The sequence below is a fragment of the Elephas maximus genome, chromosome 13 (genome assembly GCF_024166365.1).
Source record: "Elephas maximus indicus isolate mEleMax1 chromosome 13, mEleMax1 primary haplotype, whole genome shotgun sequence".
Classification (NCBI taxonomy): domain Eukaryota; kingdom Metazoa; phylum Chordata; class Mammalia; order Proboscidea; family Elephantidae; genus Elephas; species Elephas maximus.
Window position 1 is genome coordinate 49,801,900 of NC_064831.1, and position 72,089 is coordinate 49,873,988.

Genomic DNA, 72,089 nt, shown 5'->3' on the forward strand with positions numbered 1-72,089 from the left:
GAATAGAACTGCCCCATAGAGTTTCCAAGGAGCCTCTGGTGGATTTGAACTGCTGACCTTTTGGTTAGCAGCCGTAGCACTTAACCACTACACCACCAGGGTTTTCTTTGTTTTTGGTTAATCTTATAACTAGGGTATAATATATTTTCAAAACGTGTCCCAGGGGCCTCCTAAATAGGTGATTTTTGTTAAATTAATAAATCTATCCAAAAATATTGGAGTCCTGGTGGTGCAGTGATTAACAGCTTGGTTGCTGATTGAAAGGTCAGCAGTTCGAACCCAGTAGCTGCTCCTTGGAAACCCTACGGGCTGGTTCTACTCTGTCCTATAACGTCAAGATGAGTCGGAATCAATTCAATGGCAATGGGTTTATCCAAACATAAGCGTTTGATTTCAATTTATTTTGACAAAATAAAAGTCACAGGTTGTGGGCTTCACTGCCCATCTTTTCCCTCACACCTTCATAAATTGGTCTGGTCTTTAATTTTTGATCTAGGAAAGAATAATTCATTTTTATCTTCATTTAATTTTAATAGTCAAGGAGTAGTCTATAGAGACTGAATAAATTTAATCCTTCTGCAATTAGTGTCAAATTAATTCATTCTGGATGTGAATAACGGAGGAAATACAGACCCTCCCACACACTGACAGAAACCTTTATCAGGTTTAATGTTTTATGTAAATGACCCTGCTCGAAAGCAAGCTTGTCTTGTTTCTCCCACCTCCCTTCCTATCCCTGTTAGTCGTTTGTTTTTAAACCTAAACTTTCTCTCAGCGTTCTTTCAGCACTATTGTCAACTGTCTGATCCTGCAAAGATACCACATTCTGCCACAAATTTGGCACCTTTGGATGGATGAATTCAATTCTGCCCCTTCTAATAAAAGTTCACAACCACATCACTTCTGTGAGACGCTCCAGCGAGGACGCCATGGTCAGACCTCATGAGGATTAAAATGATCTGAGTAGGTCTTGTGTGCAGCAAGCAGATAGGATTATTCTAAGCAGCCGTTTGTCTCACACGACACAATCCATCCAGATTTGTCATTCACAGATGACTCTGTCAAGCAGGAAAGTTTTCTCTCCTTTGGAGAAGCCAAGGGAAAAAAGCTGCCAGGTCAACATCCAAAATATTCAAAATACTTTTTTTTCTTTCTTCCCTTTAAGATCAATACTTGGGGTTATGTGGTTGATGCCCACATAGTTTTATAATTAACCACCTTCATATATGCAGAATATAAAAGCCTAATAAATTCCCCTTGATTTCTAGTACAGTTATAAAAGCATACTGGCTATTGCTAAACATGACTCATCAAGTTTTGGTTTTTTTTAAAAGATAATTTAGTTATCTCTTGTCAAGTCGCTATTTAATGTTACTTTCTATATTTGCTGTGATAAGCATTAAAATCTGTATATTGGTTGATAAATCATTGTTTAGGAGTGTCTAAAGGGTTCAGTAAATGGTATGAATTTGCCATAGTATAATAAATGGTTATTTGATAATGAATGAAATTGTTTGAGAATACTGTTAAAATGTCAAGTTTAAACATATAGACCATTACTCAGAAGGAATGCAAACATGCAAACCACAGTGACATCATAAATATACTGCAATAAACACATTTATTTATCCCAGGCAAGTTGTAGGTACTTTGTATAAATGTGTACAAATTGATATATGAAGTTAATTTCAATCTGTAAAAGTAATTGCATTGGTTTAACTTATTTAACTCTCCTTACAATAATATTTATTGCAGAAAAAGAAGGTAAAGAAATAAACGATGATAAATAGATAAAATACATAGGAAATGGGAATTGTTTTACAATTTAATTGCACTGTCATAAAAAATTATCACACAAATACACCAACCAGACAGCCGAAATACATTAAAACTCTATTATCCAATGCAGAGAACAGATTTTTGTTGGCCTTTATTTCATTTTGCACATTCAAAATAATTTTATTTTTCTACCAGCATAAAATATCTAAACAATGTCAAAAGCTGAAAGGGTAAGGCAAGAACAAAAATTATTTTCAAAAAGAAATACTCTGCTTTGTACAATATTGAGGAGACTGACCTACAATCTAAGGAAAGGGAAATAAAAGCACCCCCATGACTGGCATGTTGGGCAAATGTAAACTCAAGAGCTCGAAACAGAAAAGGAAGCTAACTGATTTGTTAATTCAGAGCACCTAAGATGTGCAGCTAACTTAGTAGTTGTACACCTTAAAGGGCAACATTTCGTTTTGAGATAAATAAATATACACAGCAAAGATCCTCTGGTTTCACCAAATCTACTCAAACATTTATTTCCTTTCTTTTTTACATGCTGGGTTCTGTCCTGGAGAGGCTGATTATCCAGTGAGAGAGATAAGACAAGTTCACGAGAAATGAGGCATTTATGCCAGGCACTGGATAATTTCACTGTAAGTTTTTAAACCAAGTTGGGAACAGATTGTGATATCACAAAAGCTTCCATTTAAAACCTTCTTAAAACTTGGTATCAATTCCTCTGTCTTGGGTATCTGATCTACCCTAAAATTCTGTAAGACATTTAATAATATTTAATTAGCTATTCCCTTTAATTTATTTTAGTTACTGCATTTACTTTTCCCAAATTAAATTATGTATTCTCCATTATAGAATGAATACAATTATTTTTGCCCTAGTAACCTAAATATGTTACTATTAAAATTATTTTTGCCTTAATAATCTAAATATGTTACTACTACATATTTAAATTATTTGCTACGTATTTAGCTTATTAGGGCAAAAATCATTGCATTCATCCTATAATGGAGAATACAGCATTTAGTTTGGGAAATGTGAACTTGGTGATTAAAATAAATTAGTCAAAGGGAAAAACTAATTGAAGTGAGAACTGAAAAAAAAAATCATGGGAGTGAAAGCTTGAAGGCTTAATGCAATTAATAATATCAAGTGATTCAAAACCGCACCATACAATTTCTTTATGAGGGTCAAATATTTAACCACAGACAGTAAACTAATTTTTTAGCATGATATTTAGTATTTATGAGATAAAGCCATGTTTCTCCTTCACTCTCATTTCTTTCAATGTCCATTCAAAGTGAAAGCAAATGTATGGATCTTTTACAGTAAGTCATTGAAAACACTCACAATGCCTCGATTATAACAAATTGGATTTATTCTCCCGATTTATTATAAAATGACTAATGGGGAAACATAAATGATGAATGAAAAACTGGAAGAAAGTTTTCGTAGACTTAATTGACCAGACAAGGGTTCATCTGAAATAAATTACGCTGTTCTTGAAGTTAAAGAAATCTCTTATAATTTTCTGATCTCTGGTGTTTGAAGCTTCTTTAATAGTATATGTTTTACAGAGTCACTTTACAGTGTTATTTGCTGACATAAAAAAATGAAGCTAATTGATCTGTCAGCTTACACAGAGCACATAAAATGTGCAAATAACTTAGTAGTTGCACATTTTAAGTGACAATATTTCATTTGGAAATTAATATACATGGCAAAGATTCATTGGTTTTATAAAATCCACTCAAACATTTATTTCCTGACATTTACTAGCTACCTGCTAGGTGCTGTGTTAGGCTGTCTCCTGGAGAAGACATATGTATGTACACGTACAGTCAGGTGATGTATATGTGTACATATGTGTGTGTTCACATACAGGTTCTGTTACGTGGACATCTTTCTTCTACGGGGTAACTCATTTTCGTAAAGCAAAATGAGCAGTGGTAATGCCAGGAATACAGTTGTACCAGCAGCATTCAAATCTTTTAAAAATTTATAAATCATAAAATAAGAATACAGCCCATTTTTAGGATATTTCCTTTTATATTACTGTTAAAAATAATTTTAATAAGTCAAATAAATGAAATAAATGTAACATAATTCTTATCAGACAGACATCTACATCTGATCTTTTTAACGGCAGGAAATTTGGTAACTAAATGTGTTTTAAATCTTAAGGGTTTCTAGGCTCACTTTGACTTCAGCTGGTGAATCCATTTATAAAAGAAAAGAAGATGTAGACATTGAAATAGGTAAAATACAATAATCAAGGTAATTCAGAGATGACAGTGGAAAGTGGAGGTGCTTATAAAGAAAATTTAGAGGATCAGATATTGACTAGAGAAGAATTATAAAATGTGATTCCTAGAGTGGTTTTCATATTCCTATAAATTAAATAAATTGACTCACTTCTGAAAGTTAAGATCTTCAAAATGATACGTATATACTGAAAATATGATCTTTTTTATTGGCTATTGCTACAGAAAGGGTCATAAGTAATGCTAGACATTATTAGAATGTAGAAGACATCATTTATTATACTTCAGAATGGACTGTTATATACAATCGTTATTTAAAAAAATATTGAACATGGTATGTAGTTAACTTTTAACATATTGGAAATACTATTAATTTAAAATTCAAATTTCCCTACTCTCAAAGGGAGCAGGGTTTAGCCATTTAACAAAAATTTACATCCTTACCTTCAATTTAAATGTCAGACAGGAGAAAGACAGCCAATAAAGTAAAACAGAAATGCCTGAATATTTCTGAACATATCAGATGCCATCAAGCTAAAATAGGGGTATTTTGCCTTTAATTTCTAATGTCCTCTCAGTATTAATGCTTTTATCAATTTTTTTTAGTACTATAGTTACTGTTCCCTCCTGCTCCACCATGACACCAACATCTCATTTGATACGCTTTCCTAAACTGTGTCATTTGGGTGTGGGGGGGAATTTTTGTGTGCCTGTGTATAAAACTGCAGGAAGAGAATAGATTAAATCCTCTTCCTATTCCCCAAGGTTGGAAATGGTCTTATAATAGTCCACTCCATCTGTTTATACTGAAATTACGTCCAAGTTAGGTAAAAAATAAATAGGGGACTGCCAGTTGTATCTGCATTTGTATCAGGGGAAGGATGGATGTGGGATGGCCAGAGACTTCGTTATAACCACATCCTGTGTACCCGGCATGCATCATGTGGATCCAGTGTATAAAGACACTGGCTATTTTTTTAATTAAACTTTTTATTTGATATAATGAGAATTCATGTTCAGTCATAAGAAATAATGCAGAGAGATCCTGCATACCCTCTAGTTTTTCCCCAACGGTAATATTTTGCCAATTGACACTGATACCATCAAGAAACAGAACATTTTCATCAACACAAGGGTCTCTCATAATGTCCTTTTGTAGCCACACCCACTTCCCTCTCAGCCCCAACCCCTCCATAACGCTTGGCAACCATAAATCTGTTCTCCAATTCTATAATTTTATTATTTCAAGAGTGTTTTAGAAATGGAATTATACAGCAAGTAACCTTTTGGGATTGGCTTTTCTTTGTTAGCATAATTCTCTGGAGATGGACCTACATTGTTGTGTGTATCAAAAATTTGTCCCTTTTTTATTACCGAGTAGTAGTATTTCATGTTTAATTAATTTTGATTATATACTCTATGTAAAAAATATTGGAACCTTGGCTCCTCTCCCCTCACTCTAGCCTTGGTCCCCATCCCATCCCAACTCAAAACTAAGAGCGTAAGTTTGTCAGCCTTTCAAAACTATTTTGTACTTTTACATTCAGAAATATTTCTATGGAAATATGTAATATCTATTATGTTTATTGTTTCATAAATGATACAGGGACTTGCCTTTTTTCCTTCAACTACTTGCTTTTTGCTCTGTTCATATTGATATACATTGATCTAGTTTATTCTTCATAATGCTTCTATGTGCTTTATATAATATGTTATATTTTACATCTTCTTGATGGACATCTATGTAGCTGCCATGAAGTTCCTTATACGTATATCCTTACATAGGTGTATTGCATCTTAACTGTTTCCTCTGGGTTCACTTTTCTCTTTGACAAAGTAGTTTATTCTTCAGTAATTATTTTATTCCGGATCAGCAATGATAAAAAACTTTAAGTTGGCAGATAATGTCTTTATTCTCACTCTTAAATTACAGTTCAGACTTGTGTGGAATTTTAATCAACATTTATGGCTACTTATCCATTGCCTTTTTGCATCAGAAGACTGAAGTTGACTATTAGTCTAATTGTTCTTTTTTTTTTTAAATAAATAACTTTTTTTTCCTTGATCGCATTTAATTTTTTCTCTCTCTCTCTCTTTAGCAGTTCTGTTTTACAGATCCACTAGGGCGAGTCTAGGTGAAGACTTATTTATTTATTTATTTATCCTGTTGGTTCCTAGAGTGCAATTTCAATTTAAGAACTTATCTTTCTTAAACTTTGCAAAATTCTATGTCATCCTTTTCTTCAAATGTTGCTTCTTCTGCATTCCCTCCACTCTTTTTTCCTGGGACTCTTAGTAAAATTAGATCAAAAAGAATTTATACACTGTGTATGTTAACTGCTCTTTCATGTTTTCATTTCCTTGTATCTGAGTGCTGCGTGCTGAGAGAACTCCTCTGTTCAATCTTTCAATTCAGTAATTCCCTCTTCTATTCTTTTATCTAGAGTTTGCATCATCCACTATTTTTTTTAAAAAGTTCCAACCACTGAATTTTTTTTTTCACTTGAAAGCTTCCTACACTTTATCTTAGCCAAAGGGCCAACAAGCAGTTAACAGCTTTCTAATTAGTCTGCTTTCATAACCATTTATTTTGCTTAATTTTTACCTGTTTCATAAATTTGCTTTTATTTTAACTAGGTATTATTCTTGGATCTATTTTTCTGTGGCTCCTAGACATACTTGTTTAAAGGAATTTTCAAAAAAATTTTATTACTTATTTATCTCAAGAAAATTTCTCTTCCAATCATAGTTTTGTTTGGCTCTCTTTCTTACAGTCAGTTTTCTTCTTGTGCTTTAGAATCTAGGTTAGTCATTTAGTGTGAGAGATTTCTATTTTTCTTTCTTTCTCTATGCTTACTTCCTGCTGTCTAGTGATATTGTAGTTGCCTTCACATGATTTTCAATGGGTATTAGTGATATACAAGAACATTCTGGGTCAGGTCCAGGTCAAGAGGCTGTGGCTGTGTCCTCCTACCTCCCTAGATGCTCTCTCTTCTCTTAAACCGTAGCCTTGGTCCAAAGCATCCTGAGCTTGAGCAGAAGAGCTCCATCCCAAGCCCTGGTTTCAAACAGTGAGAGGGGATCTAGTCTCCCCCCACCTCTCCTTTGATCCCTGTTACCCCACAAAAGCTGAACTCCTGACCTCGTCTATGTGCTTCCAGACCTAGAGTGCTATATCCCACCACTTCAACCCCATCCACTGCAAGGTTTTGAGCAGAGGATTGGCATGATATCAGGCATATTTTATAAGAATTATCCTGTCTGCTGCATTGAGAGTAGACTTTGGGGATTAGTGATGGGGAGACCAGGGAGAAGGCTGCTATAATGATCCAAGTCAGAGATGCTGGTGGCTTAGACCAACACGAAGGGAAGAATCATGGATGACTGCTAGAGCTCTGCTTTGAGCAGCTGAATGGATGGTGGTGCCATTCACTGGAACAGGGAAAGAAGTTGTATCTTTTCCCAAACAACCTGTGCAGAACCCAGTTCATTATTATGGGTTGTTGTAGGCCCCTGGAGTCCAGGTTTAAAGTAAGCAGTTACAGGGGATTTGGTCTCAGCACTAAGGTCAGGGGACTGTTGGACTAAACTATTTGAGCTCCCTGATAGGATAAAAAAAAAAAAAAAAAAAGATGGATCTCTTTAATTTGGAATGGGCCACCCTGGCCTGAGAGTGATACTGACAGCTGATGACTTACTCCAGACCTGGTTTAGGCCTCTGTTTCTGCATGTTCAGTGCCACCTGCCGGTGTAATTCAGTCCTTCTGGGATGGAGTTATCTCCCTTCTGTGTGATACCTGTTTTAATCCGGCCACGTTGGCAGTTAGCTTTGGCACCAATACTGCCCGTGAGAAATCAAAGGGTAATTCTGATTCGTAGCCCAAGTATCATTTAGGGCGTATCTCTGCACATAGTAGAACGTGAAATCAAATGTTGAGGCAATTACGAGAATTAGTCAGGCAAAGACATTTCTTTCTCCCTTATATGGATGTTTCATGAAAAAAACTTGGGCCTTTCATTAACTAGGTCGTTACTGTAATTAACCACTTCATTACCTAAGCGTAGGCACAGCCTTGAAGTTATTTGTCCTGTTTCTTCCTGTGTGTATATCATTGTGAAGTAAAAATATTAATTTATGAATGTAATTGTGTGGATGATCACTCTGCATTTACTCAGAACTAGCAATTAGGACACGCAAATCAGTGAAGACAAAAGTCTCTCTGATCCTGTTTGCACTACAGGAAGAGCTCATTTGCAAGGATGCCTGCTCCCAGCCCGTCTGATTCTTAAAACTCACGTTTCTGCCTCTTAAAATCAGAGCCGACCGTGTTTGTGAGCATTGTGATCACCCTTAATGCTCCTGCAAACACAGGTGATAACATGCTAACGAATCATCGTCTATTATCTAATTATAGTTGTTGAGGCAGATAAAGGTGGGGGGCGGACAGAGAGGATCGTATTAAAAGAAGGAAAAAAGCGTCTTTCATTTGGCAAACGAAGATGAAATTTACAGCTTAATTATTCCTCGTAGTGCCATACATGGCCTTCTCTGGGAATCACACCGAGGGCCTGAGTTTTTTTTCCCCCCAAAGAGGTGTAAAATGTGTTGACTTCCGATTAAATAAGCTCCCCCTCCAGTGAGGGTAGGGCTAATGTGATTTAAATGTTGTGAGGTTTCACTGGGGCTCACAGTAGGGAAAAAAATCTGACATTGACGGAGTATCAGTCTTTCAGCAATACAAATATCAGCTAATACAGAATCGTACAACTGCTCTGGACATCTTGAATTGTAATAAAGAGTTATTCATCTTTATTAAAAATCATGCTTGTAGTTGAGTTACTCTGTTGGACAATATTTGGACGTTTATTTCTGTGTTATTTATTTAGAAATGTGCTGTCCTAGAGTTTTATAAAGATGCAGCTACAGGTCTCTGTAAATGGAGCTGTATCCTCGGCCACTGTGAGGACATGTACTGTTAGCTACTCCTGCGCCTTGGGAAAGTCACTCAGGTCTGGTCTCCCTAAGTTGAAGGCTACCTGAGGAAGGCATGGGCTAGAGTAGTTAGGAAAGGTGAAGACAGGTAGCGAACCCAGTCTTTACTCATAAGTCCCATGATTCCATTTTTATTCCCATGATTCCTGCAACACCTTTGCATCTGCACCAGAGGGAGCCAGGTTAATGTTAGGAGAAAAAAAAATCAAATAGCTTGTAGTATAACTCAGAGCAGTGATAGACACCTTATCTATCAGAGGCTAAGACCCAAGTGCCAGCCATGTGCTACGTATTTGTTTTAGGCTGGGTCCTCTAGAGAAGCAAAACTAGTAAAGGGTGTAAGTATATATAGAGATAGATTTATAGCAAGGAAATGGCTCACATGGTTGTAGAGGTTGGAACGTCCCAAGTTCATGGGTCAGACTGGAGGCTTCTCCTGATTCATGTAGCCACAGGGGCTGGTGAACCCAAGATCAGCAGGTCAGGCAGCAGGGCTCTAGCTCACAGGCTGCGAAGACCAATGAATTTCAGGATTGGCAGACAAGATGGCAGACAAGATGGCAGGTAAGCCACTAGCTCAAGTCCCAAGAACCAGGGGTCAGATGAACAGGAGCCAACTGCAAGATCCAGAGGGAGCAAAAGCTGTGGAGCCATGCCAGAAAATCTACTTATATTCGATGCAGGCCACACCCCCAAGGAAACTCCCTTTCAACTGATTGGCTACTCACAGTAGATGCCATCATGGAGCTGATCACATTATATCAAATCTCATGATGGAAGTGGTCACATCATCATACAACTGTCAAACAACATCATAACTACCAAACCACTGAGAGTCATGGCCCAGCCAAAGTGACACACAACCTTAACAATCACAGTATTTTACAAAATTATTTCTTCATATTTAAAATGTAACTTTATTTATTTTTGAATAGAAAATATATTCACAGGTTTCAAAGTTTTAAAAACATAAAAGAATATACAGTGAAAGCTCTCTCTGCCATCTTTATCCCTGAGCCTCACAGTTATCCTCCCTACAGGCAACAAATGTTACAAGTTTTTTTGTGATATTTCATTCCACAGGCAACTAATGTTATCAGTTTCTTTCAGAGTTAATTTAAGCACATATATATATGTATGTATATTCAAATGCATATCTTCTTTCTCTACCCTTTTAAAAATAAACAGTAGTATACTATGCACACTGTTTTGCACTTAATGATATATCTTGGCTGTTATTCTATATCCATACAAAAAGCTTTCTCATTCTTTTTTATGACTTCATTGTATGCCTCTACTGTAGTTTATTCAACTAGTTCTTTATTGATGGACATTTAGGTTCTTTTCTATCTTTTGCAATTATAAATAATACTACAAAGAGTAACTCTGTAGATACATTATTTTCCAAGAATGCAAGTTTATCTGCAGGATAAATTCAGAGAGCTGGAGTAGCTGGGTCAAAGAGTATATGCAACAGTAGGTTATTTCTAACCACAGCACCATTTCACACATGAGTATGGAGTGAGTGACTCGATCAAGGACACACAGTTATTAAACTTTAAAGCCTGCATTCAAACACAGCTGTGCTTTTTCCAAACCTCCAAATTGTCTCTTTTTACTGGCCTATAAGTTTTTTACTCAATAATATATAACAATTGATTATTTAATATGTGCGATGTGTCATGATAAGGGCTTTGGAGGACATAAAGGAGTAAAGACATAGCTAGTCTCGTCAGGGAGTTTACAGCTGAGTGGTTTTAGTAAAATATCTGAAGGAGGGAGGTGGATGAAACTACTGAAAAAAATGCACCTACATGCACATGTACACACACACATAAAACTCTGTACACTCACTCCTCACTTATCAACATGGTTAGGTTCCAAAGACCAGGTCATTATACAAAAGTCTTCATTATGTCCAAGTAGAGGATGACCACATCAGATTACAAAATGGAGGATGGCTACATCATCATTACATAACTGCCAAAATACATCATTACATAACTGCCAAACCACTGAGAATCATGGCCCAGCCAAGTTGACACATAACCTTAACCATCACAGCCAGTGTTACTCTCACCTCCCTCCTCAGGATCCGTTACTGCCAGATGTACATCATCAGTACGCAAAATAGTTGGATAGTAGATTTTTTACTATTGTCATAAATGTGAAATGTCACATAATGATATAGTCAATAAGCGAGGAGTAGGTGTATATATATTTTTCATATCTATATTCTATATGTATGTATAATTTAAAGCAAATTCAAAGGACAGATATGAATATTTACACAGGAAAGAAATTACTGATTATGTCTTTACTGTGCAGTAGAGAAAACTTGTACTTATTTCAAAGTAAAACAAAGAGGTCTATTAAAAGTTCAAAATCAGTTTGAACCTGGAACTATGTGACTCATGAAAATGAAACCACAAAGTCCAAGGCATGATAATCACGCAGACATTTTTACGGGGCTTTAACAAAGAACAGGGGCTACAGTATTCAGATTGGTTTTCGGTGATCGGTGGTAACATACAGGCGGATGTCAGTGATTGGCTACTTAAATTGCAGAGGTATGTGCGGGGAGGGTACACAGGATCCCAGGACAAGGACAGGACATGCTTTTCTGGGAACATGCTGTTAAAACTGCTTTCTATTGCACGTCTTTTCCTGAGGTTCCATTGTAAAGGAGATTTTTTGACAATGCTACGCATCAAGACCCTTTGTGAATAGGCTGTCGACATCCCGCATCTGTTTGACCACAGAGAAAAATGTTTCTTTTAGGGTATAATTCTAAGGATGACTAAAGATTAAGCATGGGAGAGAAAAAAAAACTGCTGTTTTAAAATAAGGCTTGTTCTCAGTCCTAGGAAGGGTCCTCTACTTATACCAAATGCCTCATTAAGAGCCTGGCTGCTAAGCAAGATGTTGGCAAGTTCAAATCCACTGGCTGTTCCTTGGAAACCCTATGGGGCAGTTCTACTCTGTCCTATAGGGTCGCTATGAGTCGGAAGTGACTTGAGAGCAACAGGTTCGTATAATTTGGGGGTTCTCTCTCTCAAATGAAAGAATACGTCTATTAAAATGACTTTAACATTTTTAAAAATAATACAATTCTATGGAAAGCTATGCATTGAGAAGAAAATCAACGTCGTTCTTAACTATATTACCCGGAGGTAACCATTGTTCATTTTGGGGTACATATTTTTCCGTTGTTCTTATTCACAAAATAGGATTGTATTTTAAATACTGTTTTATAATACATTTTTTCTCTTAATAATAATTCATAACTATCCATTAGATATTCTTCCTTAACATCATTTTCATGGCTCTGAAGTTTTCCATTGTTTGGATTAAGCCATAACTTATTTAACTAAATCTTCTATTGTCAGACAAGCTTGTCCCCCAACCCTTTTCAGCTATGATAAACAATGTTGTTATCAACATTTTCGGACTATTATGACTATTTCTTGGCCATCCATTATCCAACACTCCCATCTCCCGCCTCTCATTTAGCACCTGGATCTCTCTTTGGGGGGAATTCAACATTATAACTAATCTTAGTGAAAGGCCAGTTCCCAAACTCCCCCACCCCCCAACTCTCATCCCTCCTGTCTCTGACCATAAACAGGAATTAAAAGGATCTGATTCTTCCTTGGAGGAACCCTGGTGACTTGGTTGCTACCTAAAGGTTGGTGGTTCGAGCCCACCAGCCACTCTGTAGGAGAAAGATATGGCAGTCTGCTTCCGTAAAGATTCCAGCCTTGGAAACCCTATGTGATAGCTCTACTCTGTTGTATACGGTTGCTATGAGTTGGAATCGACTCGACGGCAATGGGTTTTTGGGATCCTTCCTCAGCTTACTCCTTGGTACAGACATGGTATGCCCAGCCAGACACTCAGTTCCAGGACTTTGGATTCTGGCTGTTATAGGTTGAATTGTGTCCCCAGAAAGTGCTAACCCATAGCTGTGATGTGATCTTGTTTGGAAATAGGGTGAAGTCATGCTGGAGTAGGGTGTGCCCTAATGGAGTCTGAGTGCTGTCCTTAGAGGAGAAGAGGCACAGAGATGCACAGAGATAAGACGGCCGTGTAAGGACAGAGCGGAGTTGGAGTTACACTGCAGCTGCAATGTGAGGATCCCGGAGCTACTAGGAACTGGGGAGACAAGCAGGGACCTTCCCCCAGAGACTTTGGGGGATGTCAAGCCCCGAGAACGGTGAGGGAGTAACTGTCTGTTGTTGTAAACTGCCATCTTGTGATGTTTTGTTATGGCAGCTTTTGGAAACCAGTATCCTGACCAAATGAGGCACAGACAGTGGGAGCATCAGAAGTCAGGATGCTTCTACTGGGGTCAGAGCAGGGTTAAAATGAATTCTGGAAATGGTAACATTGTCACATTGGTTAATCTTATGCCTGTAGTGATTCACAGTCTGGCACTTATACTTAAAGGGTCTGTGAACTTGTTTTGGGGAACTGCAGCAGTCTCGTTGGGAACAAGCCACTAAACGACAGAGTGGGGACTCCCCCAAAGAAGAGGAAAGTAAGCTGAATCCTGTGCTGGCTGCACCAGAGCAATGGAGAGAATAGGAACCAGGTCTGGGCCTGGAAATGACCTGGGTCTGAGACCTTCTTGCTGTGACAGGCACTGACATTTTCAGTTCTAATGTGACTCTCCGACAAGACTCAGATGTCACGTGAGACATCAAGGGCTGTTCTCTCTTCATTGCATTCTCCCTTCCCTCTGCCAGAATGCCCCTCTCCACTCAGCCGTCCTCGCGGGCTGCCAGTCACTGGTCCTTAGATTCTTTTACAGCCACTTTCTTCTGGAAATCCTCTCTCCTCTGCCCTACTAGCTTCTCCCTTCCTAGGTGAGACTGGATTTAGTTCCTCTAACCTCCAAACCCTCTGAGGTAACTCCAAGGTGGCCTGTTGTGGTTGTCAGTTGCCATTGAGTTGATTCCGACTCATGGCAACCCCATGTGTTCAGAGTAGAACTGCTCCATAGGGTTTTCAAGGCTGTGACCTTTCAAAGGCAGATCTCCAGGCTTGTCTTCCCAGGAGCCTCTGGGCTGACTCGAGCCACCAACCTTTCAGTTAGTAGTGGAGCACTTAACTGTTTGTGCCACCCAGGGACTTTCGATGATGGCCTACAGTTCTATAATTCATTCATTCAGGCATTCTCTCTTTTACTATACTTCGGGGAAGGGGCTCTGGCACAAAATCACTTAATGAATGTTTGCTGAGTCAGTTCAAATATAGTAATATTAAGGAACTAATTGAAATAGTATGCCAAGGTGGCTGATAAACAGCTACTCATTTTAGACGGTAAAATCTGAAGTAAAAAGTAGAAAGGATCAGCACTGACATATTGATCTTAAATTCAGTGAAGATGATTCTAAACTAATTGCATCTCGATCTAGCATCACAAGGTTATACCAAAAAAACCACACCAAGTGCCCTCGCCTTGATTCCGACTCATAGCGACCCTATAGGACAGAGTAGAACCACCCCATAGAGTTTCCAAGGAGCACCTGGCGGATTTGAACTGCCGACCCTTTGGTTCGCAGCCACAGCACTTAACCACTACACCACCAGGGTTTCCCACAAGGTTATATAAGTCAAAAAATTTCCCCCAAAGAATCTCAAAGAATACTACAAAATGACAATTTACAAAAATATCAGTTATGCTTGTTAAATTTTGCTTTCCACAATTATCAATATATCGAACAGAGGAAGTCACATTTCTTTCTGGCTGACATGGCTGCTTTTCACATCAGAGGCTGAGAACATGCCTTCCCAACTTCGTCTGCAGCTCCAGCACTAGCATGCCACCTAGACACCTCAGTGGACCTGAGGAGGAGTCGGCTGCTGAGGTTCTGTGAAGTTCTCCTTCTTGATAAAAAGAGAGACATATGAGGAAACATTGCCATTTTTGCCTTTGGAAATGGTTATGTGGTAACTGGATGTCTGTAGCAGCAGCAGCAGCAGCCATTTTGTGACAATGAGAGAACAAGCCTGGGGATGACAGACTACGTACTGGAGAATGCAGAGCATCAAGATGGAAAGAGCCCGCGTAATCAGTACCTTTGTTGAACTCCTGACTTAACCTTCTCCTGGTGGCACAGTGGTTAAGATCTTGGCTGCTGATCAAAAGATCTGCAGTTCGAATCTACCAGCCACTTCTTGGAAACCCTGTGGGGTAGTTCTACTCTCTCCTATAGCGTCGCTATGAGTCAGAATCGACTCTATGGCAATAGGTTTGGTTTTTTGGTCTTTCTGCAACAGCTACCTTTAGATTTCTTTTTATGTGAGATAGTAAATGGTCTTTTATTTAAGTCACTTTCAGAGAGGTTTCCTGTATTTGCAGCTAAAATAATCCCAGATAGATCTGAAATTCAACTTCCTTGTTATGTTATTGCTCTGGCTATTTGTAAGATTAATTTTACTCATCTAGCATCTTTCTCTGACTGAGACTTTGGCTTGACTAGTAGCTACAGTGTGGTAGAGGCATACTGGGTTGTGGCCTTATATATAGTACATGAAAGAATTTTGGAAACCCTGGTGGAGTAGTGGTTAAGAGCTATGGCTGCTAACCAAAAGGTCGGCAGTTCAAATCCACCAGGCGCTCCTTGGAAACTCTATGGGGTAGTTCTACTCTGTCCTATAGGGTCGCTATGAGTCGGAATTGACTTAATGGCAATGGGTCAATATAATTTTTGCAAGCCAGTCTCAACTGATTCTTCCACTGCCCATGCTAATATTGATTCTGTTTTATAGATCTGATAAGCAGGGTGGAGTGTGCTGTGGAGACTATACAGAGAGGAGTATTAAAGTGATTATTAGAATCCTATGTCCCTGACTGAGCTCTGCTGTTAAAATTTCTGGTCTCATGATATGGCATTCTGATTTAGGTAGTTAAAAATACCCCCCAAAATACAATGACATGATTGAAGAATATCCTCTTCACTCAAAGCATGCTGGGAATTCCTGTTTCAGTTAATTGGAGATATATGTGTGCATCCAGGGTTGAATAGATTGCAAAGGCCCCTATTCATCTTTGTTTCAGCTAAACTGACCCAGGGGATTTTTTTTTTTTTTTTAAGTTTGCATGTAAAAATGTGCACTTAGTACACATTTTCAATGCATTTCTATGCATTAGGACCACAGTGACCATCATTGCAAATTTACTCCTTGGAATCTGATGAAGAATCTCATTTTTCAGATATGACTAGCAAATATCATTTTTAAGGTTCTTGTTCTGAGAACCCAGGCCAACACATAAAGGCTTTGCCTTTGCCAAATGAGACTGTTAAACATTCTTCATTTCAATGAATACAATTCAATAAATGTCCTAAATGCTTTCAGAAAGAGTTTGCTACAAGAGAGATATTATGTAGAGTGGCAACATTACTAATTATTTTAGTCTTGTTCGTGCTTCCAATTATTCTTTAAAATGAAATTTATAGTCAGCATATGATCCCGAACAAATTAAGAAAAGCAATAAAAAGATGTTGAAATTCACAATAGCAAAAGGCAATCATTTTAGTATGTTTATATCCAGGTGAACAGTAATTAGAGAAACAAATCTATTTTAAGAGTTCTGATATAAAATTAGAAAGAAAATGATTCAATTATAGTAGATGATTTTCCAGGGATATGATAAACCAGCAACAGGTAATAAGATAAGCAGAAAAGACAGACAGCATCTCCCAGATATGACCATTTTCCACATTTCAGAAACGGAAGGCAACCTTGGAGTGACTGATTGTGGAGGTTAACTGAATTACAGATGAAACAATTATGTTTTATAATATAAGCTTACCCTCTTAAGGTTGGAAATTACTAAAGTATACGAATATACATTAAAAAATTTTTCTGCATTACAAAGATGCAACATCCAGTTTTTAACAATTAAAAATACAGGTAAATATAATCCCATTACTTGAAGATAACCATGTTTTGATGTATATTCTTTGACCTTTCTTTATAACCTTATGCAGATCTTTTCTTTTGCTGGACCTGCAATCCATGGTTCAGCTGTCTTTGGCTATAAGGGCTGGCTTGCTGGTTACCAGATGACCTTTGACAGTGCCAAATCAAAGCTGACAAGGAATAATTTTGCAGTGGGCTGCAGGATAGGGGACTTCCAGATACACACTAATGTCAAGGATGAGACAGAATTTGGAGGAATAATTTATTAGGAAGTATGTGAAGATCTTGACATTTCAGTAAACCTTGCTTGGACATCAGGTACCAACTGCTCTCGTTTTGGCATTACCAGTTGGAGCCCGCTGCTTTCATTTCTGCAAAAGTCAACAACCCTAGTTTAATTGGAGAAGGCCACGCTCAGACCCTGAGGCCTGGTGTGAAGCTTACACTGCCTGCTGTGGTAGACAGGAAGAGCATTAATGCTGGGGGCCACAAACTTGGGCTTGCTCTGGAGTTGGAGGCTTAATCCGGCTGAAGAAACCTCTGTGAAGCTATTTTAGAAGATTTGGCCTTAGTGTTTATTATTTCCATTGTGACCAGCAGGCTTTTTCTCCCCCAAGAATGTGATCAAAACAAAGGATGATCTAAACAAGAGCTGTATTTTAAATATTTAGACAGTTACTTGTTAGCTGCTTTCTAGTTGAATTGGTTATCTATCCAGTTACCAATGCTACAGTCATGCAGCCACCTATACGTTATTTAGATGTATTTAACTGATAAATGTGCTACCCACAGTAATCAAAGAGACCTTTACGAAAACTGGAAAAAAAATACATATCTCATATATGTTATGCTGAAAGGAGCCTGGTGGTGCAGTGGTTAAGTGCTCGGCTGCTAAACAAAAGGCTCATGGTTTGAACCCACCAGCTACCCCTCAGAAGAAAGATGTAGCAGTCTGCTTCCATAAAGATTGTTTTCGTTGTTGTTGTTAGGTGCCATCGAGTCAGTTCCGACTCATAGCGACCCAATGCACAACAGAATGAAACACTGCCCGGTCCTGAGCCATCCTTACAATCGTTGTTACGCTTCAGATCATTGTTGCAGCCACTGTGTCAATCTAACTCTTTGAGTGTCTTCCTCTTTTCCGCTGACCCTGTACTTTGCCAAGCATGATGTCCTTCTCCAGGGACTGATCTTTCCTGACAACATGTCCAAAGCATGTAAGATGCAGTCTTGCCATTTCTTGCTTCTAAAGAGCATTCTGGTTGTACTTCTTCCAAGAAAGATTTGTTCTTTTGTCAGTCCGTGGTATATTCAATATTCTTCGCCAACACCACAATTCAAAGGCATCAATTCTTCTTCTGTCTTCCTTATTCATTGTCCAGCTTTCACATGCATATAATGCGATTGAAAATACCACGGCTTGGGTCAGGTGCACCTTAGTCTTCAAGGTGACATCTTTGCTCTTCAACACTTTAAAGAGATCCTTTGCAGCAGATTTACCCAATGCAATGAGTCTTGATTTCTTGACTGCTGGTTCCATGGCTGTTGATTGTGGATCCAAGTAAAATGAAACCCTTGACAACTTCAATCTTTTTTCCGTTTATCGTGATGTTGCTCATTGGTCCAGTTGTGAGGATTTTTGTTGTATGTTGAGGTGCAATCCATACTGAAGGCTGTGGTCTTTGATCTTCATAAGTAAGTGCTTCAAGTCCTCTTCACTTTCAGCAAGCAAGGTTGTGTCATCTGCATCACACAACATGTTAATGAGTCTTCCTCCAATCCTGATGGCCCGTTCTTCTTCATATAGTCCAGCTTCTCGTATTATTTGCTCAGCATACAGATTGAATAGGTATGGTGAAAGGATACAACCCTGACGCACACCTTTCCTGACTTTAAGCCAATCAGTATCCCCTTGTTCTGTCCGAACAACTGCCTCTTCATTTATGTAAAGGTTCCTCATGAGCACAATTAAGTGTTCTAGAATTCCCGTCCTTCGCAATGTTATCCATAATTTGTTATGATCCACACAGTCAAATGCCTTTGCATAGTCAATAAAACACAGGTAAACATCCTTCTGGTATTCTCTGCTTTCAGCCGGGATCCATCTGACATCAGCAATGATATCCCTGGTTCCACATCCTCTTCTGAATCCGGCCTGAATTTCTTGCAGTTCCCTGTCAATATACTGCTGCAGCCATTTTGGAATGATCTTCAGCAAAATTTGACTTGCATGTCATATTAATGATATTGTTCTATAATTTCCACATTCAGTTGGATCACCTTTCTTGGGAATATGCATAAATATGGATCTCTTCCAGTCAGTTGGCCAGGAAGCTGTCTTCCATATTTCTTGGCATAGACGAGTGAGCACCTCCAGCACTGCATCTGTTTGTTGAAACATCTCAGTTGATATTCCATGAATTCCTGGAGCCTTGTTTTTTGCCAATGCCTGCAGAGTAGCTAGGACTTCTTCCTTCAGTACCATCGGTTCCTGATCATATGCCACCTCCTGAAATGGTTGAACATCGACTAATTCTATTTTGGTATAATGACTGTGTATTCCTTCCATCTTCTTTTGATGCTTCCTGTGTCATTTAATATCTTCCCCACAGAATCCTTCACTATTCCAACTCTAGGCTTGAATTTTTTCTTCAGTTCTTTCAGCTTTAGAAACGCTGAATATGTTCTTCCCTTTTGGTTTTCCATCACCAGCTCTTTGCACATGTCATTATAACACTTTGTCTTCTCGGGATGCCCTTTGAAATCTTCTGTTCAGTTCTTTTACTTCATCAATTCTTCCTTTTGCTTTAGCTGCTCGAAGTTCGAGAGCACGTTTCAGAATCTCCTCTGACATCCATAAAGATTACAGCCTTGGAAACCCTATAGGGCAGTTAAACTCTGTCATATAGGGTCTCTGTGAGTCAGAATCAACTTAAGGGCAATGGGTACAGTGCAGTATGGTATGATGTACAACTTCTTCTATAACATGGGATTATATTTTCATATTGTTTTATATTCTGAGTTTATTGTGAAATAATCTCAAACTTGCAGAAATTTTGCAAGCACAGTACGAAGAACTCCCCCAAAGCCTTCATCCAACGATCGTATTCACATTTTGGCAAATGTCCCAATAATGTTCTTTACAAAAAGGTCCAATGTTGCTCTTAATTGTCATGAGTCTTTAGTCATTTTCCTTCTGAATTGTTTACTTTCTAAGTGTTTCAGTGCTTGCTTGACCTTCATGACCCTGACATGTTTGAAGATTACAGGCTACTTGTTTTGTAGACTGCTTTCGGTTTGTTTTTGCCTCATGTTTCCTCATGATGGGATTTAGTTCGCACGTCTTTAGCAGGAATATTGCAGAATGGAAGCTGTGCTCTCTCACTCCAGCCTATAGGGCGGCACACCATTTTGATTTGTCCAGTACTGGTGATATTCACTTTGATAGTTAGGTGGTATTTGCCACATTTTTTCATTGTAAAGTTGGTTGTTTTTCTTTGGAATTAGTAAATATCCAAATTTTTACACAATCTGTTAATATTTACTGTTCATTTTTTTTTTTTAGAAGTGAGATTGCTGGGTGAAAGGCATGCATATTTTTAATGCTCTCAATTTATAGTGCCACATTTTGTAGTCAAGCAAAGTGTTATTGATTGGAATTATATGGAATTTGTGATTGCTCCTCCCTGGCCTGGGCTGAAACTGAACTTTGTACTGGCTAAAAATGTGGCAATTACATTCTAAAATGGGGAAATATAGAAGAAATGTGTACCTACTCTATAGAGCAAATGGTTTTCAAACCCCTTCCAAACACATTCATCTGTTCAGGATATAATTTCTGAATACCAACCTCGTTCAAGACAGTTTGTTGAGCACTAAGATGACATAAGGCTGCATTAGATGGCAATTCCTTTCTCAAGGAGTAACGTTGTTGTTGTTGTTAGGTGCTGTCAAGGCGGTTCTGACTCATAGCAACCCTATATAATAGAATGAAACATTGCCAGGTCCTGTGCCATCCTCACAATCATTGTTATGCTTCAGCCCATCGTTGCAGCCACTATGTCAATCCATCGCATTGAGGGTCTTCCTCTTTTTTGCTGACCGTCTACTTTACCAAGCATGATGTCCTTCTCCAGGGACTGGTCCCTCCTGATAACATGTCCAAAGTATGTGAGAAGTAGTCTTGCCTTTCTTGCTTCTAAGGAGCATTCTGGTTGTACTTCTTTCAAGACAGATTTATTCATTCTTTTGGGAGTCCATGGTATATTCAATATTCTTTGGCAACACCACAATTCAAAGGTATCAATTCTTTGGTCTTTCTTATTCATTGTCCAGCTTTAACATGCATATGAAACTATTAAAAACACCAGATCTTGGGTCAGGCTCACCTTAGTCTTTAAGATGACATCTTCGTTTTTTTAACACTTTAAAGAGGTCTTTTACAGCAGATTTCCCCAATGCAATGCGCCTTTTGATTTCTTGACTGCTGCTTCCTTTGGTGTTGATTGTGGATCCAAGTAAAATGAAACCCTTGACAACTTCAATCTTTTCTCTGTTTCTCGTGATGTATCAGGAGTAGCATGGAAACCACTAAATGAGCAAATCACAAATCCTTAATTTATTCATCAAAGGAAGGCCCTTTAGAAAGTCTGTTTGGCAAGACTTCATTAAGAATTAATTTCTACTATTTAAAAATTACTTTCAAAGGCAATTTAAAGAAGTCTGTATTTGAGACTCATTGATTCAGAAAAACTTCTCCTTTACACTCCACTGTACTTTCCTTATCAGAATACCATGCAGCACATTTGCTATTATTAAAAAAAAAAAAAAAATTACCTAGAGAATAATTATGAATCTAGATTTTAAAAAAAAAACTTATTTTCCAAATTCTAGGCCAGTCTAAACACTTTTTGTTTTTAAAGGGAACATGGACTCAGTATGAATACATATTTTAGCCTAGGTGCAGAAACCGGCCTTTTTAAAGGTGTACTCATCTGAGCCTGGGTGGCACAAAGTGTGTTGCAGTTGGCTGCTAACATAAACATTGGTGGTTTAAACCCATCCAGACAGGCCTGGTGAGTTGCTTTCATAAAGATTGCAGCCAAGAAAACCCTATGGAGCAGTTTTACTCTGTAACATGTGGGGTCGCCATGAGACGGAATCAACTCCATGGCAAAGTGTTTTTTGTTTTTTTTGCAGGTGGACTAAACTTAAAGATGCAGAAAACATTCTAATTTGGGACTTCTTTGTGAGGCGAGGAGGCAGAATGATGCATTCACTGGCTTTACTGTAGTGGGTACCCGCTATCCCTGAGACACTGAGCCAGACTCTGGACATACCATGATATGTGAGCATGATTCTGCCCCCCAAAAAGTGGGAAACAAGAAAGTGAACAGGTTAATCAGCAAAAACCTACTTTCACTAAGTTAAAAAAATGAGAATATTAATTCATGTTTTTTAGCCCTAAGCGAACTTGAAATCAGAAGGTCTTAGGTATCTAGTTCAGTGCTCTCCATTCTGATAAGCCAAGCAATAGGCCAAGGAGAGGAGGGAAGTTCCATGTTCTAGAGCAAATCCTAAAAGGGCTGAAGTCATTGGCGAATGGGTTGGCTTCTCTAAGCATAACGGCCGTAAGCATGAAGTCACCGTGTGGTTAATCTTCTAATACTTCTTCTGTCCTTCCCCACCCTGCAGACTTTCTGAAACTTTTTCATGATATTGGCTCTGAGGGACTCTCGTGGGCACACTGACTCAGTTCTGGGAGTCCTGCTGAGTCTTGGCTTGGGGATAAGAGAGTCCTGGACTGGGGTTCCAGTCTTTGGAAAGGTCTCTGCATTCCTCTAATGAATAGCAGTGTTCTGTTTCTGCTGAGCCTCATTTATCATTCCCAAGAAAAATCTCTTGAAGACAGACAGATTGTCTTTGAGGAACCATATTGCAGTCTCTGTTGACGATAGGCTCTAATACTGCAGTGGTCCTCTGACCATCCTTCCAGGCTCACTATAGTTCTTTAAATGCTTGAAGGATGTTTTCTAGGTTTTAAGGGCTTGGAAATATGGTGACAGACTCATTTTAATCTGAGTGCATGGAACACCAGGTTGAGATTCTGAGCTTTACCTGGACTTCATGGGAAGAGGGTGCTGTGGCTGGTTGCTGCTGTCTGAAGTGGCTTGGAAGAGGATGCCACATATCTTCCATCCACAACTCAGAGACCCCTTTATGATGCCTCCAATCCTTTTGTTTTATTTGGACTAAGGATAGGGCATGAATAACTAAACGTAACAACCAGTGGTTCTTTAATGCTATTTTGAACGTCTATGTCACTCTGACCACACCACAATGGTGACAGTGGTATGTTCAATTCTTTGGAGAGCTTTGTCAACCACACTTGCTCTTTAAAGTCTGATTTCAGTGGCTCCCCACACTTATACTCCATGTGCCTTTTCTTCGGGTGTACCTCATACAGCCGGGAGTGGGGAGGAGAGGATATCTACCTTCATATGATCCAAACAAGACATTAACTGAGGAAAAATGTCCCATCACTGTCAATGGAATGGATATTCTATCAAAGTAGCTCTTTCATCCTCCAGTATTGAGATTAACTTCACCTGCTGAACATGGTAAAATTTATTTTGGTGGCCTGTGACCACCATCTATCAGGACCCGACCCCTATCTATATAAAACAATAAGCATGATCTTAAGGCACTCTTAGGGGCTGTCTAAGAGATGTATATTTGCTGACATACAACCTGACTGAAGCCAAACACCATTACCCCCGTGACTGATTGGAGGGCAGCCATAACTGAACAGTTTTATTTCCCTCCAGCAGCTGAGCTCCCTGACCACGAGAGCTGAGCTGACACGGCATTTCAAGTCCTGTTACCAGCTCAATGGTTCTCTTGTAAAAAAAAAAGCACCTCTTCATTTAGCCTCTCCATCTTGATCATTACTGATGGGCTATCAGTAATTTCAAGTTGGTCGAGCAGTTGGCTGAAGGTTAAATAAATTCTGCCTGGCTGTTTGCAGGGTTGAACTCGAGCGGAAGGATTCCAATTTGGAGCGTTTTTCTTGCAAGTCCTCCTTGGAAACTTTTCTAGAGTCAAGCTAAACCAAGAAATTCAGTTTTGGAGGCCCGAGTACTTTCTGTGAGCAGAAGCCGCAAGAACCCTGATCTTAGCAAAAATGGCTTTTTCTGTATTTTAGATTTTCTTCAGAGTAATTTCAAATGCAAAGAAGCCATGGAATTCATTCTTGGCAGGGCAATTCTCCATACACTAAAGCACTATATTGGATATTGGTGTTTGTTTTCTAAAAGAACAAAATTATATTTTTAGGATGTTCTGCCAATAGAGGGTGTATCACAAATGACAGTCATGTCAGATAGGGTTTTCAGTTACTTTACTACTCACAGCACTAAATAAAGAATCGGGAGGTGATTCTATTTTGCGAATTTGCACAAAATAGTTCAGCAAAAAGAAGAAAATAAAAATCATCATTGAAGTTAACTGTTCTCAACATTTTGTTCTTTATCTTTCTAGTTTTTTTTAATGTATATATATTTAAAATTGTGTCTTTTACCAAGATGTATTTTTACTGAATATAATCTTTTGCAGCTGTTTTGTATTGACTGTTAAAATTAAAGAAGCACCAAAAACCAAACCCACTGTCATGGAGTTGATCTCTGACTCATAGCGATCCTATACGACAGAGTAGAACTGCCCAGTAGAGTTTCCAAGGAGCGCCTGGTGGATTCAAACTGCCCACCTCTTGATTAGCAGCGGCAGCACTTAACCACTACATTACCAGGGTTTCCAACAAGCTTATGCAAATTTCCAAAGAATTTTTTAAGTTATATGTTTTTTGGCATTGCTTTTTTTACATACAATAAAAGAGTTAACTTCCTTTTGAGTAGTTGAGAAAGCACTTTTGATGTATCTCATGTGATTCTCATACCCTTGGAGGGCTGCAGGGCTGATGGCATCCCTGGTTTACAGATGCATCTTAGATGGCCACTTGCTAGTGAAGAAACTCATAATTTTGAAGCAGCTTGATAGAGTGAATTGTAAATTGTGTTTATGCTATTGTCACATGGTACCGTCACTTCAACTAGGAAACAAGTGCCAACTATCCTTTGTCAGCCGTAAGAAAAAATCATAGTTTTAAATTATGCCAGGCCTTAGGGAATAACCCTCAAATACAGTGTAACCCCCATAAATCTGATTGACTTACTGTAGGCCTGGTTCATACTGTCTGGGTTCATTCCAGATGAAAAAATTTCAGCTCTGTACATTATCCTTATTATCACTTTGCATTGTCCTGTTAATCTCAAAGTTTGCCTCTACCTTAATCTCAAAAAGTCAGTGAATTTGGGAAGAAAAGTCTAGAAAATGTGGTAATTCAGCAGTAGCTCAGTACTTTTTGCTTCTACCACCATATCTCAACCAGACTTTGCCTATGAAACACAAAGATGGGAATCATGGCTTATCCGGCGCCCTGTTTGGTGGGATGAAACAAATAGTTTCAAATTGGACAGTAGACTAATGAGTTACTTGTTATTACTTTTCTTGTAAGACTCATATTGTTTATTTTATTAATATTCTCTTTCAATTCTAAAATGTTCCATGTATATTTTATTAAAAATTAAAGAGAACTCATTAATTTTGCTTGGATGTATTCTTTCTAATACTTCCTTTAAGACATTGGACAATACCATGGAGTGTTGATAAGCTGTGGTTAGTTGCCACTGAGTCGATTCTGACTCATGGTGACCTCATGTGACAGAATAGAACTGTTCCATGGGGTTTTCAAGGCTGTGACCTTTCGAAAGTAGATGACCGGGCCTGTTTTCTGAGGCACCTCTTCCAAGGCCTGTCTTCCAAAACTGGGCTGTCTTTCTTGGGTTCAAAACACCAGCCTTTAGGCTAGTAGTCAAATGCTTAATCATTTGCACCTCCCAGGAACTCTGTTGTTAAAAGGCGATTGGATATTAGTGATATAAGAAATCAGCACAGCTTTAGTGAATGTTTTTCTGTTCAGAAAGTTTATGACTATAAAGCCAACAGTCCTACTTGCTAGAGCATGAGTTTAGCTAAAAAGTCTTGCCCAATGTGGAGTTTCATCAAGAAATGAAACTCAGGCAGTCTCTCTGTTGCTGGGATGATCATGAGAGCATTGGAGCCGTAATTTACTGAACTAATAATCATTTTACTGTAAGTTCAAGCAAAAGCGACTTCCCCATAAGAAAACAAGTATCTCGTATCATTTTGAAGCTGTCAGTTTATTCACAGGCCAGTCATTAATATATGTGCCAATATACGAGAAATATAGGCCTAATAAAACTGGAGGTTATAGTAGGTCATTAATTAAGACCGGCAGCTTGGCAAACCATCTGAATCAATTTTACAGACTCATGTCAAAAGTGTTCTGTAATAGTTGGAAGGGTTTCTTTCCAAGGGTAGCTTACAAAATTAAAAAACAAAACATTCATTGACCAAAAGCTGTATATAAATATTAAAATAAATATATTTAAATCTCTATGCTAAAGACCACAGGCTCTGCCATTGACACCATTTCATGCACTGTAATTAGAAGGTGAATGCCCAGCAAAAAGGATAAATGAAAGGTGGAAAAGTGGGTGCTCCTTATTCTCCTCCCTGACCTCAGCAGGTGCTTAAGGCAGAAGGTGATGGAGTGAAAGAGGCAGCCCAGTTACGGAAAGATGAGAGTGCAGTGAGAAGCCAGATCTGCACCAACACTTAACTGGGGACTGACAACTGCCTGTTGGGCCCAGTGCCCAGGAAGAAACTTAGCAGAATGGTTCTGAGCACAAACACTGGAGCCAGGCTATGTAAGGTTTTATCCTGGCCTTACTACTTATTTCTTGTGTGAGGTCAGACAGACTACTTAACCCTGGTACCTCAGTTTCCTCATCTGTAAAATGAGTACCCCTAGAATATTAGTACCTGCTTTAGAGGGTTGTTGTGAGGATTCAATGAGCTGATAGGTATAAAGCACTTAGAACAGCATTTGGCAAAATTTATTTATAAAGAACAAAAATTGGTTATACCGCAGTGTTCTCCAGTTCCCTTAAAGCCTGAAATGGAGTCCACCTCCTGGCTCTACATGCATGAATTATCTTTTGTGTGTGTGTGTGTGTGTGTGTGTGCTTTAGGTGAAAGCTTACGGAGCAAATTAGTTTCCTATTAAACAATTAATACACAAATTTCTTTGTGACATTGGTTACCAACCCCATGACGTGTCAACACTCTTCCCTTTTCCAGCCCAGCTTCCCTATTTCCATTTGTCCAGTTTTCCTGTCCCTTCCTGCCTTACCGTCTTTGCTTTTGAGCTGGTGTGTCCATTTAGTGTTGTATACATGATTGAACTACAATGCATGTTCCTCACGTGTGTTATTGTTTGCTCTATAAAAAAAAAAAATAGACCTGTCTAATCTTTGGCTGAAGGGTGAACCTTGGGAGTGATTTCAGTACTGAGTTAAGAGTGTCTGAGGACCGTGTTCTTGGGGTTTCTCCTGTCTCTGTCAGACCAGCAAGTCTGGTCTGTGTGTGTGTGTGTGTGAATTTGAATTTTGTTCTACATTTTTATCTTGCTGTGTCCAGGACCCTCTACTGTAATCCCTGTCACAGCAGTTGGTGGTGGTAGCCGGGCACTATCTAGTTCTTCTGGGCTCAGTCTAGTGGAGGTTATGGCAGTTGTGGTCCATTAGTCCTTTGGACTACTCTTCCCCTTGTGTCTTTGGTTTTCTCTATTCTCCTTTGCTCCAGCCGGAATGGGACCAGTAGAAGTATCTTAGATGGCCGGTGAATTATCTTTTAAAATTACAAGTGAGCTCCTGCCAAACTTATTGCCCATAAAATCAAGTTCAAACTCCTTGGCAAAGCATAGAGGCTTTTTACAGCCCTTTTCTCTAGTCACTCAGTTCCTGAACCTTATCTCCAGTTAGCCCCTATATTCCAGATACACAAAACTACTTGCTCTTCATCTGTCAAGTTCCATGCTTCCAAACTTTGCTTATGCTGGTCCTTCTCCATCAATTACACTTTCTTCTCTGTCTAGCGAGTGAAATCCATCAAGGCCTAGCTCAAATGTTACCTCTTTTGAAAAGTCTTCCCTGGCCACTCACTCCTCTTTGCCTGTCCCTCCTCTCCCTACCTTCAACCACCAATGATGGATTAATGAGTGTTTCATCCACTCTTTCATTGAAACTGTTATGTCATCACATTCAATGATTTTAAGAGGTCATGTATTTCCCTAAACATCTGATGAGTAAATATTTGTTAAATGAAGGTTGTGGATAATTCTTTAGTATAGGCTGTTGACTTTCAATGCAGCCCCATTTTCCATTTTCAACTCTTCCTCCTCTGAGTTTTGATCTCCTGGAGACACCTATGTCTTCTAGCTAAGTATCTACCTGGAATCACGTAAATTTTCCCAAGCACACATGACCACAGTCAGTCTTGGCAGACATCCTGGTATCTATCTTTCAAAATGTATACATGTGATTTTTTTTTTCCAAAAATGGACTAATATTACATATGCTGCTTTGTGCTCTGATTTTTCCGTTAAAATATTTTACATGTTTTTCCATGCTAAGGAATCATCATTTTAATGGTCGCGTAGTACTTGATTTTATGATTTTACCATAATTTATTTAGCTGGCAAGTTTTTATTTATTTGCAGAAAGGAGGAGCAACTCAACAAATTGCTTACATCTAGAAGAGGTTATGACTAAAAGAACAGTGTTAATCCAACGTTATAGAGTGAAGATTTCTTAGTTACTGTAAGATTGATTATACAGAGGCTTGTTTTTATTTTATCCAGTATTGGGTTCATTTGAATGCAGACAAGTCTTGAGACAGTCGCCCTGTACTCCGGAATCTGTGAAGGCTATTCGAGTACTTTCCAATCACTCACGTTCATGTGGGCATTTTGTACTGGAGGCCAATGCTCTTGATTTAGTGCTGTTTCCATAGCTGGGTGTTTTACTTCCCTTGTCATATTAAAAGGGAGGCAAGCACGCTGTTTAATAACACGGCATAATTAAATTGTTATACCAAATAATAGCCACATCTACACTAGTGTTCTGGCTGGAACGAAGGAATACACCCTGTGGAACAGGGGAATGCTGTTGTTGTTTAGTCGCCGTCTAGTCCACTCCTACTCACTGTCATTGTTGTTGTTGTTAGGTGTCATCCAGGCGGTGCTGCCTCATAGCCACCCTACCAGCAGAATGAAACATTGCCCGGGCCTGTGCCATCCTCACAATCAAATACAAATTCTTTATTTTGTAAATAAAGAAATGGGGCTCAGAGTGCCAGCTTCTAGAACAGTTTTCTTTTCACTATTGTTTTGCAAAGTACTCTAAGTAGCCAACCCAGTAGTATTAATTTCCTAGGTCTCATAACAAAGTATCACAACCTGAGTGCTTTAAAACAGCACAAGTTTATTCTCTCAGTCTGGAGACTTGGTGTCAGCAGAGCCATCCTCCCTCTGAAGCCTCCAAGGAATAGTCTTTCTTTGCCTCTTCCTGGTCTGGGTGGCCCCAGGTGTGCCTTGGCTCCTGGCAGGAGGACTCCAGTCTCCACCTCTGCCTTCCTATGGCCGCCTTCCCTACATGTCTGCCTCTGTGTCTCTTCTCTTTTTATGAGAATACCAGGCATATTAGATTAGGACCCACCCTACTTTTATATGATTTTTTGTTAACTTGGGTTTTGTTGACTATTTGCATCTGCAAAGACTCAAATAAGACCACATTCTGTAGTTCAGGTGGCTGTGAATTTTTGGGAGGAAACGATTCAACCCACTACCAAAACCCAAAAAACCAAACCTGTTGCATCAATTCCAACTCATAGTGACCCTATAGAACAGGGTAGAACCTCTCCATAGAGTTTCCAAGGAGTGCCTATTGGATTTGAACTGCCAACCCTTTGGTCAGCAGCCACAGCACTTAACCACTACTTTAACCACTACTCCACCAGGGTTTCCTCAACCTACTACATCTCCTTTATAAGTGAGTTATAACTGGAAGTCCTAGTATATAGCATGGGTAAAGGGAGAGCTGCTCTGGCTGATGCAGGTAGAGGGCTAAGGATACCTGCTCAGCCTTCTCTTTGTCCACAGACATGGCTCCCTGGGGTTCAAGTCCACTCAAACTGTACCCTGCTACTTGGCTGAGTGTTGAATCCTAAACTGCGTTCATTTCACATGCGCTTTTCCTTCCCCTTCCTATTTTAAGAAGAGCTTTCTATCTGGAAAGCTTTTGATTGGGAGCTATTTTCTCCCTTGTCCATAAGCCACCTCTAGGCAGAAGGGGAGAAATGATATTTGGGGGTCAAATGCTTAAAAGCTTTTGTTTCTTGGGACCTTGTCTTAAAGATCAGAAAAAAGGCACTTTCCAATGATATTGTTCCAATTTCAGAGCAGAGCCCTGGCAGTGAATATTATGTTGTTAATGGTCAAATATATTTAATAAAACATTTGTTTTTGTTCTTCAATGGCACTTTGCCATGGGAATGATCACAGAGCCAGCAGATCACAAAAAATTTACTGTAATTTTTGGGACATTTTTATTCCAACATTTTATGAAAGATGAGCCACTCTATTACCTAATCCAGTGGCATAAATAAGAATTATTAAAACCCATCTAGATTATTACTTTATTGATGTTCTCACCTGCACCTTCTATAATATACAATGTTTATCTTGGAATGACAAAACCTTGAAGCACAAAAAGAAAATTGAAAAGCAGATCTTCTTTAAGAGAAAAGCAAGATCATTATGTAAACAGCAGCCGGGTCTCATTCAGAATATGTCACATAAATATCACACCATCAAACAAGAAATGTAAATTATTGTACATACACTGTAATTGAAAATTGTATTATACATTAGTGAAGTCACCCATTTATCTAATCACAATCAGTTCCCATAAAATCTCATTTAGGAAAGTTGAGTGCAGTTCAGGATAGGTGGTTATTAGAATTTCAATCACGGCAACCTAGTTTGGCTTGAGATCTCAGCAGAGTCTGCAAGTTGGTTTTCATTGCTCCTCAGGCATAGATACCTTTCAAATCTTGGGAATTACCTATATCTGAATGGACCAGCCCATCCTGATGACTGGGGAGAAGGGACGAGATCAGCCAGCACTCGCGGCTTTGCTTCTTCTAAAGCTTGGTTCAAAGCCAGTGTCAATCTATAGTGCAATCTGAATGTTTCCTGGGCCTTCTCACCCCTCGATAACCAGAATGTGGGCACTTACATTCACTGTCTTGTTCATTTATTCTTTCATTCAGCAAATATTTATTTAGCACTGTATATTTTCATAATACAAAGAAACAAAGGAGGTTGAAAGAGGAGCTGAAGATACAAAGCAGGTTGAAACAAGCCCCTGGCAGATCCTTGAAGGCAGGGATTTATTTCAACCCCCTTCGTATTCTCAGCTTGTAGCTCGGAGCCCTGGTGGTGCAGTGGTTAAGAGCTGTGGCTGCTAAACAAAAGATGGGCAGTTCAAATCCGCCAGCCACTCCTTGGAAACTGTATGGGACAGTTCTACTCTGTCCTATAGAGTTGCTATGAGTCAGAATTGACTGACTCTGGAGCATAAGAATACACAATCTGCTTTGCATCTGAAAAGTCCCCTCAAGCTGTGGATGAAGATCAATGAGAGTGATGCAGGATTGTCCTCCAGGAGGCCAATTTAGAGGCTGTTGTAATGCAGGTGAGAGATGATGTTAGTCCAGGCAAGCATTGGCTGTTAAGGAAATGGAGAGAAGGAAATAGATGTGAGTGATATTTAAAAATTAAAATCAATGGACTTAGGATGGATTGGGAGGTAGGGGAGGAGGGAGAAAGAGGAAGATATCAGGGATGCCTGCTAGGTTTGGGGCTTGAGCATCTGGATATGTGCAATCGCCAACCCAAGCAACAGGGAAGATGGAGGAGGACCAGCAGGCTTACTGTACCAACCCACATGTCTTCTTCGCTGCACTTACCACCATAAACAAATGCTAAGTTGTGGACCATAGCTCATCCCCATAATGATGACAAATGAAGGAGTCGAAGCTACTTCCCAGCAGTCTCCCAGAGAGTACCATGAGTTCTCTTTCTGAATTTATCAATATAAAATGCATTAATGGATATTAATATTAGGTCATGGCAAATGTGAATTCAGTTGTATTTGAATCTATCACCAGCTGCCAGGGTTGCTCCACTATAATCCTCTTGGAGCTTTAGTGGATCAGACATAAAGTTGTCTTTGTTTTTCCCTACACAGTGTCTTGATTATGCATTCTGATGAAAAAGAGCACATTTTTGAACTATCATGAACAATAATAATCATAATACATTTTAATTTATGGATACCCACGCCTGAAGGCCTTCTGGTGTTTTAACAGAAAACAACCAGGAGAGTAACTTACAATCAAACAAGGCAATGTGGCCAAATTAATAAATCCTAGAGCTGGTCCATAAATAAACTTCTATACCCCGGACTCAACATTAAAGAAATCTATATACGAAACTGGTAAAGATTTTTTTTTTTAAGAAAAAGTCAAAATCATCCTTCTCACCTGTAAGTGTGCTGCAGTCACATGAGCTGTGCACTAGGATAGAGCCTGGAGCCTTGACGGATTCACATACACTGCTCTTCCATGTGGAGTCCCTGGATGGTGCAATAGTTAACACACTCAGATGCTAATTGAAAGGTTCGTGGTTCTAGTCCACCTGGAGGCACCTTGGATGAAAGGTCTGGAGCTCTACTTCAGGAAAATCAGCCTTTGAAAACCCAACGGAGCACGGTTTTGCTCTCACCCACACAGCATCGCCATGAGTTAGAAGTGAGTCTACGACAACTGGTTTTGTTGTTTCATGTAGCTGACAACTATCCTGTTGAAGGCTGCCTATCGTCTTTTCGTAGCCTCACCAAGAGAAGCACCAGTATGCCAGTACAGGCGTGAGAACCGAGCTTCACCACTCAGATGCACCAGCAGACTTTGATTCACCTGAGCAACTTGAGACAAAAGGTTTCGTGTACTGTTTCTAGTTTTGTTGGTGGGGGTGGTAGCACAGGTGTCCAGCTTTTGGTGCTGCAGAGGCAGTGGGGGATTTCAAGGGTAAATCCCTGGTGCAGAAGTCGCACTGGGGGAAGAAGGGAGGCAGCAGCAGCAACGGCGGGTTCTCACTTGACACATATTTTGAGGGGACACAGTTTAATCCATGACATCCTATTTATTGAACTGTCTCCAGTCTTCTCTGCTGTGAGCTCCTTGAGGGAGATGAAGCCACACAGTTGGCCCTCATTTAATGTTTATCGAATGATTGATGGATGGATACCAATGTATATGTAAAAACCCACAAATTTATGCCTTTCTCAGATTCTTTTTCATATCTATATGTCTATAGTCATCTATCTACATATTTATATGGAGTCCTGGTTGTGCAAAGAATTAACATGTTCAGCAGCTAACTGAAAGGTTGGATGTTGAAGCCCAGCCAGACGCACCTTGGAAGAAAGGCCTGGTCATTTATTGCTGAAAAATTAGCCATTCAAAACACTATGAGACACAGTTCTACTCTGACCCACATGGGAGCTGAAATCAACTCGAAGGCAACTGGTTTATATATCTATGTATCTATAGAAGCTATATCCTTATACATATTTATTTCTAAATCTGCATCTCTGTCTTCAGAAGACAATGCTTGTGTGTGGTGGTAAGGCATGTATTATAATCCCTGTGTACCAGATGAAGAAACTGAGAATGTTGCCCAAGTTTCTAGTTAGTCAACAACAGAGGAAGAAGCAAGTTTCCAACTTCTGGTAATTTCTCTTCACCACAACTAAGTTCTGTGAAAAAGCCATCATCCAGAACTGGCTTGAAGAACCATACACCAGGCACAGCCCATTTAGCCCTTAGCATCTTCACGGAGACCACTGCCAAGGTGAAACATTTCTTACACTCTAGCCAGCTGCCCACCTCTAAGTCACCACCCCACAGCTGGATGCGTAAATAGTGACCCCACAGGCTGTGTGCCTGATTGCCAATTCCCATAGATCCCTCAGTTCTTAGTGTAATTGATGTGTCATAGACTTCATTCTGTGATTTGTTATGGCTCCTTGATTAACGGGGGCTGTCAGAGCCTAGTGTTTTTCTGCTGTTCTCTTTGGGGGGAATGTTTGTTCAGCAAACAAGAACGAAGGGGGTAGGGATAAGACCACAGGGACTCTGTCTCCCCTTGCTGTCTCTCTTTCCCTTGAGGAGTCACTGAATCAGCCAGGGCTGGATTAACCTGACAGGGACCTGACAACGTGGGTCCCGTCACAACAGCTTCCTTTAGTTTCCTAAGGAGATTATAGTGGTGTCTTTCAGTTTCATAAATAACTGGAGACTCACATTCATTTATGAAAATTTACGGATAGGGAACACCTGACTGATTCTCCTTGACAAAACGAAACCAAATAACATAAAATGTAGGCTGTTGATGAACCGAACGGCTGGTGATCCAGGTCAGAACGGTGGTTTTCTCTAGGGCTGTGTATTGACTGGAAAGGGGGGGAAGAAGCCTATGGATGGATGGAAATGTTTTATGTCTTGAATTGGGTGAGGGTTATGTATATGTGTATACATACTAAAATCCATTGAGATACAACTAAGATTTATGCACTTTATGTGAGTTATAATCTTGTTAAATTTTTTTCTTACAATGTAGCCTGTCGTTATGGAAAAAAAAAATCAGTTGTCGTCATGTTGCCTCTGACTCATGGAGACCTCACATGTGCTAGGGAAGAACTGTGCTCCACGGGGTTTTCGATGGCTGATTTTTCAGAAGTAGACTGCTAGGCCTTTCTTCTGAGGCGTCTCTAGGTAGACTTGAACCTCCAACTTTTCAGTTAGCAGCCAAGAACTTTAACTGTTTGTACCACTCAAGAAAGGAGCACCGCAGTTAGGGTTACTTTCTCATCATTCACATATTAGCTCATTTTACTTCTTTAGAGAGATCTTCATTGACCACTGTCTTAATTGTCCAGTGCTGCTATAATAGAAATACCACAACGGGGTGGCTTTAACAAACAGAAGTCATTTTCTCACAGTGCAGGAGGCTAGAAGTCCGAATTCGGGGTGCCAGCTCTAGGCGAAGGCTTTCTGTTTGTCGGCTCTGGAGGAATGCTCTGGTCTCGTCTGAGTTTCTGCTCCCGGATGGTCTTCGTGTGGCTTGACATCTGTCTCCCCCCATCTCCGCTTCTAGTTTGCTTGTTTAATCCCTTTTATATCTCAACAGGAGTCGGAAACGACTCGACGGCAGTGGGTTTGGTTTTTTTTTTTTGTATCTCAACAGAGATTGACTATATACTAATCCTGCCTCATTAGCATAACAAAGACAGCCTATTCCCAAATTAGATTGTAACCACAGGCATAAACCAAAACCCAGTGCATAGATGTTAGGATTTACAACATACATTTTTGGGGGACTCAATTCAATCCACAACAATCGCTATAACTGAAGTAGCCCACTCTCCCCCCATACACTCTACCCAATGACCTGATTTATTTTCTTCATTGCACTTATCATCACCTGAAAATAGCTTATTTATTAATGTACTTTTGCTATCTTTCTATACTAGAATGTAAATTCTGTGATGGCAGTGCTTTTAATTGTCTTGTTTCCTGTGGAATCTCCAGCAGAAAATACATGTTGTTTGTGTGACTGACCAAGGCAGAGATACTTAAGCTGGTATTAGGATGGTGTTACGGAATGAGTGTTACCCTAACAAGGTTAGGAGATCAAATGACGCTCATGGTAAAGACATAGGACTGCGGTCGAAGCCAAGAGTCGGTTGCCAAGTCCAAAGTCCAACATACAAGCCAGAAAACAAAGCAGCAGCCAAAATAAGATATAAAAACCTTAAAACCAAACCCATTGCCATCGAGTGGATTCCGACTCATAGTGACCCTATAGGACAGAGTAGAACTGTTCGATAGGGTTTCCAAGGAGCGGCTGGTGGATTTGAACTGCTGACCTTTTGGTTACCAGCCATAGCACACCATAGCTCTTAATCACTGTGCCACCAGGGCCCCAAAATCAGGTATAAGAGGTCATAAAGCCAGCTATGGGGGCAAATCAAACTTGCAGGGCCAACATGTGTACTCCACTTTAGGCCTTTTATACAGATGAGTTTAGGAGGTGCTCCAGGCTGATTAAGGCTCTGAATCTGCCTCCTGAGATTAGAATAAACCAGTGGTTCTCAACTGGGGGCCATCCCCCACCCCAGGAGACACCTGCTATGTCTGGAGTAATTTTTAGACGTCACAATCGGGGCAAGGGAGAACACCGGCATCTACGCGTGGAGGCCAGGGATACTGCTAAACATCCCACAATGCACAGGTCAGCCCCCCACAACAGAGAATTCTCCAGGCCCAAAATGTAAGCAATACTGAGGTTAAGAAAGCCTGGGCTAAAGGCTGGAGAAGACCCCATTTGACCTGGGGAGAAATCGGTCCTGCTTTGAAAACTTAAAAATACGGTACTCGTAGACTGCAGGAGACAGCCTGCAGATTATCCAGAGGAAAAGAATTTCCATCCACGGGCTACTTTTTACGGGGATTCCTTTTTTTCGCAAGCAAAGGCTGACCAGTATGTAAACATTTTTTAAAAGTGGTATTCTGGAATTTCAACCCTAAAACTAGCTTGAGTTTTCCTGACTGATGAGTTTCAAGTAGCCGGCAGCTCTGTCTGACTAGTCATTCTTGGGCTGCAGGCCAAGTTTTCTAATGAATCTCTCTAATTTAATTCATATTTTCCCACCTCTCTATTAAATACTACCCAGGCTCATCGAGCCTAATATTTGAATCAAACACATTTAATGACTGTCCCTTCATTAAACATTACAAGCTCTTTAAGGCTTTGGCAGACGGATGACCTGTTCGATAACCTAGAGTCCCGGCAAAGTCAATAGTCAGTGCCAAGTTCATCCCTCTGTAGTTCCCCTTCTTGCAGCTGGGGCTACAGCCTCCTGGGTGAGACAGGCGTTAACGTTGGGGAACCACACATTTTCCAGGCCAATAGATCCAGCACTCTGGCTATATCTCACGCCTTGACACTAGATGTCAGCGAAGGGTAATTGTTGTCTCAATTTAGAGGCCAGCTCAGGTAGCTGCTGGCACCCTTGGTTCATGTTTTATAGCAAAGGTGAAGTATGGCTCCGTTCCCACTGCACGCATATATTACAATAAAAGAGGATATCGGCGTCTAGTGTTTTTAAAGGCTAGTCGTAAAAGATGAATAACGAGGCAGTTTAAAGCTAAAAGACAGCTGCCAAGCTCAATGGCCATGATGAATGCCCAACACCCAGTGTGGAGAAAACCCGTTCCTCCGAGACCACCATCCAAAAAATTAATTACTACAATTCAGCATCTTTAAATGTGCCACTTAATATACTGCTACCATAATTAAATTTCCAGCCCTGTGACCTTGAGACCATTTCCTGAGATAATAAATGAGATCAAGGTTTAATCGATGCAGATGCAAGTAGAAACTGTCCAAGGATGCAAAGAGCCATCAGGCTATGCGTCAAGGTTGGGGGGTGGGGCTGGAGGAGGGCAGGGCGGGAATGGAGCTCAGCCACAATGTGGAGTTCGTTCCTCTATTAGAGGGGTGTATTTTAAAGTGTCTGTGTTTGCCAACCAGGCAGCACAAAACCAAACCAAACCCAAGTCGTCAGTTGATTCTGACTCATAGCGACCCCACAGGACAGAGTAGAACTGCCCCATAGGCTTTTCAAGGCTGTAAATCTTTATGGGAACAGACAGCCACATCTTCTCCTGAGGAGTGACTGGTGGGTTCAAACCACCAACATTTTGGTTAACAGCTGAGCCCTAGGGCAGCACAGTGAGGTGGAGATAACATTGAATTGGGCATCAGGAAGTTCTTGTCAGTGCTGTGTTGCTAAAATTCTGTGTGACCTCAGGCAAATCACTTCTCCTAGGACACTGGAGGCTGTTCCTATCTGCAGGAAGAAAGGCTGGAGAACATGTCCTTCACAGTTGTTTCTAGCCTTAATATTCTAGAATTTTTTTAAATTAAGTTGTCTAAAACAACACGTTATCCCCATATACTCCAACCTCCCTCCCCCCAACACATACACACACACAACTATCCTTTAGAAATGGTGTTGTAAGCAATTATATTTTTCTATCAACTACCAGAGGGCTATGGGTGGTAGTGGTAGACGAATGTCACTGTCTTAGCAGCCAAGTTCTGAGGGGCGTTACGGACATCCCCATGTTTCAGCTAACTTTAGGGCATAACAACCTTGACCATCACTCTTGGCAAGGAACTAAAAAAAAAAAACTTGGGTTTTTTTTTAGTTCCTTGCCAAGTGTGATGGTCAAGGTTGTGTGTCAACTTGGCTGGGACATGATTCTCAGTGGTTTGCCAGTTATGATGTAGTTTGGCAGTCATATAATGATGTAATCACTTCCATGATAAGATCTGCTGTGAGCAGCCAATCAGTTGAAAGGAAGTTTCCTTGGGGGTATGGCCTGCATCCAATACAGGTAGACTTTCTCGAAAGGCTGGAGGGCTTTTGCTCACTCTGAATCCTGCAGCTGGCTCCTGTTCGTCTGACCTCTGGTTCTTGGGACTTGAGCTAGCAGCTTACCTGCCCATCTTGGGATTTGTCAGACTTCACAGTCTGTGAGCCAGTGGCCTGCCAGCTCAGCTGCCAAATCTTGGGATTTGTTGGCCTCTGCAACCTATGAGCCAGAGGCCTCTTGTCTGACCTGCTGATCTTGGGTTCTCCAGCCCCTGCAGCTATGTGAGTCAGGAGAAACCTCCAGCCTGACCCACAGACTTGGGGCTTTCCAGCCTCTACAACCATTGAGCCATTTCCTTTATATAAATCTCTCTCTCTCTCTCTAGACACTTCACTGGTTTTTCTTCTCTAGAGACGCCAAGTGAAGGGCTAATTCTCAGGTAGAAGAACATAGGAAATGAAACCTTTTTGGAAAGAATCTGGATTAAATGGAAGCCAAAGTCAGGCTTATAGAGTAGGGTCACAGGCAGTCAGAATGCTATGGGCGGAAGTGAGGATGAGTGACTCTATCCTTTTGCCTCGGGCATGGGGAAAGAGTGTGCTCAAGTTTGGTTTCAATGGAAAACTCTGGAACACCAAATTGAACACCAATGACGCACTGGGGACCATTTTAAGAGCTGACCTTTGCCCTCAATTTGCTCATAGTATTTGAGAGAAATGGGAAGGTCATTTCTCAACAGTGTCATCGTATAGGAACATGGGTATGGGTAAGGCACTTGCTGGTATGGGTGGAGTCTATTTAGCTTTGCTTTTTATCAGTCCTCCATCTTCAGCTGCCTTTTTGAATTCCTGCCAGTTGACTGGTCTCTGCAGCAGTGTCCCTCACTCCCCAACATAAACAGAAGCTATAGGCCTCAATTCACTGTAGCCTAAGAAGGATTTATTTAGTGTTAGCCCTCTTCTCCCTAAATCAATAATGAATAAACCTCTCTACCCATGTACACACACATACACACACACAGAGCATATGTCTAAGGTAATGGTCTCAACTGAGGGAGACTTTGCATCCCAGACAACATTTGGCAATGTCTGGAGACATTTTGACTATCACCATTGGGAGGTGTTGCTGTCATTGTTGTGGTTAGGTGCCGTCGAGTCAGTTCCATCTCATAGCAACTCTACAACACAATGAAACATTGCCCAGTCCTGCACCATCCTCACAATCGTTGTTATGCTTGAGCCCATTGTTGCAGCCACTGTGTCAATCCATCTCATTGACGGTCTTCCTCTTCTTCGCTGACCCTCTACTTTACCAAGCATAATGTCCTTCTCCAGGGACTGATCCCTCCTGATAACATATCCAAAGTATGTGAGAGGAAGTCTCGCCATCATCCCTTCTGATGAGCATTCTGGCTATACTTTTTCCAAGACAGATTTGTTTGGTCTCCTGATAGTCCGTATTCAGTATTCATTGCCAACATCATAATTCAAAGGCAATGATTCTTCTCCAGTCTTCCTTACCCATTGTCCAACTTTCATATGCATATGAGGCAACTGAAAACACCAGGGCTTAGGTCAGGTGCACCTTAGTCCTTAAAGCGACATCTTTGCTTTTTAACACTTTAAAGAGATCTTTTGCAGCAGACTTGCTCAATGCAATGCATCATTTGATTTCTTGTCTGCTGCTTCCATGGGTGTTGATTGTGGTTCCAGGTAAAATGAAATCCTCGACAACTTCAATCTTTTCTCTGTTTATCATGATGTTGCTTATTGGTCCAGTTGTGGGGATTTTTGTTTTCTTTATGTTGAGGTGCAATCCATACTGAAGGCTGTAGTCTTTGATCTTCATCAGTAACTGCCTCAAGTCCTCTTCACTTTCAGCAAGCAAGGTTGTGTTATCCCCATAAGGCATGTTGTTAATGAGTCTTCCTCCAATCCTGATGCCAAGTTCTTCTTCAAATAGACCAGCTTCCTGGATCATTTGCTCAGCATACAGATTGAATAAATGTAATGAAAGGATACAACCTTGACAACTGGGGTAACCAACTACTGACATCAAGTAGAAAGAGGTCAGGGGATGCTGCCAAACATCCCACAGTGCACAGAACAGTTACCCACAGAAATCTTGGTCTAAGGTCATCTATCTAACACTAACTCAACAGGTTGAAGAGTAATAAAGACAACCCCAAGTGTGGTTTTGATTTTAACGTACCAAAATAACTGGTTTTGCTGATTTTTTTATTAGCAAGTTAATTTGATATGGATTGACAGAGGTGCAGGCTAAGTGTGCTGCCAGTTGGTTAACACAGACATTGAGTGTTTCTGGAATCCTGAACCTCACACCAAGCAGGGGTCACATGCAATATCAAGTCAAGCTGTCATCAGAGGGGTGGGGACAATATTGACAGGTTTCTTGAGGGGAAAAACTGACCCAAGGATGAGCCTTGGAGCACTTTGACATTTAGAGGCCAGGAGAGTGAGGAGAAACCAGCAGAGGAACCTGAGGAGGAGCGATCAGAGCAGTAAAAGGAAAACCAGAAAGAGGGGTATCCCAGAAACAAGGCGATGCAAGTGTTTCAAGGAGAAGAAAGTGGTCAATGGTGTCAAATGCTGCTAAGAGGTCAAACAAAGTGGGAACATTGGATTTTAGTGTTGAGATCACTGAAGACCCTGACAAGAGCTTTTCCAGCAGAATGGTGGGGTAAAAACATGAATAAATGTGTACAGTGTTGTCTTAGTTATCCAGTGTTATTATAATAGAAATACCTCAAGTGCATGGCTTTAACAAACAGAGATTTATTCTCTTACAGTCTAGGAGGCTAGAAGTCCAAATTCAGGGCACCAACTCCAGGAGAAGCCTTTCTGCCTCTGTCAGCTCTGGGGGAAGGTCCTTGTCATCAGTCTTTCCCTGGGTCTAGGAGTTTCTTAGCTCAGGGGCTCCAGGTTCAAAGGACGTGCTCCACTCCCAGCTCTTCTTGGTGGTATAAGGTCCCTCATTGTGTCTGGAGCTGGTCAGTTTCCATCTGCAGTACTGTTTTCAGGATGGACTCAGCATTTTAAGAGACATCTTGATGAACTGGGAAGTATCTAGAGGAAACGGCCAGCAACCAAGGTGTCATCTTGCCACGGGGAAGTGATAGAAGGAGCTGAAATGTCTCCAAAAAGACCTGGCCACTGTCTTCACACATTCAAAAGACTGTGCAGAACCAGCTGCCTCTGGCTGTGGTTCAGTTTCTCAAGGATGGTACCACTCTGGATGGTGGCAACCTAGGGCATCTAGGGCAGAAGAGCTCACTGCAGAATGATAGATTGAAGGTGTCAGTTTCCACATATCCAGAGTTGCTTTTCTGAGGGTACAAGGACACTTCACCCAGCCAGATATAAGTCAGCCCCTTCCCTAACAGGATAGATGCTGCTCAGATTGTGGGTTGTGCATGGGGTTGGGTGGGTGTAGAATTAAGAATAATCTCAGAACATGCTGGATAAACCAGACATACATTGGAGGACACTAAAATAAAGCCTCCCAGCTTCCTGTTTCAATGCTTCCTTTGCTTGCAAACCTCATTGAGGAAAGGGAAGAGTCTGTATTATGTTGCTGGAGGGCGGAACTGGAACTGGTGGTGGGTGTTACAGCAGGACAGATTTCTGTTCATGTGAAGACAAGTGTCCTAGTAGGCAGAGCTACTGGAGACTCCTAGTAGGGAGTCAGTTCCTAGTAGGGGTCTCTGGGTGACACAAATGATGAATATGATAGGCTAACATGCTTTGGCTAACCAAAGGTTGGAGGTTCAAGTCCACCCAGACCTGCCCCAGAAGAAAGCCCTAGTGATCTACTTTTAAAAAATCTAGCTCAATTGGCATAACGTAGTCTATGAAGAAATTGTTCCAACTCATAGCAACCCTAAAGAACAGAGGAGAACTGCCCTACAGGGTGTACAAAGAGTGGCTGGTGGTTCAAGCTGCTGAATTTTGATTAGCGGCCAAGCTTCTTCACCACTGCACCACCAGGGCTCCATGGTTAGGCAAACAAACAAACAAACAAACAAAAAAACATTGCCATTGAGTCAGTTCTGACTCATAGCAACGCTAATGGTTAGGCAGAGCTAAGCAAACTTGCAAAAGGGTTCCTCACAAGTAGTGGGTGAGCTCCCTGTTTCTGGAAGTATTGACACATCTGCCAGACTGCTATGGAAGGAAGTTCACACTGCATAAGAGGTTGGATGAGCTGACTCCTAAGGCCTCCTCCTCCTCTTAGATTCTATGGTTCAGTCACCTGGGGTCTTCCCATTTAACAAATATTTATTGAGCATTTACTGCGTGTCATGCACAGTGTATTGAACATCTCTTGTGTACCACTTCAGATCTTCTCAGGCTCGCCTCTTATTCTAGCCACAGCTGAGGCACACAGTTCCCTGAAGACTGCCCAGCTTCAACAGGTGCAGCCTGACAGGGCTCCCCCTCAGGCCTGCATCATGGGCCTCTCCACTGCCTGCCCTTGTGTCTCTGAAGCAGTGTTGTTGAACACCATTCACCTGGCACTTGTGCCTGTGTAAACTAGAAAGTGGGGGAAATGAAAACTGCAGGAGAAAACTCCTGACCAGTGGGGATGGGGTGATGGATAAATGCTTCCTCCTTTCTTCCTCTGAGCAGAAGTCCCTAAGATGCATCTAATAAGGCTCCTTAGAAGGTCCTGTGGGATCCACCTGGTATTTGCAAAAACGGTCAGCTTGATGGCCCAAGCTTGGATTAGCCACTCTCTTTCCTTGTTTATTCTCCTGTGGTTCACTATTGCCCACAAACAAACAAACAAAAGCAGCCATTGAAAACCCTATGGAGCACAGTTCTACTTTGACACACATGGGGTCTCCATGAGTTGAAGTTGACTCTACTGCAGATGGTTAGGTAACCAAAAATTGAGTGAAACCTGCTTGCTTTTGGGAAACCCAGGTTAAGGTCAATCTTATGAGGTGTTAGGAATGGAGTGGGTCAGGTGGTGCAATGGTTAGGCACTGAGCTGATAAGTGAAAGGTTCGCTGTTCAAACCCACCCTGTGGCTCTAGACAAAAAGACCTGGTGATCTGCTCCTATAAAGATTATAGCCTTGGAAATTCTGTGGGGCAGTTCTGAAACTTGAAGGAAAAGAAAGAGCAAAGTGTAAATGTTACCTTTCAGACACACATTGTTGTCTGGTGGTACAGTGGGTAAAGTGTTCAGCTGCTAATCAAAAGTTTGAAAATTTGAACTCACCAGCCACTCCTTGGGAGGAAGATGTGTCAGTCTGCTTCTGTAAAGATTTACAGCCTTGAAAACCCTATGGGGGGAGTTCTATTCTGTCCTCTAGGGTTGTTATGACTTGGAATTGACTTGACCATGGTGGGTTTGGTTTTGGTTAGCTCCATCCCAGATAAATGAAGGTGGGTCCTTATCTTTCAGGAATTTTTTTTTAATTAAGTGGAATTGGGTGAGATAGTCATATAAATGACTATAACAAAAAATACAATGAAAACAACTATTTACATCTTGCAAATCTTTCTCCATCACCCTGTATCCCATCTTCTAGGTAGAGAACAAATTTGTTGTTGTTAGTTGTCGTGTAATAGCTTCTGTCTCATAGCAATCTTATGTGCAATGGAAGGAAACACTGCTCAGTCCTGTGCCATCCTCACAATCATTATGCTTGAGCCCACTGTTGTAGCCAATCCATCTTGTTGAGGGTCTTCCTCTCTTTCGCTGACCCTCTACTTTACCAAGCATGCCCTTCTCCAGGGACTGGTTCCTGCTGATAACATGTTCAAAGTACGTGAAATGAAGTCTTACCATCCTTGTTTCTAAGAAGCATGCCAGCTGTACTTCTTCCAAGACAGATTGTTCTTTTGGCAGTCTATGGTATATTCAATATTCTTTGCCAACACCATAATTCAAAGGTATCAATTCTTCTTCTTAGAACTACATAGGCAACCCTATTCAAAGCAAAATTTCTCCTTAAACAGGAAGAACTTGCCGAAGAAAGAAACCACGCAAAGTTGAAGTTCCAAATGATTTTGCTACTGGGTCCTTTGCGACTTTGACTGAATTTACTTCTCTTTAGTAAATAGGGGTAAGACAATGAAAGATTAATGAGAGATAGCAATCATGGGGTTCTGCCTTAAAAAATAAAACTATGCCTAGAAAGTTACACAACAAAAAAGATTACAAATGTGTCCTTTCAAGTAATGAAACTCACCTCCAAAAAGGAATCCATCTACAGACTAATTTTATGAGTAGTCAGATCCGTGGAACCTTGGGAGCTGACTGTATTAAGCCATAAGGCCCATACCTCCCAGAATTAAATAAACATAATATCAGTCACTCCTATTACCACTTCTTCTAATCTATACTGAGATAAGCAGATGAGATAGGTGAGAAGTGAAGTTATTAAATGACACCCCCAAACTCTGAGTCATCTTGTCAAGCTGATTATGAACAGATAAGATTATCAATAGGTAGGCAAAAGCTGGAGCAATTTGCCTAGAAGATCAGCATATTGAAACAGCCGAAACCCAAATGCCATGGATTAGTCTGACTTTTAAATTGTTTAATTGTAGGATTCCAACAGTTAAACTTAGCCAAGTGGAAAAAGCACTTAAGGGTCTAAATACTTTTCTGTAGTGACACTGACTGGCCTCTGGGAACACATTCCGCTTCCCTTTTGCTGCTCAGGTAAACTGTGCTGTCAGCAGAAACCCCAAGATGGCATGCTTGGCTTATTTTTCTAAATGATTCCTTTGGCTCAGAACCAAAACAAAACTCTCTGAAATCCTCACAAGGATGGGTAACTTGATTTTGTGGGTAGAGGGAGAAAGGGACACTCCTTATGTTGCCTAATAGTCCATAGTTCCTGAGTGGGTGGAGAAGGCAGTTGGGTATGATATGGGATAAAATCCTTGCTCAAAATGATCTCCTGTCTGCTGGTGGGCTACACCGCATGCAATGGGATTTTGGGATCCTCTCTCTATAGGAGCCCTGGTGACACAGGGGTTAGGTGTTTGGCTGCTAACCCAAAGGTCAACAGTTCAAATCCACCAGCCACTCCTTGGAAACCCTATGGGGAAGTTCTACTCTGCCCTACAGGGTTACTATGAGTCAGAACCGACTAGATGACAATGGACACTCCTCTCTCCTGTATACGTGGCCCCTCCCTCTCTGATATTTAAACATACTCAGGTCTCTCCCATCACTTGTCCTCCTGCTAAAACCAATGTACATGTTTCAGTCTTAAGTCTCTTGATCTCTCAGCAGAAATTGGCAGTGTTGAGCATTCCCTCTTTCTTAAAATGCTTTTTCTCTTTGATTGAGACACCGCACTTTCCTGGTTTCCCTCCTCGCGTACGGCTATTCTATTTCAGTCTCTATGAGTCGGAATTGACTCCATGGCAAAGGTTTGTTTGTTTTTTTTTTTTTTTTAGGAGTCCTGGTGGCACGGTGGAGCTCTGGTGGTGCAGTGGTTAAGAGCTCAGGCTGCCAACCAAAAGGCCGGCAGTTCGAATCTACTAGCCACTCTTTGGAAACCCTAGGGGGAGGCTCTATTCTGTCCCATAGGGTCACTATTAGTCAGAATCGACTCAATGGCAATAGGTTTTGGTGGTACAATGGTTAAGTGCTCAGCTGCTAACCAAAATGTCAGTGGTTTGAACCCACCAGTGGCTCCACAGGAAGAAAGACCTGGCGATCTGCTTCCATAAAGATTACAGCATAGGAAACCCTATGGGGCAGTTCTACTCTGTCACATAGGGTTGCTATGAGTCAGAATTGACTCAATGGCACACAACAACAACACACAGGCTTATTTCCCAATACCCACCCATACTCTGTGCCCCAGCACCCCTTCACCTACATGGTGGAGTTCCTCCTGGCTCTCTACTAGTTTCTCTTCTCTTGTTCCCTATCTCACTCCATCCAATCTCACTGCTTTATCAGTGAGTTTCACATTCAAATCTCCAGCCCATAAGGCTCGTCTGGGCTTCAGACCTATATAGGTACCTACTCAACATCTCCACTTGGGTATATCAACCCATTGCCATTGAGTCAGTTCTGATTCATAGCGACCCTATAGGACACAGTAGAACTGCCCCATAGGGATTCCAAGGAGCAGCTGGTGGATTTGAACTGCTGACCTTTTGGTTAGCAGCCTAATGCTTAACCACTGTACCACCAGGGCAGCACCCAAATTCAACATGTCCAAGGTCCATCCTCAAACTTGGTGCTTTCATGTTTTCTAACTAGTCGAAGAATGACATCATCCAAAATATTGTTTAAACCAGAGACCTCATCCTTGACCCCTTTCTCTTCCTCACCCTTTTTAGCCAATCGTTCACCAAGTCCTCTCAATTTTATCTAAGTATCTTTCAAATCTGTCCATTTATTTCATTGCTGATGCTGCTACCGTAAACCTAAGACACCATTACCAACCATTCTGTCTGGGTTTTCTCCAAGCCGTTCTTCACAGTGAAGCTTTTTCAGAACATGAGTCTGATCATTTTCATGCCTTGTTTAAATATGTCAGTGGCTCTATCGCCCTTGCAGTAAGGACCAAAATCCTTAGCATATCTTACAAAGTCTTGCATAATTTGGGCCCTGCCAACTTTTCCAGTCTCATTTTAAGCCATTTCAGCCCCTATCCCTCACCCCAACTTGTTCCGTGTATTTAAGGTCTCTATTCACTCTCTTACACTGTAGCCCTCGTCCTTACCTCTTCAGCTGTCAGATCTCAGATGAAGGGTCATCTCAGGCCAGGCTGCCCTGGCTCTTTCCCTTTCCCCCAGTCTCAGTCCAGTTCCTTGGGTATTACACACTTTCAAAGAATGTTTGCCATCCTTCAAATTGCTTAACCTCAGATTGTCACTATGCATTCTTTAACATGAATATTTATTTAATGTATATCTTCCCCCACTATATTCTAGGCTTGGTTTTTGCTCCCCATTTAAATACTAACTACTAACATAAAACCAAAAGACCAAACTTGTTGCCATCAAATTGATTCTGATTCATGGGGACCTCATGTGTTACAGAGTGGAATTGAGCTCCATGGGGTTTTCTTGGCTGTAATCTTTACAGAAGCAGATCATCAGGCCCTTCTCCTGTGGTGCCTCTGGGTGGATTTGAACTGCCAGCCTTTTAATTAGTAGCTGACAGCAAACAGTTGTCACCACCCAGGGACCTCCTAACTACTAACAGAGAGCTTGGCATATGGTAGGCGTTCAGCAAATATTTCTTGAGACACTAAATGGTGAGAAAGGAACAGAAAGATCAACTTCATCTATTTTACTGTTTTGCGTAGGTCAAACCATCCCACTGATTTGCAGAGAGAATGGATATTACCTATTTCACACTTCAGGGGACTTAAGGAATAGTTTCCAGTTTTGTCAACTTTTATGTCATCAAACAAGTCCATGGTTGTTTTAAAATGTAAAAAAAAAAAAAAAAAATCCTAAAAATAAATGTGTTGATTGGAACTCTCATATTTCTCACCTTGGACACCCAGATCTATTCACAGTCATCTAGTTAAGTTTTTGTCTTTCAGGAAAAGGAGAAAATTCCATAGGGGGAAGCCCTTGTTGGAGAAGATGAATTTCCAGTTGTCCAAATTTCAATCAGAGGAGAGCTGAGCCAATGTCAGTTTCAGAGAGCAGTCATGAAAATTTCCTTATTAAAATATAACTACTGGAAAGTGGATTTAGAAGAAGGAAACTGAATTGCAATAGGAAAATAGCCAAGTTAGATGGGGCTAGAATTATCTACCCCATCTACCTCAGAGAATTATCATGATGTTTGAAATTAAAATGTTATCATTACATGAAAATACCATACAAATATAAAACATGCCATAGATTTTACTTAGGGCCAATCTGATAAAAAGCCTTCAAAACTAACACTAAAATTGGTAAGCATATTCTTCATGCTAAATGTAATAATTGCTAAATCCAATAGTTACATTTAAAAACAACATCGTTCCTCTGAAAATGAATTTGTAAGAAAACTCGAGCTATATTTTTCAATGAGTTATATTTTTATTATAAACTTACACATTGTGTTTTTCTTCGGAAGTACTTTGTTATGTTTATACACATCAGCTGGTTGGAAACACGTCATTTAATTTAGCCAGGCCACTTGTCAGCTTCTTGTATTATTTGCTCAGCATACAGATTGAATAGGTATGGCGAAAGAAGACGACCCCGAAGCACACCTTTCCTGCCTTTAAACCAATCAGTATCCCCTTGTTCTGTCCAAACTGCCTCTTCATCTATGTAAGGGTTCCTCATGAGCACAATTAAGTGTTCTGGAATTCCCATTCTTCGCGATGTTATCCATAATTTGTTATGATCCACATAGTCAAATGGCTTTGCATAGTCAATAAAACACAGGTAAACATCCTTCTGGTATTCTCTGCTTTCAGCCAGGATCCATCTGACATCAGCAATGATATCCCTGGTTCCATGTCCTCTTCTGAATCTGGCCTGAATTTCTGGCAGTTCCCTGTCGATATACTGCTGCAGCCATTTTGGAATGATCTTCAGCAAAATTTGGCTTGCATGTGATATTAATGATATTGTTCTATAATTTCCACCTTTGGCTGGACCACCTTTCTTGGGAATAAGCATAAATATGGATCTCTTCCAGTCAGTTGGCCAGGAAGCTGTCTTCCATATTTCTTGGCATAGACGAGTGAGCACCTCCAGCGCTGCATGTTTGTCGAAACATCTCAGTTCCATCAATTCCTGGAGCCTTGTTTTTCGCCAATGCCTTCAGAGCAGCTAGGACTTCTTCCTTCAGTACCATCAGTTCCTGATCATATGCCACCTCTTGAAATGGTTGAACATCAACTGATTCTTTTTGGTCTAATGACTCTGTGTGTTCCTTCCATCTTCTTTTGATGCTTCCTGAGTTGTTTAATATCTTCCGCATAGAATCTTTCATTATTGCAACTCGAAGCTTGAATTTTTTCTTCAGTTCTTTCAGCTTGAGAAATGCCGAGCATGTTCTTCCCTTTTGGTTTTCCATCATGTCATTATAATACTTTACTTTGTCTTCTCAAGATGCCCTTTGAAATCTTCTGTTCAGTTCTTTTACTTCATCAATTCTTCCTTTTGTTTTAGCTGCTTGGCATTCGAGAGCAAGTCTCCTCTGGCATCCATCTTGGTCTTTTCTTTCTTTCCTGTCCTTTTAATGACCCCTTGCTTTCTGCATGTATGATGTCCTTGATGTCATTCCCCAACTTGTCTGGTCTTCAGTCACTAGGGTTCAATGTGTATGCTCAGCAAATAACACGAGAAGCTGGACTATTTGAAGAAGAATGGGGCATCAGGATTAGAGGAAGACTCATTAACAACCTGCATTATGAAGATGACACAACCTTGCTTGCTGAAAGTGAAGAGGACTTGAAGCACTTACTAATGAAGATCAAAGACCACAGCCTTCAGTATGGATTGCACCTCAACATAAAGAAATCAAAAAATCCTCACAACTGGACCAATGAGCAACATTATGATAAATGGAGAAAAGATTGAAGTTGTCAAGGATTTAATTTTACTTGGATCCACAATCAACAGCCATGGAAGCAGCAGTCAAGAAATCAAAAGACACATTGCACTGGGTAAATCTGCTGCGAAGGACCTCTTTAAAGTGTTGAAGAGCAAAGATGTCACCTTGAAGTCTAAGGTGCGCCTGACCCAAGCCATGATATTTTCAATTGCATCATATGCATGTGAAAGCTGGACAATGAATAAGGAAGACTGAAGAAGAATTACGCCTTTGAATTGTGGTGTTGGTGAAGAATATTGAATATACCATGGACTGCCAAAAGAATGTACAAATCTGTCTTAGAAGAAGTACAACCAGAATGCTCCTTAGAAGCAACGATGGCGACATTGTGTCTTACATACTTTGGACATGTTGTCAGGAGGGATCAGTCCCTGGAGAAGGACATCATGCTTGGCAGAGTGCAGGGTCAGTGGAAAAGAGGAAGGCCCTCAACAAGAGGTGGATTGACACAGTGGCTGCAACAATGAGCTCAAGCATAACAACGATTGTAAGGATGGTGCAGGACCGGGCAGTGTTTCGTTCTGTTGTACATAGGGTCGCTATAAGTCAGAACCCACTCAGCGGCACCTAACAACAGCAAGCCACTTCTCAGTAGCTGAATGTTTTCAATGAATTTACCACTTTGAATGAATTCAACAAAAAATCAGTGGATTGTTTCTTAAACTCATTTATTTGTGTAGAAATCCAACTGATAGCTTTCCAAGATCTGAAGCATATAGGAAAATTACTACCCAATTATAAACATAGAAATTGATGATAGATAATTCATCTCTTGCATTTATTTGTCATATTTAGCCCTAAAAGTCTGCTCATAACTAAGAAAACTAAATAAATATTTCTATCTTTCTTAAATATTAAAGGAGTTCTAACTTTTGATTTATCTGTAGCACAAATTGAGGACAAATGCAAAATCTTAGAGATGTTTTTTTAAAGACGGAATGTTTTTCTTCAGTCTAATTTAGGATCTCTGGGATGAATAAGATATTTTACATACACTGCTAGGAATAATTGATAGTTCAAGCTTCTGTGTGTTATACTTGTTAAAATATTTGCATTGAAAAGCAAAGTTGGAATTGTAGCTCAAGGCTATATGAATATCTTTCCTAAGGAACAGAAGACATAAACAGCATCTTGAATTGTAATTGTTTTACAATCATAAATTTAAAGACACAGACAAGCATTTTTATAACAAGAACATTTTGAAGAAAATGTGTTCTTCAACTCATTCAATGAGGTAGGATTGGGATTTAAAGGTAAGGCTGAGTGCTGTCCTTAAGCAGATTGGGGTCTAGTGGAGAATGCTAATAATCAGGCAATTGCAATGCAGTGTAGTAAGTACTGCAATTGCGTTAAGTCTTGTGATTCTGGGAGCAAGTAGGAAGAGCTTTGCACTGGTTATTATTGATGTTCATTGATATTCTGGTTCTTCTCATCTTCGATACATAGTAGGTTTGCATTTCTCCACCTCTTTAAAGTTGTTGTTGTTAGCTGTAGTAGTCAGCCCCTGACTTGTGGCCAACCTATGTACCATGGAAGAAATGCTGCCAGGTCCTGCACCATCCCTATGATTGGGTGGAGATTGGATAGTTGTGATCCATCGGGTTTTCATTGACAGACTTTCAGAAGGAGATTGCCAGAACTTTCTTCCTAGTCTGTCTTAGTCTGTAGCTCGGCTGAAACCTGTCCAGCATGCAAGCCTCCCCTGACAGATGGGTGATTCCGATTCATGGTGACCCTATAGGACAGAGCGGAACTGCCCCATAAAGTTTTCTAGGCTGTGATAGTTACAGAAGCAAATAGAAAATATTTCCCATGGTGTGGCTGGTGGGTTCAAACCACTAACCTTTTGGTTAGCAGCTGAGTGCTTAATCACTGCACTGCCAGAGCTCCTTGTTCTGGAAACCAGAAGTCTGAATTCAGGGTGTGGGTAGGGCCATGCTTCCTCTGAAATTTCTAGGGAACGATCCTTCCTTATCTCTTCCAGCCTCAGGTAGCCTCAGGCATTCTTTGGCTTTTGTCAGAATAACTCCATTCAGGGCTGGATTAAGGAGTATGAGGGCCCTAAACACAATCTGTGGTGCCCTCTCCTCTGCTTACTCGCTCATTCCAATGGGATATGTGAGTCATATATATACATTTATATGTATATGCGCATGTGTGTGTCTTAGCTACCCATTTTGTAACTTTTTAAAAAGTGTGACTGTAATATTAGTGATTGAATGCAAAAGTAGTGTATACCATTTTAGCAGAATGAGATGAACTGGATTATAAAATTTTTAGTGGATGCAGAGTACTAAGATTTTTACTATATACCACATTTTCTACAACAAAAATACACCCACTCCTCACTTATCAACAAAGACCAGGTCATTATGTGAAAACTGGTGTGCAAAATGGAGGCTGATCACATCAGATCACAGAATGGAAGATGGCTACATCTTTCCATAACTACCAAATTACATCATTACATAACTGCCAAACAACTGAGAATCAGGACCCAGAGAAGTTGACACATAACCTTAACCACCACAGCCAATGTCACTCTCATCTCACACCTCAGTGTTCATTCCTGCCAGACGTGTGTTGTTAATGCACAAAATAGCAGGATAGTAGACTTTTTTCTCTTTTCATAAATGTGAAATGTCAGATAATGAGGTAGTGAGGAATAAGTGCATTCCATGTATTCTACAACAAAGAAAATGAATCAGTGAACTTAGTTGTTTTGACAATCAAAGTAAAATTCTGTTGATCTCCCACAATGAAAAATTGACTTTCACCAGTTTTGCTTTAAATGACTTATACTTCAATTTTGATGTGCATTTTCTAGTAAATGCTATAATTATAAATGAACAAATAAAAATATGTCATAAAAGAAAATTTAATGATCAGAAAGCAAATATTACAAGTTACTATATTTCATTTTTAGATAGATCTGTCATCTCTAACATGTTATAGACATTTCTTTTTATTCTTTGCTTTTAAAAATTTTTCAATGATTTCATCACAACTAAGCTGCCGAGAAATATCTGCTTCCATACATAATAAGGATAATGAATCGAGTCTTTCCTGAATCGTTGTTGTACACTAAGGGTTTCTGAATCTCTTTAGGGATGAAAATGAGTTTTCTGCTGTGCAGTTTGTGATCATTAAAGTTAGGAACATGCATAAGCCAATTTCAACATGGGGAAATATGCTCTGTATCTTCTATCATGGAATCATACATGCCTACATGAGTAAAATTTGTCTTTCCTGAATCTGTAAACTTAGTTCTCATGTAACAATGAAATTGTCATACTTCTGTATAAAGGTATGTATTTGAATCATTGCCATAAGCTTGCACTAATTTCTTGGATGCTTTAATGCATTCTTCATCAGGTATATCCACACTGTCTAAGAAGGAAAATCTATTTGAAAGAATTTCATACACTTTTACCCTTCTTTTCATGCAAAATTCAAGTGTGTCAATGATGGTATAGTATATGGTTATATGAAAATGATCTCTGGCACTCAATACTTCTGGAGCACTTCTGTCATTTCCATGTTTCTTTCTAATGCTTCTGCGATGGTGAACTGCTTGAAAATCAGTATTTCCCATTATTTGTTTTGTTGTGTTTTTCAAAACCTTCTTTTAAATTATGTAAATACCCTGCTAATGACTGGTAGAGATCTGTGCATGTCTTTAATTTTATTTCTGAATCTTGGAGAAGCTTGACTCATTCAATGAAAATGCTGCAATATATTACTCCACATAACCAAGATAAATACATACTCTAGTGTTTGCATTTTTTGGCCATGTCTTCAGCTTCTTTTTTGGTGTCTTTTTTGTGTCTGGTCTTGAGCAATATTTTCTAAGGCTTCTAGAATCTGAGCGTACAATTCCAGGATTGCCCTCATTGCTATAGCATGCACTTTCCAACGGGTATTAGAAAGACTTTTTAATTCTCGATCATTGCATAAATATGTTTTAAGAACTGCCCATAGATGAATGGGGAGAGGCATGAAAAATGTGTAGAGTAAGTGAACAGTAGAAAAAAATCAGCTGCTTCTGGAGAACAATCTACTGTGCTATGTCCCGCAGATTAAGCGAATGCACAGCACATGATATGAAAATGGCATATTTATTACGTTCTAAAATTTTCTGTTGCATGCCTTTATAATGCCCTGACATATTAGCAGCATTGTCATAGGACTGACATCTGCACTTGGAAAAATAAATTTTGTAAACTTCACATAAATAGTGAAGTACTTGATTTGCAACTCTTCACCAGTGTAACTTCTTAAGCTAGTAAATGTGATAAATCGCTCAAAAAGTTTTCCATCTGTTGGAGATACATATCTTAAAACAATACTTAGCTGATCTGTAGAGAAAGATCAGGAGTGAAATCTACAAACAAATTGAAATATCAAGCTATACTTATTTTACTGAAAATAGTTGATTGAGCTTTATCACTTAAGTTTATTCATTCTTCACACATTATTTTAGACATATACGATGGGTTGCCTTTTCCTGTGTTACCATATTTTGAGATGTGACTTGCTAAAAATGGATCAAATTGAGCAGCAAGTTCAAGTAAACCCAAAACATTTCCACTTTTGTGGGGACATAACACTTCACTTCTTCCTCAAAAAGATAGTCCATATTCAGCAATTGTTATAATAACAGCCAAAAAACATTGAAAAACAACTTTCCGATACTGATGTTCTTCATTAATTGTGTTTCCAGTTCATGAGTTAAGCCAAAATCATGTCTTCGGTTTAAATATAACAACATAAATCTCTGTAAGTTGAACTGTTTTCATGTTTCTCAATCATATTTGAGTTGCACCAATCATTAAATCCATCCGTAGCAAATCAAGAATGAAATGATTTAGGGCTGAATAGTTTGTAAAACAATATACAGAGCCGGCTGATGGAGAATACAGTAGCCATTCCTTCTTATAATTTTCACCGTTAGCTTTGCACCCTAGAAATATAAACTGGATACAAAATCTTGTTTGTTTGCCATCCAGAAATTTTTCACATGAATTTTCAGATGATCCACTGTGATGCTGATAATCACCCAGCCCTCTTTCCATCCAATAATTTACATTGCTTGAAGAAAAATTATTCCACAAAGCAGGACCTGTATTTCTGTTATTTATGGGGTCTTCAGATGGGACAATTTCAGATTTTAAAATAGTTTTACTTTCTTCACCATTATTATTAATGTTTTTACTACAGCAAGGAATGGATGCAGAATTTGGAACAAATTCTGTTTTATTTGCATTACTATTAATAATTTTAGCACTAATAGTACTAGTACAACAATTTGTACCCATCAAAATTGAGTGTTCGATGGAAGAAGTCTCTTCTGATTCATTATGTCTTAAAAAGGAAGTTAATTTTGGAATTGTCTTTAAAACGGGAACCAAATCTGTTGCCTTTGAGTCAATTCTGACTCATAGCGACCCTATAGGACAGAATAGAACTGCCCTATAAGATTTGCAAGGAGCAGCTGATGGATTCAAACTGCCAAACTTTGGTTGGCAGCTGAACTCTTAACCACTGTGCTCCCTCATTTTACCTAAAGGTAGTGGATGGTCCAAGAGCCAAGACACCAGAGAGAGCAGATTCACCAGCCTGCCAAGACTCTCCTTGGTACAATCTCTTCAGTCTGTTCTTGATGAAAACAAGTGAGCTCTTTGCTGGCCCCTTGCTTTCACTTTGAGTGTGGTTTGTGGAAAGACAGCACCTGTATCAGCATCATCTGGGAGCTTACTAGAAATGCAGACTCTCAGGCCCCACTCGAGATCTACTGAATTGGATTTGCATTTTAAGAAGACCCTCCTATAACTCAAAAGCACTTTAAGATTTGCAAAGCACTGGGCTAACTGAAGCCAAACCCACTGCTATCGTGTAGATTCCTAGAGGACAGAGTAGAACTGCCCCATAGAGTTTCCAAGGCTGTAAATCTTTACTTTCTCCCACAGAGTGGCTAGTGGGTTTGAACTGCCAACCTTTAGGTTAGCAGCCAAGTGCTTAATTGCTGCACCACCAGTGCTCCTAATGCCTGACACCTAAGGATCGTTCTTTTGCACTCACTAGAAGGGGGGAGGGCCCAAGTCTTTTCACCAAAATTCTTAAACTAGACAACATACAGGTTTTCCTCCCTTTCCAAAAGTAGAGTGTTCCTATGAAAACTTTTGTAAGCCGAAATGTTGTAAAGCAAAGAAGCAATTACTATTAATTTATATGGGAAATATTTGAGAGTGTTCCCAGGCCCAATAGACCTTCCATTTTATCCACTACTGGATGAGACTAAAAGAGACCACTTTGTACTAGCAGAACCAATAGTAACTTGGAAGCTTTCGAGAGTCTTTCTCTCTGCCTGTAAATAGTAGGAATGGTGGATGAAGGTAGGTTCAACACACACACAATGTCTTTATTTCATTCCCCACAATCAAAACCCTTAATTACGTCCATTTTTATGCTAAGTGTAACACCCTTACGAGCTCTCTTAGGCTTTTCTGATACCTAAGGACACATCTTGCTAACAAATGCACAAAATATATCGAGAGAAAGCACAGATGCTCACAGACACAGTTCAAAGCTATGGTAGCTTGATAACTGCTTGGGGTGTGTGCTGCCTCTTTAACGGGCTCGCTGCAAAACAAATGCTGAACATTTTCCTGCTTTTTGCCTTTTTTGGTAGAAGTGGAAATCCTCTTCAAAGTGGCTTAAAGTGAACTTCCGAAATGCAGGGAATACCTGTATTCAGTTAAAGAAGTGCCAGTCTCTGTCCTACCACAGAGGAGGTTACTACTCCAAGTGTGATTCACTTTCACACAAAGGGTCTTCAGTTTTCGAGCGTAAAATCACATACCTAGGCAGTTGCAAAAAATGTAAAATAACCTTCCTTTTCTGTAACTGCTGGTTCTGGCTGATAGAAGTCATGCATACAGTCATATTTCAGAGAAATTACCATGCTTTAATGAGAAGTGTAGGTTGAAGGAAGACATTTCAGTCAAATGATACCAAAATTGATACGATCGAAATGAAATATGTGGCATATTTATCCAATCAGCTAGAGCTACAATCTCTAACCATAGTCATTTACAGCTCAATCAACTCATCTGGTCATTATCAGCTAATGATACAGTGAGCGATTACCCCGCATTGAGATGATAAGTGAATTCATGGAAGGCAGCACTTCTGTTATAAACGGTGACAGGTAGGACCGAAAATAAGGGCTTTGAATGGATTTAGCACCTGGCCGACATGACCAAAATCTAATAGGAAAAAATGGAAAGCCATCGTAAAGAAGGAACTGCATACTTTATAGGATGAGGTACAACTGTTTTGGAAAACAGTTTTGCAATTTATATAAAGTGTCATTAAAAGTTTCATGTCTTTGGACCATGGAGAAATTTTTTTTTTGTAGCTTAAAACGATATCAGACTTTCAAAAATTGCAAGTGGAGTACAAATAACTTTTCCTTTCCTGTACCATTTGAAAGTAAGTTTCTGATAGGATGCCTTATTGTTTCTGGCTACTTTAGTGTGTATTCCCTACAAGCTGAGCACATTCTTTTACCTAAGCACAATACAATCACCAAATTAGGAAATTGATATTTTACCACCATCTTGTTGAAAAATAGGGAATTGGTTCATTCAGCTATGATACTTCCACATAATGGAACACAGTGCAGCCTTTAAAATATGAGGATAGAATATATGATGTTGTGAAAAATACTTGCAAACTTTGTAATGAAAATAAGCTTTGAAACAATATGATGCTATTTTTTTTTAATTTAACAATGACTTTTTTTTAGGTGGTTGAATAAAATTATTTCTTTATGCTATGCTTATTTCTATTTTTCAGATATTTTTTAAAACCTTGAATAATCATTGTTGAGATTCTGGAAAATAATTTCGTGATATGTAATAAGCACACTAAAATATTTCTTTTAGTTGATCTAGCTATTATTTTCTGGGAGTCCCCAGATGGTACAACTGCTTAATGAGCTTGGCTACTAACCAAAGTTTGGAGGTTTGGGTCCACCCGGAGTCACCTCAGAAGAAAGAACTGTTGATCTACTTCCGAAAATGCAGCCATTGAAAACCCAGTGGAACACAGGCCTACTCTGACACGCATGCAGTCACCATGGGTCAGAACTGACTCAATGGCAACTGGTTATTATCTTCCAGGAACCTGGCCTAAAAAATATATAAAATGTAAACAAATGTTTATAAACCATAAAATATTAATATATTATATCCTTAAATATTATGTATAATAGTGTCTTAGTTATCTAGTGCCGCTGGAACAGAAGTACCAGAAGTGGGTGGATTTAACAAACGGAAATTTATTTTCTTACAGTTAAGGAGGCTAGATGTGCAAATTCAGTATGCTGGCTCTAGGGGAAGGCTTTCTCTCTGTGTCAGCTCTGGGGTAAGATCTTTGTTTCTTCAGCTTGTTTCCTGGTTCCTTAGAAATCTTCATGTGGCTTGCCATCAATTTTCCTCCATCTCTGCTTGTTTTATCTCTTTTATACCTTAAAAGAGATTGACTCAAAACACATCCTACACTAATCCTGCCTCACTAACATAACAAAGACAATCCATTTCCAAATGGGATTATAACCACAGGCATAGAGGTTAGAATTTAATATATATATTTTTTGGGGGGGTGGGGGGAACAATTCTTTGGGACCATCTGGGAAAGAACCCTGCCCTCCAGACTCTGGCTCTTGGTCATGACCTCTGGATTCCGGGTGGAGGCCCCCCAGCCCTGAGCTTCAGCTCTGCCTTCCATACCTACTGGGATGACAACTATGCTTCCTTGGCTTTGGGTGGTCCCATTCTTCTAGTCCATTTGAGTGGCAACCCTACCCCCTTGGCCCTCAGCTTTGGGCAGCAGCGCCACTCCCATGCATACCTTAACAGCAGCCCCACACTCTAGAATCTGAACACAACTGGTGAAGATCTGACTCTTTGAAACCTAGGAGGTTGTGGTCCCATCTGTTGAGATCCAGGAGACAGTGGCCCCACCCTTTGAAACGGAGAAGGTTCTGCTTCCTTTGCTTCTTCCAACAGTTCTACTGATCTCCAAACCAATCCGGGGATGGTCCTGTTCTTTTCTTGGAGGACGACAAGATCCTCTGGCCTGTTTCCTGCCTGTAGCATTTCAAGAGGCAGTGTTCTTTCCTTTCATTCTTTCTCTGTCCCCTCCAGTCTAAGGTGTTGGGTTTTCTGCTGTGGTTGATGGGTAGATGCATCAGTCACAGGCTTAACCTTTTTAACAAAAGATTGTGTAGCCACATCCTTGGTAAAAATTCTAGGACACTTTTTCTTAAGTTGTACAACAGAATTTTCCAAATCTTTAAGTTTTGTTTTCAGTTTGCACAGCTCATTTTTAAGTCCCTCTCTTTCCTCTCACATCTTACTGTAAGTGACAAGGAGAAACCATGCAGCCCTTTTAAAATCTTGCTTATAAATCTCCTCAGATAGATATGTAAGTTCATCACTTACAAGTTCTAACTTCCACCAAACATCTGAACATAATTCAGACAAGTTGTTTGCCACTACATAAAAAGTATCACCCTTCCTCCATTGTTAAATCACTTGTTCATCGTTTTCTTTTAAAGCCTCACCAGAAACACATTTAAGGTCTATGTTTCTAGCCACTTCCTGTTACTGGAGCCATATGTGTTCTCTAAGATGACAGAAATTTTCTCTGTAGCCCTCCTCACTTCCTTCTGAGCCCTCATCAGAATTGCCTTTGACATCCATAATTCTACTAACAGTCTCTTCTAGCCAATCTAGGTTTTTACCATTAGGCACCTTAAAACTCCTGCATCCTCCACTCATTATGCAATTCTAAATCCACTTCCACATTGTAGGTGTATGTTAGAGCAGCAACCCTACTTCTTGGCATCAAATTCTGTCTTAGGTATCTAGTGGTGCTATAACAGAAATACCACAAGTGGGTAGATTTAACAAACAGAAATTAATTTTCTCACAGTTTAGGAAGCTAGAAGTCTGAATTCAGGGTACCAGCTCTACAGGAAGGCTTTCTGTCTCTCTTGACTCTGGGGGAAGGTCCTTGTCTCATCAACTTGTTCCCTGGTTCCTTGGAGATCTCCGTGTAGATTGGCATCAATCTTCCCTCAAACCTGCTTTTTTAATCTCTTTTAGAGTTTAAAAGAGGTTGACTCAAGACACCCCCTACACTAATCCAGCCTTATTAACATAACGAAGACAACCTATTCCCAAACAGGATTATAACTACAGGTGTCAAGGTTAGAATTTACAGCACATATTTTGGGGGGCACGATTCAATCCATAACAAATAGTGAAAAATTAAAAACAATTCTCATGTTAAAAAACACAGGTTTGGTTAAAAAAAGCACAGTCCAGTCATGTTATAAGATATTGTTGTTTGTTGTTAGTTGCTGTCAAGTCAGCTCCGACTCATGGCAACCTTGTATATAACAACAGAACGAAATGTTGCCTGAGTTGTTAAAATCTGTTGTCAAATAATTAGGGAAATACTTATGATACAATGCTAGGAGACAAAAACTAGCTATGAAATTTATATAATCATATTCTGTAAATATATATTTACACACACCATAGAGGAAAGCATTGAAAAATGCTGGAAAATTTAATAGTGCCAATTTCTAGGTGATTTTAAATTTTCATCTCTTTCCTGAGTTTTTCTAAAGTTTTAGATTATGAGAATATATGAAAATAACATAGTTGGAAAAAATTAAAAGATGCTTATGAAGATTATGCAGCAATAAATCACAAGATAATAGATACTTTATGTAAAAAAATCAGTCCTTTTAAAATGGAAGGAAACACTCCAAAGAGAAACAACTGCTGGGTATACTCCACCCCACCACCTGCCTGTCAATTTGTTGTACTGTGGTGGCTTGCCTATTGCTGTGATGTTGAATGCTATGCCATCTATATTTCAAATACCAGCAGGGTCACCCATCGTGGACAGATTTCAATGGAGCTTCCAGACTAAAGCAGACTAAGAAAAAAGGCCTGGAGATCCAATTCTGAAAATTATCCAATGAAAACCCTATAGATCACAACTTAATATTGTCTGATATAGTACTGGAAGATGCCTCCCCTAGGTTGGAAGGCTCTCAAAATACACAGTGGCTACAATAATGGACTTGAGCATAGAACAATGGTGAAGACAGCGTAGGACTGGGCAACATTTAGTTCTGTCATAAATGGGGTCCCATGAGTTGGAGCCAACTTGATGTAACTAGCAACAACAACACTCCACCCTCACCCCACCTATATTGTCTAAACACAATAGGAGGCTAGTGGCATAACAGATGATAAGTGTGGAATGTAGGTCTTGGGAACAAGTCATAATACATCTAGTAGACCAAAAATTCAAGGTGGGACACCAGTGCGTGTCTGTCCAGTACTCCTGGAGTCATGCATTCTGTTTTGGTTCCTGATTTAAAAGGAGGTCATTGGCCTGGAAACACATTTAGAGAAGATTAACTAGGTCTATAAAGGATCTTCTGGAAACAGTGTCTAGGATTGCGGGGTGGAGAAGGGGGCAATATCTTCAAGTAATAATACCTAACACCTTTGGCATTTTTTTCTGCCTCTAAGGTTCTGTGCCTCTCTTTAAACACCAGATAGGCATTTTAGCAATTTTATACATGAGGCTTCAATTTTATTTATCCTTTGCCATTCTAAGTTAAAGAAAGAATGGTCGTTGCTGTTAGCTGCCGTAAAGTCGTCCCCGACTCATGGAGACTCCACCTACAACAGGATCAGACCGATGTGATCCATAGGGTTTTCACTGGATAATTTTTGGTAGTAGATCTCCACGCCTTCCTTCTTAGTTTGTATTAGTCTAGAAGCTCTGCTGAAAACTGTTCAGCATCATAGCAACACTCAAGCCTCCACTGACACAAGAGTGGTGGCTGCACATGAGACGCATTGGCCGGGAATCAAACCCAGATCTCCCACTTGCTCTGCAAGAATTCTACCACTGAACCACCACTACCCAAAGGAAAAATAGACAGTTTCATTTTCCATTTTTGGTAAAAGGAGATAGTCAAGGAGCAAGGGTGTAACACAGAATCAACCTGGCAGAACGCACAAGTCATTGTAGAGTCAGAGTTGCTGGTGAACAAGCAAGCAAGAGGGTGTGTGGGGAAGAAAGGTGGCATGCATTTGCCCATGAAAGAGTGGGCTTTCTACCATGGTATCAGCATTAATTTATTCTTCTGGAAAATCTCCAGACTTTTTAAGTGGATAAAAATCCAAATAACAATCTGTGCTTTCGCAAATTAGCCACAAACCATCTAGTTTCTCACCAATTACTTGATATTTTTATCTACCTCTAAATGGTACTGACCTAAAAAAAAAACCTGATCAAAGGCTGTGGAAATTCTAACCCCTGCAGCAAGTATTAAATTGGTCCACTCTGTGTCCTGTGCTGACAAATTATTATACTCTAGAGCCCGAAAACCCATGCGTTTCTCAATTAGAGACACAGATGTAGCAGGAGTATTTCAAAGTTGTCTACACTTGATTTTATTCCTTTAAAACAACATCTGCCCCCTGGGTCCCCCTAAAGTTTCCCAAACCTCATAAATAACAATGTCTTTCCATCTGCACTCCAGAGCTGACACAAGGGCAACCGTACCTCCTGGGTGGTCACACAAAATGAGTGTAAGCATCTTTGCAGCATGAATTTCTTTCTTCTTCTCACATCAGGTTTTTCCTTATGTTGTAATGATCCTGGCATTTATATGTAATCTTCCTCCCCACCTGCCCCACCCCTTCCTCCACCTCAGCACATAACAGGCCCTAGAGCTCTGGACCTTATCAATTGAGTTAAGCAAGGTTTGATAGAGAAGGGCTTGATACTGGATGCCGAACCCCACCAATCGAGAAGCAATTGGATACTTCAACATCTCTTGTTGTTGTCAGCTACCGTCAAGTTCGCCCCCAAGTCATTGCAACCCCACGTACAACGGAATAAAATGCTGTCCAGTTCTATGCCATTCTCATGATTTGCTGCAATCAGACTGTTGTGATCCTAGGGTTTTCACTGGCTGAGTTTTGGAAGTAGATCATCAGGCTTTTCCTCCTAGTCTTAGTTTGGCACCTTCGTTGAAACCTGTTCAGCATCATTAAAAACAAAAGCAGATGGGTGGTGGCTGTGCGCAAGGAGCACTGGCCAGGAATAGAACTTGAGTTCTAGCATGGAAGGGGAGGATTCTACCGCTGAACTACCAATGTCCCCTTGACATCTCTTAGGCTGTGGAATTGACCACCTGAGGGAACACTGGAAAGGTAATGTTCTGGCAATGTAATTGGTAATTTTGGAAAATTTATTCCCGTGTTGAGAAATTATCTGCTTGGCATGTCTAAATGTTACCTTGCACAGAAGATTGTGAATTTTTCAAGATTAAAGAAATTTACGCATTCCTGGTGCATGTACTGTGTCCTATGCTAACAAATGTCCTATGCTGACACGTGCTAGGACTAAGCTGGACACAGTGTAAATGCCCATGTAACTTGTTAAGTTCAAAAGAATTTCTGTCTGGTTCAGTTATTGTTTTTTGTTTTGTTCAGCAAATTGTTCAGCAAATTCACTGAATGAATACAGGGAACTGGTTGTTTGGGGGCAATACAGATTCTTTCTTTGGCTACCGTAATTGTTTCTTAGTAGAACAGTGTGTTTGTGTGTGTGTGTGCACATACATGCACAAGGTAAACTTGCATAGTGCCTACATGACCATGGGATATTTTTCATTCCTAGCGTCCCTGGGGAAATCCTGATGGTGTAGTGATTAAGCGCTATGGCTGTTAACCAAAAGCTTGGCCGTTTAAAAGCACCAGACACTCTTTGAAATCTTATGGGGCAATTCTAATCTGTCCTATAGGGTCACTATGAGTTGAAATCGACTCAGCATCAATGAGTTTGGTTTTTGGTTTAGTGTCCCCGGCTGCTTTTATCTGCAATAGTCAGCCGCAATTTATATAGATAGCAGAGTTCTGACTGTCCATTGCTTCCATAATCATTAAGTGAGACCATTTCACTGGAACAAGCGTTAAGCCATTTGTTCAGAACTTATGGAGCTCCTGCCTTGTGCACAGTGAGACCTAGTTGCCCTGCCTAAAATGGTTCATGCCTTTAAAAGCTTTCACCCCATCCAGTAGGCTCCACAGAAAGCCCTCAGCATCTATATTCCAGCTCCGTGGAGAAACCCTCCAAAGGGAATCTGAGCTACTCTCGCTTCCCCTTGTGCTGTTCTTGGGTCCCTCTTGCGTCACCTTTCCACATAGCTCCTTTGGGCCAGTACTTGTTAGCACTGTCTCTTTAGTACACAACCCTCATGAGCTGAACGTTGTCTCTTCTTGCCCAATACCAGCTCAAGGTCTCAGGATCCTTGACTACCAGGTTAGAACCCTGAGCTTCCCAAGTGTGCCGAGCGGAAGAGCAGACATCTGGAAGGTATTTTAGACTTGAGAGTGCTGCAGAGCCCACAAAGGTGAAGATGCGATTTCTATATCAGTGAGTCCTAATCATGCAAATGAAAGGTACATCCTAAAAGCACAGCTTGTTTCATTCTTCAAGGAATGTAGGGGTATTATGGGAAACACAGTGCTGATAATACTAAAGAGACTGGGAGTCTATTTATTGTACCGAAAAACCAAAACCAAATCTGTTGCCATTGAGACAATTCTGACTCATAGTGACACTATAGAACAGAGTAGAAACTGCTCTATAGGGTTTCCAAGGAGTGGCTGGTGGATTGGAACTGCTGAACTTCAGGTTATCAGCCAAACTCTTAACTACTGCGCCACCGGGGCTTTGCTTATTGTACAGACACATTGAAATACAAGGACTTGGGCTTCAAGTGAAAAGAGAAGTGAAAGTTTTCCTCCCCAGATGCCCTGTTTGTACCTTTAATGGCATCTTCCATTTAGAGCACACACTGAAAAAGCCACCAGGAAGAAAGCAGAAACAAAGTCCTTTCTTAGTATCTCTGGCAATCAAGAAAGTCATGCCAAGACTCTCAAGCTTGAGTGTGCTGTGCACTTGTAAAAATCTTTCCTACCAAATAAGTGAGTGAGTCTGTCTCGCCATCCTCGCTTCTAAGCAATATTCTGGTTGTATTTCTTCTAAGGCTGATTTTTTCATTCTTTTGGCTGCCCACAGTATATTCAATATCCTTGAATGAAAATGAAGGAAACTCTCAAGGAGATGGATCAGCGCAATAACCACAACAATGGACTTGAATTTACCAGCAGTTGTGAAAATGCCACAGGACAGGGCAATGTTTCATTCTGTTATACATATGCCGTGAGTCAGAGCTGCCCCGATGGCAATTAACAATAAACAACAACCCCTTTTCAGAAGTTCTCCGGGCCACAGCATTATTCATTCTCTTCCACTGCTTCCTTTTGTCCTGTCTGCAGCGGAGAGCTGACAAGTAGAAGGCCTTTGTGGCCTTTATCTCTTATGGCAAATACCTGACAAGCCACAGGGGGGTAGAATTTAGATCAATAGGATGTTATGAGGATGAAAAGAAACAGTTATGTGAAAAGCATTCAGGGCATTACCTGGCACGTAGTAAGCACTCAAAAAATGCTATTTATTTATGTCCTTTGATGGATTAATACAGTGGCTGCAACGATGGGCTCAAGCATAACAAGGATTGTGAGGATGGCACAAGGCCAGGCAGTGTTTCATTCTGTTGTACATAAGGTCACTATGAGCTGGAACCTATCTGACGGCACCTAACAATGACAACAATGTGTATGTACCACAATGGGTTTATGTGTATGAATGTGCGCACTGTGGTTTCAGAGAGGATTTAATGCAGCTTGCAAAAATAATCACAAAGAATCTAACTAGGAAATCTATGATTCTGGTCCCTAGAGTAAAAACATAGAGAGCACTCTCCCTATGTTCTCCCCACATCTTACCATTCAGCAGAACCACCAGGTTTTGCTCCTAAATGTGTCTGGTAAGCTTGGCAAGACATTCTCCGCTTAAATTAAAACATCTGTTTCCAGAAGAATGGCCCTCAGGGGAGCAATCTGGATACTGTCCAGCAGCTCTGAGTAGAACTTCTTTGGGTCTGCCACCATTTCTGGTGTTCCAGTCCTTAGACAATTAACAACACCTCGGGGCAGGCAGAATCGATGCATTAAAAAGTCATCAAAGGATACCTGTGTCCATGCAGACAGCACACCCTTTGACAGGTAGAATGTAGGTATTGAGACAACTTAAACAGCCTGACGGAGAGCTAAATAAGGAGCTTAATAGTGGTCCCCTGAGAGGGAAGGAGAAGAGATGGTCAGCCTACCCTTAGCATGGCCAGTCTATTCCCCAATGAGAGTAAAGGGTCCCAAACCATGAATATGGGGGAGACTTAGATGCCTTTGTTGTTGTCAGGTGCTGTTGAGTCGGCTCCGACTCATAGCAACCCTATGCACAACAGGACAAAACACCACCCAGTCCTGCACCATCCCCACGATTGTTGTTATGCTCGAGCTCATTGTTGCAGCCACTGTGTCAATCCACCTCTCGTTGAGGGTCTTCCTCTTTTCTGCTCACCCTGTACTCTGCCAAGCATGATGTCCTTCTCCAGGGACTGATGACTCCTGACAACGTGTCCAAAGTATGTAAGATGTAGTCTCACCGTCCTTGCTTCTAAGGAGAATTCTGGTTGTACTTCTAAGACAGATTTGTTTGTTCTTTGGCAGTTCATGGTATATTCAACATTCTTCACCAACACAATTCAAAGGCATCAATTCTTATTCAGTCTTCCTTATTCATTGTTCAGCTTTCACATGCACATGATGCGATTGAAAATATCATGGCTTGGGTCAGGTGCACCTTAGTCTTCAAGGTGACATCTTTGATTCTCAACACTTTAAAGAGGCCCTTTGCAGTAGATTTACCCAATACAAGGTGTTGTTTGATTTCTTGGCCGCTGCTTCCATGGCTATTGATTGTAGATCCAAGTAAATGAAATCCTTGACAACTTCAATCTTATCTCCATTTATCATGATGTTGCTCATTGGTCCATTTGTGAGGATTTTTGTTTTCTTTATGTTGAGGTGTAATCCACATGGAAGGCTGTGGTCTTTGATCTTCATTAGTAAGTGCTTCAAGTCCTCTTCACTCTCAGCAAGCAAGGTTGTGTCATCTTCATAATGCAGGTTGTTAATGAGTCTTCCGCCAATCCCGATGCCCCATTCTTCTTCATATAGTCCAGCTTCTTGGATTATTTGCTCGGCATACAGAATGAATAGGTATGGTGAAAGGATACAACCCTGACGCACAGCTTTCCTGACTTTAAAGCAATCAGCATCCCCTTGTTCTGTCCAAACAGCTGCCTCTTGATCTAGGTAAAGGTTCCTCATGAGCACAATTGAGTGTTCTAGAATTCCCGTTCTTCTCAATGTTATCCATAATTTGTTATGATCCACACAGTCTAATGCCTTTGCATAGTCAATAAAACACAGGTAAACATCCTTCTGGTATTCTTTGCTTTCAGCCAGGATCCATTTGACATCAGCAATGATATCCCTGGTTCCACATCCTCTTCTGAAACTGGCCTGAATCTCTGGCAGTTCCCTGCTGATATACTGCTGCAGCCGTTTTTGAATGACCTTCAGCAAAATTTTGCTTGCATGTGATATTAACGATATTGTTCTATAATTTCTACATTTGGCTGGATCACCTTTCTTGGGAATAGGCATAAATATGGATCTCTTCCAGTCAGTTGGCCAGGAAGCTGTCTCCCATATTTCTTGGCATAGACAAGTGAGCACCTCCAGCGCTGCATCTGTTTGTTGAAACATCTCAGATGATTTTCTGTTAATTCCTGGAGCCTTGTTTTTCACCAATGCCTTCAGAGCAGTTTGGACTTCTTCCTTCAGGCGCCTTTAGTTATGCCAAACATCCTCATTTTAGAAGAGGAATCTCGGATAAGTAGGCTAGGCCCTTTGCTAATTCTCTACTGGACAGTTCACACCAGGTTCCAATATGATGGAGACTTTACTTGAAGGTCCATGGATAATAGAAGAAAATTTTAACACATGAAATCACTTACAGCTACTACAAAGCTCAAGCCTACCTTAGAGTTTCATAAGGCCATTCTCAGCTACCTGGAGTGAAAGCTTACCTCATAATGGGAGTCCTTGTCAGGTTTCTCAAGCCCTTGAGTCTGTTCCAAACTACTTCCTAACCCAATAAAGAGAAGGATTTTTCCCCCATTGCTCATTCCCTGCCCCAGGGCTAACCTCTTCCCAGGTTTATTATAACTTGGAACACCATTCCTTTCAGGGGAGACCCTGCTCCCAACCACAGGGTTCTGCTCTCTTTAATCATCCTAAAACCATGGCAATTTAGATGGTCATTTCCCAAAGTCAAGGTAATTTAGTCTTATTCATGGTCATCTTATTGTATTATATCAACTCTTTCTTCTTGACCTTGGAATAATGCTTGTTTAACATTTTATAATCACTTACACTTCTTAGTAAGCAAAGCTTTTACAAGCATTATATTGTGTGATCCCTTACAAAAATATTGCGAGGCAGGCTTCACTGTCTCCATTTTACAGATGAGAAAACTGAGACATAGAATGTAAGTGGTTTGTTCTGCTGCTTCTGAAGTGGATCAGGTGGGTCTGCTACTCCTTCACAGTGTCTTATAAAGAAGATGCCAATGACAACCATGATAAAAAAAAATAATAATTCTGTATACTTAGAATAAATTACTGAAGTCTATTGAATAGACTTCACTGCCCTGACCCTTCCCACCTGACAGCTTATTTGTCCTCTTCAGAGATCAATACCGTTAAGAGTTGGGAATGTAACCACTCCAATCTCCTCTATCCATTTACAAACATGGATACACCTATACTGTTTTTAAAAACAATAAATAGGATTTGTTGTTGTTGTATGCTGTCAAGTCAATTCTGACTCATAGTGACCCTAGAGGACAGAGTAGAACTGCCCTATAGGGTTTCTCAGGCCGTATTCTTTGCGGAAGCCGACTGCCACGTCTTTCTTCTATGGAGCAGTTGATGGGTTCAAACTGCTGACCTTTAGGTTATCATTCGAGTGCTTAACCACTGCTCTACCAGGGCTCCTATAAATAGGATTGCAATATATAAACATATAATTCTACCATTTGCTTTTTTTTTTTCACTTAAAAACATAGCATGAAAATACTCCCTTGACGTTATATTTAGATCAACCTATTTTATTATTTAAAAAATGGTTCCATAGTGTGGATACATCATGATTTATGTAACCATTTCCCTGTTGATGAACAATTAGGTTGTTGCCAATATTTTTTCATACAAATATTGCTACAATGAACAATCTTGAATCCATATCATTGGGTTCATAGTTCACGTGAAATAGGTTGGCCAAGGCAGGGGGAGGTGTACATTTTATTAATATTTTAGTAGATACTACCAAATTGCCTTCCAATCTATGCTCTTGCAAATGGTATATGAGAGAAACTGTTTCCCAAACCTTTGCCAGCATGAAATGTTATCAGTCCTAATGAAAGCTAATTCATTATTGCAATACCATATTTCAGTTCCAGGTTCCTAGACATTTTCTTGACCAGAGTTTACTTCTAAAAGTCACCATGTGGTAAGACCAGGGACTACTACGGTAGCTCCAGATTTTCTATATGGGAAAAGCTTAGGAGTGGCGATCTAGCTGGGGTAGGGAGGTGGCTAGGGGACTGTCACTGGAACTGTGCTTGCTAGGAAGCCATTACATTGCGTGTTAGGTGAGCTGACTTTTGGAACACAAGGTCTTCTGTATCGATCCCCCCCCCCCAACATACCCTACCCATCCCAGGTTTATGCAGACACTGAGGTTTTGGGAAGGAGGCTGCCACCACCCATTCGGTCCCCCAAAACAAAGAAGGGCTTGGTGAGAAGGATATTACTTCCACATTGACCACCATTTATACTGCAATGGTTCCCATTTCTGGGGGAAAAAAGGATTAAAGATGGAGTGATAAATAAAAAACCCAAGTTTTCCATTTTTCATTTAAATTCCTGGCCTGGCTGCGTGGAAGTGACTGATACTGGAGTAGCTTCATGTCAATTAACTAAGTTTCTACTGGGGATAAAAATTTGCATTTATAGAAAAAACTGTGGACTATGTTCTCCCAGCACAGGCTGGTGAACATCACAGCTCGTGAAAGAGGTTTTGTGTTTGATATGGCGTTCACTACGTGTGGTTCTGAGCAGGCAATAGCTGATGGAGCAGCCAACTTCACTATCAGCTTGAGAAATTACAACCCAGTTTGAACCAAATGATTCGGGGAGAATTGGAAAGAGGACAGCTGGGGTTTTCCTTACTGTGGAATCAAAGCACCTCCCCAGCACTTCTCTTTTAATCCTGAACACAAACTTCATTCGAATTACGCTGCCAGAGAAAACGGAACAGTGTGTGAGCATCTGTGAAATGACTATTACTAACGTAAAAATACCCCAGCACATCCATCTTTTCTAAAATTTAGTGTCTTAATGTGATCCACGGCTTAGTCACCTTTTGTACTGCTTTCTGTTTGATTATAATTTTATCCATTCATCATGTTAATCCAATAGAATCTGCCTTAATCAAATGTGAGTCAATTACCCAGTTCTTCAAATTATATTTTTTAATGAAAGACATTTTTTAAAATTGAATGCCAATTAAGACTAAGGCAAACTTGTTCAGGAAAGTTTGGGTTATCATGGAACAGTATGAGCCCTTGACTAGACCTTATTTCCAGCTCCTTCTGATGAGAGCGTGCTGTGTGCTTCCGACACAGCCATTAACCTCTCTGTGATTCCCAGTTTTCCACCTGTGAAACGAAGATAATGATACTTCTGGCTTGGGAAATGACTTTCTGACTCTCGGTTGAAAAATGCAGCTAGAATACCATTTCTTTTTTAAAAGCCTTCTGTAATTTGGCTTTTAATTTCTTACCCTAAGTGCTTTTGTTTTTCCTTAGCAGCAAACTATTTTTCCACATCGTTAGAGAACCATACATAAATCCACTGGGAGAGAAGTCAGACTGGGAAGGCTCTCTCCTGAACAGAGGTGGGTTACCATGGACATTTACCGACAGAGTGGTGAGGGTGGATTAGCCACTGTGCTTCTTGAAATGTAGTCCAAGTGGCCTCCTGGAGCCCTGCGCTGAGAAAGCTTGTGATGCCGCTTCCTGGCTCAGCTGAGTAGAGCTCCGTGTGCCCTTAATGAGGGAGGTCTGTTACAGACACAGGAGTGGGGAACAGAGATACCTGTGTAGAGAATTGGCCAGTGGTTTGAATAGAATTGGCCAATAGCTGTCATGCGCCCCACCGACATTGTGTACAAAGTAGTGTGCATGAACATGTGCACATTCTCTAGAAAGGGACTCCATGGTCATTGCTGATCTTTAGTAAGATTCTCAACGGACTCCATAGACAGCTGCTCTGGGATCAAAGTGACTATGAGGTCAGCAGCCCATGCTTGGGCTGGAACTGATGCCAGAGGACCATCTTCACTTGTCATGGGGGAGGAAAGACTCAGCTGACAAATGTCTGCTTGTCTGTACCTCGAAGCTGGGTGCCATTATACCCACTGAAATTGGGGATCTAGACTGCTCAGGGAGAGAGCTCTTTCACAGTTGTTGAAGTTTCAGGAGGTAATGATAGCTATTTCATTCCCCCTTTTTTTTTCTGCTCCAAGTGTCCTTTAGCTTACCTTAGTTTAGTTGAAATCATGCCAGCGTATTACAGGCTGATCCAGCTGAGTGCATTCGCAGAGAAAGAAAAAGTGGCCAGGTGCTGGTAAAAAGATCTCCTAATGGCAGGTGGCAGTATGGTACATTAGTGCCTCTGGATGGACAACTGTTAGTGTTCAGGTTCTGTGCCACCATGGTTTAGGGGAAAATCATTTGTATTAATTACCGCTAAGGAGGGGCAACTTGAGCAGAGAG

The 72,089-nt window shown here is 40.3% G+C and overlaps 1 pseudogene; it reads left to right on the forward strand.

Annotated features, from left to right (window-relative positions):
- The first annotated feature begins 17,039 nt into the window (after window positions 1–17,039).
- Window positions 17,040–17,500, forward strand: LOC126057335 (voltage-dependent anion-selective channel protein 2-like; annotated as a pseudogene).
- The last annotated feature ends 54,589 nt before the right edge of the window (window positions 17,501–72,089 follow it).